The sequence below is a fragment of the Dreissena polymorpha genome, chromosome 3 (assembly GCF_020536995.1).
Source record: "Dreissena polymorpha isolate Duluth1 chromosome 3, UMN_Dpol_1.0, whole genome shotgun sequence".
Classification (NCBI taxonomy): Eukaryota; Metazoa; Mollusca; class Bivalvia; order Myida; family Dreissenidae; genus Dreissena; species Dreissena polymorpha.
In genome coordinates, this window is record NC_068357.1 from 148,421,514 (window position 1) to 148,493,602 (window position 72,089).

The 72,089-nt window shown below is 35.7% G+C and overlaps 2 long non-coding RNA genes across 6 annotated transcripts; both read right to left on the reverse strand.

The window, feature by feature from the left end:
* Positions 1-5,032: 5,032 nt before the first annotated feature.
* Positions 5,033-54,897, reverse strand: LOC127871930 (uncharacterized). Of its 5 annotated transcripts, none has more exons than XR_008045619.1 (7): positions 54,864-54,897; positions 38,826-39,087; positions 32,493-32,603; positions 24,637-24,747; positions 15,832-15,922; positions 9,663-9,773; positions 5,033-5,727 (listed from the first exon to the last, which is right to left on the reverse strand). It is a non-coding gene; the product is annotated as an uncharacterized LOC127871930 (long non-coding RNA). The 5 variants fall into 5 exon arrangements; XR_008045620.1 differs by lacking the exon at positions 54,864-54,897 and adding an exon at positions 54,675-54,848; XR_008045618.1 differs by lacking the exon at positions 54,864-54,897 and adding an exon at positions 54,441-54,848.
* A 10,726-nt stretch (positions 54,898-65,623) lies between these two features.
* LOC127873940 (uncharacterized) lies at positions 65,624-66,208 on the reverse strand. Its single transcript, XR_008046445.1, has 2 exons — positions 65,931-66,208; positions 65,624-65,785 (listed from the first exon to the last, which is right to left on the reverse strand). It is a non-coding gene; the product is annotated as an uncharacterized LOC127873940 (long non-coding RNA).
* Between the last annotated feature and the right edge of the window lie 5,881 nt (positions 66,209-72,089).

Genomic DNA, 72,089 nt, shown 5'->3' on the forward strand with positions numbered 1-72,089 from the left:
AAATGCAATACAAAGTGAGGGCTAAGGGGTGTTAGGGGTATAATTATGTAAACAAGCAAACAAGACGTCCACTTTTATAAAACAACAGTGGGTACAAAACAAGACTCAGCGAGCATGCTGTTGTTTCATGTAAAGAGGGTTTCTTTTACAGTTTAATTAAACACAAATTTAATTTTCTGTTTACCGAATACCCCAATTAAAATCAGTTTCAGCAGAAGATAATGACGGGCTTAGATTTTGGCGCCATGTCGCACCAGGTTTTACGACTTGTCAAAACAAATACATACGCCGTGGACGTGGCACTACATTTTTACAGAGTCCCAACAAATACACGGACATGGGAAAGGTTTCCATGGAAAACATGCTTAATCCTTCACTTTTTTTAGAGGAAGAAATTGAGGAATAACATTGCCAAATGTTGCTGAAAGATAACAACAAAACGCTCCTTATGCAATGAAATCCAAAATTTTCTGGAGGAGGAAGCAAGAGTAAAACATTTCATTAAATTTACATACCCATTCCCTCGCAGTCATAGGCTTATTGATTTAAAGCCTTGACATTCAAACTTAATAGGTTATGGTCAAAAGTATATTTGCAGTTGGCAATCTTTATTGAAAATATATGTTTTTCTAATTTTTTTTAAGCTAAAATTTCAGGATAAACATTGCCAAAATGTGCCTGAAATGCAACACCGAATAGCACCTTGTCAAAAAAAAATCCAACATTTTCTAGGGGAGGACCCCATACCCCCGCCAGCAATAGTGTTGAACACCCTCGCACAACTATGCAACTACGGATCCATTCTTCTTGCCTTTTTAAGCATCGACACTTAAACTTATCAAATAAATTATGGTCGAAAATATATTTGCTGTTGACAATGTTTAATGAAATATTTCCTTTTATCGGTCTTTTTCAAGCAAGAAATTGATGAATAAAATTGCCAAAACGTGGCATAAAGAGAACACCAAAACGCACCATCTGCAATGAATTTCCCCCCCCCCCCCCCGAGGGATAGACCCACTCCCGCACCTACCCCCCACTCGCAGCTCGATCGTGCGTATAGCAGAAATAGCCTCAGGAACGCCCCAGCGTATTGGTGTTACCCCCTATTGGCGAGTTGACTGTACGTCCGAAAAGAGTTATGTCCGAAAATTAGTCGCCGCGAATTTCCACGAGTTTTTTCCCAATCTTGTAAACACGAATATCGGCCCCATTTACAATTATCATTGTGTTTTGCATTTCCCTCCAATTAATGACCAAAATCATTGTCAAATATAGTTAGACTTGCACTTTTTACGGCTTGCATTTTGTTTACGGACCGGAAGTTTGTGATACCTTCGGGTAAGTGGGATCCCCGGGTAAGGTTATTCGTACCATAGCTATTTCGTACCGACAATTTTCGTGTAATTTCAACACCGTGCACAATTCGTATTTGTTTTACTATAAATTAAAAGTAAACACTGCGTACTATACTTGCGTCTCACTGATTATTAATAAATAAGTTTCATTTCAATTACATAGCAATATATGTGACAATGAGATTACATTTAAAACAGGTTATTTTGGGAGCAAGACAGTTCATCCCCAGGAGACAATTCACCCCTGCTCCCTGGACAATTCACCCCCAGATATTTTTTTAATTATGTATAGATTACTATTATTCCATAACATGTTTGTTATTATCATTTTTGATTTTTAGTTGTCTTTCACTTTGAATTAATACAAAGTAGAGAGTTCATTGTTTGAGGCTTTATATTCTCAAAAGATGTCTTTGAAGTCATTTAATTTATATAATTATAATTGACCATAATGAGGTTCTTAATTGTGTTTTTGAAAATTCTAATTTATGATGGTTAGGTTTTGAAGTTCTTTTCAATTGATTTGATTGATGCTTGTGTGTTTTTGAAGTCTATAATCACTTCAGGTAAGTTGTGATTATCTTAATATAATTAAATGTGGTAAAAAGAGCAAGTTTATCCTTCATCTTTGTAGAAGTGTTAATTAGTTTTCGCATATTTTATTGAGTAATACTGTGGAAAATGTATATAAACACACATTTTTTCTAAAAATTTACATACTACATTTTATTATTTTCATGTCAAAATTGTGCTGCAAAGTCAAATTTAATATAACCCTAAAACATCTGCTCACAACTTATTTTCAAATATGACAAAAGCAAATGACTATAAAATCTCATATAAAAATATGGGGGTGAATTGTCTTGGGGGTGAATTGTCTTTGGGGGTGAATTGTCCAAGGAAATCAAATTCTGGGGTGAATTGTCCAGGAGGTGAATTGTCTTGGGGTAGAATAGTTATTTTTAGATACATGCAATGTATAATTTGTGCTACAGTTGTAGAACCTTAAAAAATCAGTGGACAGTTTCCATTCAAGCCTTGTAAGTTTTGTTAATAGAATGCTTATTTTTATTATTTTCCACATATACCTGATGACATTCAAACTGTTGTAATTACTTACATAAATATACTTTTTATATACATGTAGGGTATTACCTGATAAATTTTTTAAGCAAAGGTTTGAGAGACTTGCAGGGGGGGGGGGGGGGGGGGGGGGGGGGTTGTTGTCCAAAATAGTAGATGACAGTGTTATGCACACTTTATTTTCTGACTTTTCCTTGTAAGAAATTTGCCAGAAAAGGCTTCAGAGCATCTCCAGCCATTGTTTTTTTCTGTCTTTTTAAACTTCCGCTGGCATAGCTCTCCTGGTCAAAGAGTCACTCAAACCACCAGACCACAGTAAAAATTCAGACATGTGGTAGAAATATTGCATCTTTAAGGCTTTAACATTGTACCCAATAAAACATGTATTTTTATAAATTAAAAAAATGGTTATATTTGTTCGTAAATCAATTTTGCTTGTTTGTATTTGCCTATTATGTTTGGTTGTGACAAGAAAATGCAAGTATGTTTAGAGCAGAGCTCTCTTGACTCAGCATGTTCAGTCTTCGAAATTAGAAAAGTTACATGCCAGTCGGACCAGTTACTTAAGAATTTTTACATGCCCAACATATTTTTTACATGCCCAAACTTTTTTAACCAAAAATGTAACAAACCACAACATGCTTGCACTTAAATGCTACACATAGTAAAGGAGAAAATTTGTTTCAACAGTAGTGAATAGAATTACATCTAATCAGTCACTAGAATAAAGACGGTCGATCGTTACACCAGAGTGCTTGGAAAGAGCGTTCTCTGGTGTCCTCGTACGGTTTCTTGGCTTCCTTTTTCTATTAATCATTGTCAATTTTCTATTTTGGAAGTGCTTTACCGGGCTTAGCCCCATCAACATACAATAAATACTACATAGCCTCTATGTCCACAATGACATTTGTTGACATTTTATGAAAACGGAAGCGTATTACTTGATTGAAATAATCGATTAAAAAAGCATCTACTCTATTACTTTCTAAAGAAACCGTCGATAAGAACTGAATGTGACCGAAATGCATCGGTCAAAAACAATAACGTGAGCAAGCAGGTGCGTGTTGTTATACCAATCGAATTTCATTGTTTTACAACTTCCAAAATTGAAAAATAGATTTGCAAATATCAAGAACTTATGATTTTTTTTATAAACTGTCAATTGGCTTCAATAATTAACATGCCTGGCGGGCTACAAAAGTGAATTTTTGTATGCGCCCTGCATTAATTTTACTCGCCACAGGCGATCGGGCATGTGCTAATTTCGAAGACTGCATGTTTGTAGTCAACTAGTTATTGCCTATTTGGCTGTAGTCAATTTTACTTACAATTGTCTTTAACAAGTCAAGATTTCCTTCCTTCTTAGTTCTATAGTTGTAGCCTGTATCCCCTAAAATTAATAATTTGATCACGCAATGTCCCCTTAACTAATCTCAAATTCGACAAATTTACTACTAAGAACTAAAAGTAATATTATTTTTGTATATCAGTGCTGCATCTCAGATTGGTAAAAAAAGCACAGCTTTTGCCAAACTTGCAAATTTAAAGCGAAAGGTTGCATGGCAGATTGTAAGTTACCGTAATTACTTTATGTTTTTGGACACTTAAAAATAATAATTTTTTTTCGTGTCCGAAAACTTAGATACGAAAAATGTTAACAAAATACAGGTGTCCGAAAATGGAAGTGTCCGAAAATAGCGTCAATTGTATCAACGACTACCGGTAATAGCACGCGCTTGTAAAATACCATGCCTTATAGTATAAATTACAGTTATACATGTTTGCACTGCATTTTAAATAATTGTAAAATGCTTAATTTATTTGACAGAAAGTTACTTCAAGGTTGTACTTTGACCAACGAGTTAAAAAATGAGCATGTGATGTACCGATACACGCTTGTATGAACCTGTAATTAACGCAATAAAAAAGCAAACTATGAATTCTTTGTTTGTTCATTTCCGATAGTTGTTGTGTAACACCTTCAATTGTTCGTAAAACTTGTAATAGGGTGCATCACAATTTGAAACATTTAGTATTTGTCACAGTTATTTTACTGAGAAGGGGTAGTACCATTGCGGTAGATAATTGAAATGTTAATTGGCCCTACCCCTGGTAATTGTCATTACGCTAATGCTATCGGGCGAAACCATTGCTTAATACTGGTTTACAAGGTTATTTACCCAATAACGCAAATGTAATGGTCCATTGCCCTCAGGCATGCATCCGCAATGTTTTATGATGTTAATCTGGTTGTAAAACCCCATGATCGAAGTGTCATTAGATATCGAAAACAGGTTCGAAATTTGGTAAAATAGCGCTGTAAAATATATTGTCCGAAAACTAAATAACGGACGAAAATTCGTGTGTCCGAAAATAAAGAGTCACGAAAAATAATTATTTTTGCTAAAAAAGGGGGTGTCCGAAAACTTAGAGTGTCCGAAAACATAGAGTAATTACGGTAGTCAGTCATGGAACAGGTCCTTTAAGTTTTAAGCTCCTTAACTTAATAAAATATTTAAATTGTAAGCACCTCTCTCTTCCATTTCTTTATTATTTGTCAAAGAATTGATCAATAAAAAATGTATTTTCAGTTTCTCTAATCAAGATATTTATTAGGTCTAATGAATTACGTTAAAAATTCAAATAAGATGTCATATGTGTCAAGCATAAGTTCTAATAACTGAAGATAACTTACCAAAGACGATAGTCCAATAATAATTTATCCAGAATTATTACATAACCATCATCATAACCTCAACACTTAACACCAGCACTTTTTGCACATTGAACGCTTCATAATACTTTTTAGTAACTTATCACTAAATATGTATATTATGTCATGGAACATTTATAACACTTCACATTCTGTTGAAACACTGTGCCAAAATTGCTTCCTTCATATTCTGTAAATCTTCCACTGAACTGTAATATCCGTAACACTTGTTCAGATTAGAAGAGTTTTACAATTTGCTCTGATGTCTGCATCACATTCAACTTCTTTAAGTTTTAATATGTTTTTTAGCTTACTCACTGCCAGAAATAACTTAATGTGGAATATCCGATTGTTTTTTTTTTATAATCATGATGATCTAGACAAATAATACCACATTTTGCAAAACTTTCACTTGTAACTCAAAATACACAATGTACATGTTTGACATCATTTCCAGTTTCATGTGGAATAATCCTCATACTTTCAGTGATTTGACAGTCAATGCCCCTCTTTGCTTGCTGTGTCATAACAGACAATGCCAGGTTTTCACAAAAAGGGACAACTCCTCTGTGACTGAAAAATATTATCAGTAATTACCATTCAATCATCCAAAATCATCATCATTAAACATTCCATGAACTTAAAATTAGATCACAAGATTGCAATAAACATAACAGTATCAGGGAAGATCCCCTGAAGTTACTCTCAGCTTTTTCATTTTAAAGAATTACTTTTCAAAATAAGCTTTATTACAAATATTTAATCAATACATCTACATAATGCCTTGACAATGATGAAAAGCATTGAAATAGTTTTGACTGATAAGATAACCAGTCCTGTTAATTATTAAACATACAACAATGCTTGAAATGCAAAAAGAAAATTCAATCAGAAATTATTTATGCATATTTTACTAGCATCATTACAACACTAAAGCATTCTATTTAAAACAAGAGCACCGCATAACGGGTGCCACGCTCGGCTGCGAAAGCTGGTCAGATTTTTTTATTTTTTTTAAGGTCACAGTGACCTTGACCTTTGACCTAGTGACCCAAAAATGCATGTGGCATGTAGAACTCATGAAGGTGCTGCTACATATGAAGTTTCAAAGTTGTAGGTTAAGCACTTTGATTTTAGAGCCAATGTTCAAAACCTTAACAAAATGTTCATGTTTTGCAGACGACACAGACACTCTGACTATGACAATACCTCGGGTTTTCTCCGAAAACTGCCGAGATAAAAATGACACCAAGTATATTTTTTATCTTTCTCATGGCCATCTGATTAAGAATTGTTCCGCACTGTCTCAAAGTGTTCACAGTTGTGAAAATTTTAATTAATTTTCGGCTAGGCATAGCAAAGTAATGTAGGAGCTCAGACCCTCAAAAGTCAAATTAAACTAAACAAGAGTTATAATTGTCAACAAAAAAATAACATCCATCCGGATTCAAGCCTTCAACTACTTTTTATAGAAAGTAGACACAAGAGGAACCCACCTGAGATACAAACAAACTGATCTGATATGTGCAGCCCAACATATCATTAGAACAAATGTTCTGATTAAGTTTCATGAAGATTGAACTTTAAAAATGACTTTAAGAGTGTTAACAAGGTTTCACTAAAGCCATATGAGAAAAATTCCTCGCCCCCTGGTGGCCATGCTCTTCAACAGACCGGAACCATTTCCGAACTAATCCAAGATATTAAAAACAAGAGGACCTGAAAAGCCCAAAGTAGCTCACCTGAGATACAAAGGAACTGACCTGTTCTGTGCAGCCAAAGATATCATTACCACAAATGTTCTGACCAAGTTTCATGAAGGTTGAATTATATATGTGACTTTTAGAGTGTTACAGGCCTCCCCCTGGCTCAAAAATTTCTGTAGCCAACATTTTCTCCAAATGGATTTTTTTGTAGCCAATTTTTAGAAACTGTAGCCAGTTATTAAGGTTTTACTATAGCAATATAAGGAAAAATGCCTGTCTCCCGGGCGGCAATGCTTTTCAACAGACTGGAACCATTTTTGAACTAATCCAAGATATTACAACAAATGTTTTGAACCATTTCAATTTAGACTTGACTATTAATGTGACTTTTAGAGTGTTAACAACATTTTACTATAGCTATATACCTCGGTAAGGTAAAATGCCCAACCCCTAACTATGAATGTGAATTAGAGAGTTAATAAGGTTTTTTCTATAGCCATATAAGAAAAGCGCCCTCCCCCCATGTTTTTCAACAAACTGAAACCATTTTCGAACTCATCCAAGATATCACAAGAACAAATGTTCTAACCAAGTTTCACTTAGATCGTACAATAAATGTGACTTCTAGAGTTTTAACAAGGTTTTACTATAGTCATTTAAGGAAAAATGCCCCACCCCCTGGCGGCCATGTTTTTCAACCAACTGGAACAATTTTAAAAATCATCCAAGATATCATTGACACAAATATTCTGTGGCTAATATAGTGTTAACAAGACAAATGTTGATGATGAACGACGGTCAAAGGGCGATCACAAAAGCTCACCATGAGCACAATGTTCAAGACTGGACTATAAATGTGGCTTTTAGATCGTTAACAAGGTTTTACTAAAGCCAAATAAGGTAAAATGCCCCATACCTAGCGCACATGTTTTCAACAAACTGGAACCATTTTCGAACTCGTCAAAGATATCAAAAGGACAAATGTTCCGACCAAGTTTAATGAAGATTGGACAATAAATGTGATTTCTACACTGTTTACAAAGTTTTACTTAAGCCATATAAGGAGAAATGCCCTGTCCCCCTGGCTGCAATGGTTTTCAACCAACGGTAACCATTTTAGACCTCATCCAAGATATCATTGAGACACATATTCTGACCAATATTCATGAAGATCAAACAATAAATGTGGACTCAAGAGTGTTAACAAGGATTTACTTAAGCCATATAAGGAAAAATGACCCGTCCCTGGGCAGACATGTTTTTCAACCAATCGAAACCATTTTCGAACTGGTCCAAGATATCATTGGGAATTTTTTTTGGACCAAGTTTCTTGAAAACCAGACAACAAATGTGTCCTTTAGAGTGTTGACAAGGTTTTACTATAGCCATATAAGGAAAACGCCTCACCCCCTGGCAGCCATGTTTTTTAACCAACCGGAACCATTTTCAAACTCGTCCAAGATATCATTACAACAAATTTTCTGAGTAAGTTTCATGATGATCAGACAATAAATGTGGCCTTTAGAGTGTTAATAAGGTTTTACTATATCCATATTAGGAAAAATGCCCCCCCCCCCCCACCCGCCTGGCGGCCATGTTTTTCAACCAATGTAAACCATTTTGTGAACTCGTCCTAGATATCATTGCGACAAATCTTCTGACCAAGTTCCATGAAGATGAGAAAAATATGGGCTGTCCGTTGTAGTGGCAGCCATTGTGTGAATACGTTTTTTGTCACTGTGACCTTGACATTGACCTAGTGACCTGAAAATCAATAGGGATCATCTGCGAGTCATGATCAATGTACCTACGAAGTGTCATGATCCTAGGCAAGTGTTCTTGAGTTATCATCCGGAAGCAATTTTACTGTTTCGGGTCACCGTGACCTTGACCTTTGACCTGAAAATCAATATGGGTCATCGGCGAGTCATGATCAATGTACCTATGAAGTTTCATGATCCTAGGCGTAAGCGTTTTTGAGTTATCATTCGGAAACCATTTAACTATTTCGGGTCACAGTGACCTTGACCTTTGACCTAGTGACCTCAAAATCAATAGGGGTCATCTGCGAGTCATGATCAATCTACCCATGAAGTTTCATGATCCTATGAGTATGCGTTCTTGAGTTATCATCCGAAAACCATTTTACTATTTCGGGTCACCATGACCTTGACCTTTTACCTAGTGACCTCAAAATCAATAGGGGTCATCTGCGAGTCATGATCTATCTAACCATGAAGTTTCATGATCCTAGGCGTATGCGTTCTTGACTTATCATCCGGAAACCATTTTACTATTTTGGGTCACCGTGACCTTGACCTAGTGACCTCAAAATCAATAGGGGTCATCTGCGAGTCATGATCAATCTACCTATGAAGTTTCATGATCCTAGGCGCATGCGTTTTTGATTTATCATCCGGAAACCATTTTACTATTTTGGGTAACCGTGACCTTGACCTTTGACCTAGTGACCTCAAAATCAATAGGGGTCATCTGCGAGTCATGATCAATGTACCTATGAAGTTTCATGATCCTAGCCCCAAGCGTTCTTGAGTTATCATCCGGAAACCACCTGGTGGACGGACGGACCAACAGATCGACATGTGCAAAGCAATATACCCCCTCTTCTTCGAAGGGGGGCATAATAAGTGTGGCCTCTATAGTGTTAACAAGGCAAATATTGACGATGGACAAAAGGTGATCACAAAAGCTCACCATTGATGATTGAGCACGTTGTGCTCAGGTCAGCTAACAAAACGTAGGATTAAAAGGAAAGATTTTTCTGTTTGGTCTAACGCTTACCTTCACTGATGATTATTTTCACCCTACAGAATGCTTATGTGTTGAAGGTTAAATTGCTGTAACATGCCAAGCCTCTGTATTTGAAAGGTGCAGCCATGTGAGGCTCTCGGCCTAAAATGATTAATTGTGTTGTATAAATAACAGAATTAAAGAAAATGATTTTCATAACGTTGTTAGCATTATTGATCTCCCGGCAAACACCAAACTGAATTATTACACATGCCATACAAAAGTTTGTACTGTCCACAAGTATTTAGATTCATATTATCAAAATAACTATTTTCAACACAAAAGTTAGTTGGGTAAACTCAAGAAGCATATTCTGATCAGTAAGCGAGTGTTTTTTATATCTACATATAAAGCACGCATATCAGCAATATACATGCCTAGCAACTAATGCTGAATAAATTATCAGGTTACTGAATGAAATATCCTTTAAACAAGTGTTCCGCGGTCGGAGACATATGCCCCCCCAAAAAAAACAAACATGACCTTGATCTTTGACCTTGTGACCTGAAAATCAATAGGGGTCATCTGCCAGTCATGATCAATGTACCTATGAAGTTTCATGATCCTAAGCCTAAGCGTTCTTGAGTTATCATCCGGAAACCATTTGGTGGACGGACCAACCGACATACCTACAGACAGACCTACATGTGCAAAACAATATACCCCCTCTTCTTCGAAGGAGGGCATAATAAGCATAGATTAATTTACATGACCCTATTCTAAGAAAGATTAAGGCTTTTAAATGCATGATTAAACCTTCTCATTTTTTTGTAAATATTATCTCTTCTCTCTTTTAACTTTTCAAGTTGATTTCTAGAAGTTCAGGTCAGTCATTATAGTCTAGCTTAGCTAGCCAAGCAGCGTAAAACATAGTTTTCACTTAAGACATTGCCATTGTTAGTTAGATTTAATACGAGCAAGAAGCAAGAGTCTAAAATGATGCAAGAGTCTAAGGGAATCTGCAAAGGATATTCAAATCCATATTTATACTCTCTCAGATTAGTGAGACATATTTCATATCTATACTGCCATGTATGTAAATTAAACCTTACCTTAACAAATACCAAGTACACACATATTATAATTTTTCTATTTCTTAAAATATCTTTGGAACAAGGGCCACATTGGCCCTGAATCGCTCACCTGAACAAATTTAATAGCCTTAGGCCCAATGGTAATTGACAAGAAACAAATTTTCTTGAACAAATTTTTAGGGGAGCCTTTAAGGATCATCCTTGTAAAAAAATTGAAAATCCGACGAGCCCTTTCTGACAAGAAGATTTTTAAAAAATAAGTCTTTGTCAAACTCTATGAAGCGGTCAAACTCTATGAAGGAATTTAGAAGGAGATCACATGGGCCATGTTCCTGTATAGATCATCAAATTGTACAAGTACTTTAGAAAGTGAAACAAATATTCCCAGCATGTTCAAGTGCTAAAGAATAGGCACTATTTAAGCACATGTTCACTTTTGCGACCCCCTGGGCTGTGTCAAACTTAAACACTGGGGCATAATTTGAACAAACTTTGTATAGGACTACAATATCTCACTACATCCAAAATGTGGTCGCCCTAGGTCCTACAGTTAAGAACAAGATATTTTAGAAGTTTTCACAAAATAATCAAATTATAAGCATATAATCTTCATATTTGTGACCCCCGGGTAAGGGCCAAATTTGACCCAAATGGCGTAAATTGAAGAAACTTGGTAGAGGACTATAAGATGTAACTGCATACTAAATTTAGTAGCCCTAGGCCCTATGGTTTTAGACAAGAAGATTTTAAATAGGCAGTTTTTAAGCATTTATTAAATTTTGTGACCTCTGGGGCAGGGTCAAAGTTGACCCCAGGGGCATAATTTGAAACAAGAGGACCAAGGGAATGGTAGACCCTATATACTCCAACATGTAAACATTAAAGTGAAGTATATATCTAATATAAAATGTCTAAATGATGATGCCAGATCTGCTCATTTTGAGCAATTTCTTCATTTATCACAATGATTTATAAAATACCAAAATCAATTCCTTCATTTTCCATTACAATTTAAGTCTTTTAATTTGGAAAGTCCAAAATGTGTCATTTGGTAAAGCATTAACCCTTTACCAAATGACACATTTTGAATTGTCCCAAATTGAAAGATGATGCAGACAACACTTAAAATTATAATGGAATATGAAGAAATAGCTTTGGAAGAGTATAAATAATTGTGATAAAAGGAGAAATTGCTCAATATGAGCAATTTCTCCTTTAATCACAATGATTTATACAGTCTTCTGCACCAAACCCATAAAATCCTGTTACCGTTTGGTAATGGGTTATTCCAACCAAAAATGTGGAAATGGATTAACCCATTACAAACAATAACAAGAATTTACTGGTTTATTGCAGACGACTCTAGAAATCATTTGTGATTAAAGGAGAAATTGCTTATTTTGAGCAATTTCTCCTTTTATCACAATGATTTCAACCCTACCAAAGCTATTTCTTCACATTCCATTACAATGTTCTTTGTCATCTGCGACCTCTTTGAATTTGGGACAGTCCAAAAGTTGTCATTTGGTAAAGGGTTTATGGGTTCAAAAGAAGTTGACCTTACATCTTCACAGGTGTTATGCAATGAAGGATTTCTTGAAGTACTGGTACTGTTAGGGGAGTTACCCTTCTACCTCAGATGACTTAAGAAGACAAAAGAAGAAATTGCTCATAGCAAGCAAAATCTCCTTTAAACACAATCTTTTCTACCTATTTGGTTGAGGACTATAAGATTTCACCACATACCAAATTTGGTAGCCCTAGGCCTTATGGTTATGGACAAGAAGATTTTCAAAGTTTTCACAAAATATGTAAAAACGTATAAACATGCAAAGTTCAAAGAGCTCCTGCGGCCATGTTTTTCGACGAAACAAATTTTCTTGAACAACTTTTTTAGGGGAGCCTTTAAGGATCATCCCTGTAAAAAAAATTGAAAATCAGACGAGCCATTTCTGACGAGAAGATTTTTTAAGGTTTTGACCATATATGGGCATGGCGGCCAGCTGGGTTATGTGACCAAATTTTTTTTTAACAATATTTTTTTCCCGTGACGTAAGGATGCTCCACATGAAATTTGGTTGAAATTGGCTCAATGGTTTAGGAGGAAAATATGATCTGCTCAGGTAAGCTAAAAAGTGGACTTAAACATTGAGATAAAAGGAATTTTTGCTTGTTTTGAAGAGATTCCTCTTTTTTCTCAAAATTGACAAGATATCATCCACTAAACAGGCAACCCATGTTCGCATAAGGAAAAGGGTAACTTGGAAAAAATGGTATCCATTTAACCCTTTACCAATCAACATATTTTGGACTGAACAATTTCTCAATTTCCCACAATGATCCAACCCTACCAGAGCAATTTCCTAAGCAATAATCACCTCCCATTTTAAAAATGGTATCCATTTAACCCTTTACCAATCAACATATTTTGGACTGAACAATTTCTCAATTTCCCACAATGATTCAACCCTACCAGAGCAATTTCCTAAGCAATAATCACCTCCCATTTTAAAGGAAAAATAATTTCTCATCAACAAAACTACAGCATTAATTGATTTCTGGTAGTTAACCCTTTTCCAAATTGAAAGAGGTTGCAGACGACAAATTAAATTATAATGGAATGAGAAGAAACTGATTTAATAGGGTAGGAAGCATTGTGATGAAAGGAGAAAATGCTAATTTCAGCAATTTCTCCTTTTATTTCAATGATTTCCACATTCACAAACATTTGCAGAAAGAATTAACTGTTCTGGGTTAAGGGTTTATGTGGTCTGCAGCAAAGCCATCAGAAGAGAATCGTGTCAGAGAAACCTGGCCTGTAGCCAGCAAATCCTTTACTCTAATAGCACTATTAATTGGAAAAAAGAGTACACTATAATTATTTCTAAATCTGCCATCTCAAGGAGATAATTCTGGACTTAATGGTCCGATGTTGCTCATTTTCGACAGGGCTCGAGTTTTCATTGATATGAAGACACTGTGCAAGTTTGGAAAGAATTGGATGAAAAATTTGGACTTTATTGCATAAACACCATTTTCTCAATTCAAGGGGAGATAATTCTGTACTTCATGGACCAATAATGCTCATTTTTTGTAAGGTTCGTGTCCTCATTGATATAAAGACACTGTGCAAATTTGGAAAGGATCGGACAAAAAATGTGGAAGATTTTTGAAAGTTTTCACAAAATAGGCAAAAACGAATAAACATGCAAAGTTCAACGAGCTCCTGCGGCCATGTTTTTCGACGAATCAAATTTCTTTGAACAACTTTTTCAGGGGAGCCTTCAAAGGTCATCCCTGTGAAATTTTTTGAAAATCTGATGAGCGGTTTCTGACAAGAAGATTTTTTAAGGTTTTTACCATATATGGTCATGGCGGCCATCTTGGTTATGTGATCAAATTTTTTTTAACAATTCTTTTGTCCCATGACCTAGGCAGGGGTTCTGAAATATTTTAAGAGTCTACTTGTCCACGGACAAGTTGGACCCACAAATTCACTTGTCCGTACCAAAGAAGTACTTGTCCGTACTTTTAAGATAGATAAAGGAAAAGGTCATTACTTATTAAGCAAATAATACAAGCATACACTTTTGTTAACTTCTATTTTAAATTATAAACATAGTTAACTAGAAAATTCACATGAACAAAAAATACAAGCAAGATGTGCATATAATAAGATCACGTTTAAGTCACACATGATACCATCTCGGATATTTAATAATCTCAGCATGACTAGACAATTCACTTGAAATAAAATAATCTCCGTTAATTATAAGTATATAATTATCCGCTAATAAAGGAAACTCCTTACAAAGTTTAAATTTACACACATCGGCAACGTTTTCAAGCCAAGAAAAATCAATTAGCCAAGACTCAACAAATTCTCGTTTCCGCTTGGCGTCGTATATGTTTATCATATTTTTCATTCATCTCTTCTTTTCGACGCCAAACTAATTTATCATTGGTCTGATTAGTGTCATGACTTGACGTTGAAGTGGTTTTATTATATAAAAATCGAATGCAGGTCGTTAGAACATGTATGCGGCCATTTGCAATGTACGAAAAGTGTTATCTAATGCGTGATTGGCTGTTGCTATACACATGTGTGCTGGTTTCTCTATTAAAATTGTTTTCTTATGCGTGATTGGCTGTTGCTATATATACTCGTGGACTGGTTTACTACATTAAATAATTTTTATCGGAAAATAACCTACCTCCAGTTGAAAAAGTGTGCCAGTCCGCAGATTAATCATAAGCTATTTATATAAACTTTCGTTTTTGATTTTCGGAAAATATAGTAGTTTCGTTCTCGAAAAAAAATTACCACGGAAATTTTACTTGTCCCCGGACAAGTCAGCTTTCAAAAACTGCTTGTCCGGAAGGGGAAATTGATGACTCAGACAACTCGGACAGCATATTTCAGAACCCCTGACCTAGGGATGCTCCACATGAAATTTAGTTGAAATTGGCTCAATGGTTTAGTAGAAGAAGATGTTTACAAATTGTTTACAGACAGACAGACAGACAGACGGACGGACAGCCGGACGCCGGACGGTGAGTGATCACAATAGCTCACCCCGAGCTATCGCTCAGGTGAGCTAAAAATGTGTTGTTCAACTAGTAGTAATAAGCATGCAGCAATTTTATCACATTGTTGGTCAAAATGTTCAGAGCCCATTTTAAGTACAAAATCTTGCACTACATCAATTGGTCAAATTCTGTTCAGTGTTTTTTCACCATTTTGGGAATGGGGCAAGGCTCCTTTGGATTGGGAAAATCTGGTCGTTTTGACTAAAATTTGGAAAATTCTCATAACTTTTAAATTGAGAATAAGTGTTCAATATTATATTTACTAAGGTTCAACCCATACAGCTGCATATTGAGATTAATAAATGTTTGTTTTTTGAAACCTTCTATTGGGAGTTTTAGGCATCAATTTGGAGAAAAATGTATACTTTTTGACAAATAATGGCCTCAAATTTGACCAATGAAAACCACTAGTACATAACAACTTTTATAGTTACTCCAAAACATTTGTGCACATTATAATCCAAAATATCTGAAAATTAGCACAACTTTTTTTTGCATTGGAAACACTTTTTATCAGAATATTAACAAACACCAACAACTTATCCTTTTGAGGTATTCCATATTGGCTGCAAAGTAGTTAGTGTCACAGAAAGGGAAATATTCTTGATGGCTGCAAGTTAACCCGTCCTGAAAGAAATATTTGATAGCTTGCTAGATTTTACACCTTTTTTCAACAGAATTTCTGTCATATACCTGCAGTAGATTTACTTTCTCGCACTTCCTTGGAAGCCTAAGCTTTTATAAGCAGTACAACTTGCACACATCAATGTCATTTAGCTGAACTAACTGCAACACGAGCTAAGAGAAAAATGGTAATAAAAAACATTTCTTGACCACTCACCACACATGTTATGTGGAAGGGCTTGGATTTGAACTAGTGATCCCCACATTGACAGTAAAGAGCTCTACCTCATGAGGATGGCATTCCCTAAAAAGTATGTGCCTTGGAAAATATTAGAAAATGTGTCTTTTTTTAAATTTTAGTTATAAATTGCTTTTGAATTTTAAATTCAAGGGGTCAGTGACCCTTTACCCAAAATTTTCATAAAAGTCATAACGCAATTTTGGAGAGTAAAACAGAACTTTAGGGGTCACAACAAGTTTATTTCCTATAATTTTTTATGAATCCATTAATCTTTTAATTGTGAATTTGTTCAAATATGTGTACTATTGGAACTTATTCTACCTTCCCACCATCAGGTGTGTTCCCTGCTTGAAATCGTGGTCTTAATTGTCACCCAATAGAGGTTGATAAAACTTGTCAACCTGAGGATTGTAATGAAAACCGAGACTTTAGCAGATGTTTATATAAACATTGTGAGGGTCGATTGTACCACCATCTCTTGGATGCGATATTGATTTTATTAAGCCAAAATAACAAACTGTTACTTCGTTTAACACTCAATATAAAACAGCATAATCAGCCTTTTCAATACACGGCATGACTTGTACAGCTATTTTCGACGTGTCATAATTCCAAGGTGGTGTGTAATCAAAATATAGTTCTACACCGCGTTGGTTTTAAACAATAATACACAAGGCGCAATTATTGAATGTGAAACATATCGTTCAACACAGAATGGATTAATATACTGATGATACAACAAATGAGATAGAGATCAAGCAAAAAAAAAGATAACTGTATGGCTTTTTACAAAAATAACCAGTGGCAACCTATTTCTTTTAACTAGATTGGCATTGTAACAGAAGATTGTTATCATGCTGTGTTAGTTTTTTGGTAAGTACCAACAACACCTTTTTGCTTTGATGCACTGATCTGCTGATATGTGCTATAGCTGCTTAACTGTGCTATACTGCACTACACTCTTGAACAAAAATAAGCATAACAAGAAATATCTTTAAAAAAGATATACGGCGTTGATAGTTCAATGAATGAGATCAAGGATAGCGAATGTCTTTTTTCTGTGCAGTTCTTAGCTGCATCACACGCAGTACGGGATGTTACGCGGAGTTTTCGCGGCTTATTTTACATTTTTACATATTGCTGGTCATAAACCTATAGATACAAAACAGAAAACCAAAAGAAGAATGGAAGTGAAATTAAAACATACGAGTCAACCGGCCACACGAGAAGTATCCGTATTTATAGGCGCGTTCTTCGAACAAACCTGTTTTAGTGGTTTGATTCGATTATTAACAGTATTGATAATCATCGCGCTCATGCTTAATACATTGGTCAATATGGTGGAATAATTATTGTTAAATTAATCAAAAATAATATTTATCATTGTTTTGTTGAAAACACATTAAGAATCTACATATTTCTGGTCTAAAGAAAATTCCAGGTCACCTAGTTCACGGATAGCGTATTTATTATATAACTATTATTTTACTGGCCGCGAACTCCAGAGATGACCTGTATATAAACTCTGACATTCATACACTGGCCGCGAATTGACCCGGGTTGAAATGCAATGTATTAAAGTGAGGCCTCGCTTCCACTGCTCTTTATACTTTTACATGTTAACATGTTGACAAGAATATGGAAGTAAGTACTAAATATGAGAACATAGCCTTTAAATATAAACGCGTTGCGCTGGTAATTCTCTGAAAATAAAAGGTGTACGCACAAACTGTATTTATGTCGAGAATTGAGTGTAAAACTGTTCTATCTATTAAGCCTTTTCATTAGAAATAAAATTGTTTCATGCAGTAAAACAGTGTTACAAAGACGCGGATATGTTCCCAATGTTCTGGTGGAATACTCAAATCAGCCAATGGAATAAATGAAGTGTATTCATTCGTACCTAGCCGCGGGAAATTTTATTTGAATTTTATTGGACACTTACAAAGGTCAGGAGAGGTGAAAAGCTGGCTTAATTCAGCTTACGCCGAAAAATGAATTATCACTACTCCACACCTGTTGTGGGTAAAGATATGATATACGTGACTTATCCACATCAAGTATTGAAGATGGGAAAAAGAGAAACAAGTTATTAGACTCTGATATAATGCAGAACAGTGAAGTCTTGACCCATGTTCATGAGAGCGAGGCTGATATAGAAACCATCACCAACAGGATGCACGAATTGTTTTAAGTCGATCTCGAAATAATGGTCACATCAATTGTGCAGGCATTCATACCACAGGTAATCACTGGTACAAAAGCTTCACTTAATGATCAATTGAGTCCCTGGTACTGGAAAACAAAGTTCTCAATGATCAGGTGGCTGAGCTAACGATACAAGCAGATCGTGTGGAGCAATTATACAATCGCCGTAACTGCTTACGTTTCACCGGGATCCCTGAAACCGAGGACAAGGAGGACACTGACAAGATTATTGTTGATATGGCGAGTTAACTTGGTGCCAATCTCTTTATAGAAGAGATAGATCACTCCCATAGGTTGGGTCCCCCAATAGCAATCCAGCGCAAAGCCTAGGGAAATTATTGTCAAGTTTGTCTCATACAGAGCCTGGCAAAAAATGTATAATGTGAGATCTCGGGCTAAAAACACAGTGAGCTACATAAGGAATTTCATCAATGAGGCCCTAACAAAGCATCGCAGTGAGTTGTTCTTTGACGCATGTAAACTCATTAGTGAAAAACTTATAGAAAGTGCATCGACCCAAGATGGAACAATTTTGGTGCGTGACCTATCGTGTAGAAACACCTGAACAGTTAGCCAAGCTCTGCTCCAATGCCAATAGATCGTATGCATCCGTCACAAGAGTGGAGAGAGCATGAACAAACATTTTCCATTCTTTCTTTGCTGTGCAGTATGTAGTTGTCATTTTCATGACTTGATCATATAACAGTTAAACGTGGTCCAACTGTTTGTTATTTTACACTCTATTTATAAAATTCACAACTTCACATAAAATAATTGCCACTCAGTGATGTTCAAGCGTTATCACGATCGAAAACTTATAATCCGCTTTAATAGTGACTTAGAATGGATTATACGGAAATTTCTATGCCTAGTTGTCACCCCTTCAAAACCGTTATATCTTTCTGATAGTCAGAAATTTAATTACATACAGTTTTATTCAATTTGTACAGATGCGCTAAATTAAAATCATATGTGCATAGAATTACAAATGTTGATAGAGTGTACGCTGTCTTTCTACGCTTTATCACAATACCCAGGTTTTTCCCCGCAGCTTTTTGGGACTGTCGGACCGTTTAGCTGCTACCGGGAGCATTTAAAAAAGGAAAAAAAAAAATAAAAAAATTTGGGTGGGGGGGGGACGGGATTCTGGGGTGGAGCGTGGGGGATGGTTTGGGTGGAGTCTATTGTGGTATGTCAGGTAAGTGTTGTTTTGTCAAAGTATGAATCAAATCAGATCATAAACAAGACTATTGCCAAGCAATAAAAGTCGCCTACCGGTGAAACTCCACCATTTTCAGCAATATTTCTAGTCTATTTCTTGCCATAGCAACCAGAATTCTTGATGTACGAACAAAATGAAATGACGTGCATAATCTCCACATTGCCATCTGTCCATGTTTCAAGTTTCATGAAAAAAAACAAAAACTTTTTAAGTTACCGCAGGATCCAGAAAAGCGTGACAGATAGCACCGGTAGGGGACTAATAAAGAAGTTATGGCAATTTTAGCAAAATTTAATAATTTGACCTTGAAAGTCAAGGAAAATCAGAGGTCAAGGTCAAATTCAACTTGCCAGGTACAGTACCCTAATGATAGTATGAAAGTATTTGAAGTTTGAAAGCAAGAGCCTTGATACTTCAGTAGTAAAGTGGATCTAAACACAACATTTAACCAAATATTCAAAGTTACTACATGTAAGTCAAAAAAGGGCCATAATTCCGTCAAAATGCCAACCAGAGTTATGCAACTTGTCCTGTACAGTCCTCTTATGATAGTAAGCGAGTGTTCCAAGTCTGAAGCAATAGCTATGACACTTTAGGAGTAAAGTGGACCAAAACACAAAAGTTAACGAAAATTTCAATTTTCTAAGTATAAAGGGGCCATTATTCTGTCAAAATGCAAGTCAGAGTTACATAATGTTGCCTGCACAGTCCCCTTATGAAAGTTAGTAAGTATTCCAAGTATGAAAGCAATAGCTTTGATACTTTAGGAATGAAGTTGACCTTAACACAAAACTTAACAAAATGTTCAATTTTCTAAGTACAAAATGAGCACATAATTCTGTCAAAATGCCAGCCAGAGTTATCTAACTTTGCCTGCCCAGTCCCCTCATGATAGTATGTACATGTAAGTTTAAATGCAATAGCTTTGATAAGAGTATGTGTGTATGGTTCTGTATTATAAGTTCACTGACATAATTGTGCTAATTTGTAAATTCTTTAAATAAATTTTGTAAATACGGCCAGAATTTTTTAATAAAATGATTTTCGGACCCGCCGACTCCAATTTTTGACGAAACCAAAATAAAATAACATTTAAAATCTTTTTTTTTTCGGATGCCAAAAAGTGGCTTTTAAACACGAAACGCTTGCCGGGTTTTAGAAAAAGTTCAAATGAGTTATAAATCATCATAATAAACCCAGTCTTAATTACCCACATTAATACGCGAACCTCCTTCATCATGTACATGTGCTGGAATTTACCAACAGCTACGCCATCATTTTGTTAGTGAAGAAGTTGATGAACGCTACAACGCTTTCATCACAAAGTCTGCTAATTTCCCAATAATTATGCAACCGTCAAATAAAATCCTGAATGGAATCGATTTGTAAGTAAATATTTTAATATTTCTTTACAATTTTATAAAATTGATGGTATTAAAATAACTAAAAAATATTATGAAAGCAATAAGAAAAGAACGATTTTAATTTAACAGGTGCTCGAAATGCGAAACCCATTTACGTCTATCAACTTTAAACATTCCATATTTTACGCACAAATACGGTCATATTTTAGAGAATAAAATTTTATGTGTTGTTTAATGTAGTTGTAGTGACGAATTTGTGCATATAATGTGTTTTTTTGTTATTTTCAATGGGTACGAAACTTTGGTTTTGTTCCGAACTTGTTCGTACCAAAATTTCAAAAATCGCAAAATCAACAGTTTCTAAAACGATTCCAAACCATGAATGTCCAAATAAAATAGTCAAGTTTATGGGGGTTATTATCGGATTAACAGCTCCTTTATGACATTGAACTATCAATTATGTTATCCTGGGATAAACTGCCACGAAGATCAATAATTATAACGATTATTAGGGATGCTATTTCTTTAATCAATACCATGACAAAAACACATGTTAACTTGTTTCAACAGGCATTTGTGTTTAACAGTTCCATTAATATTTTAATTAAAATACCAACTATTTCTGAAATCAAAAGTAGGTCCTTCACTCGATGTACTATATTTCGGATATGTTAGAATTCGGACATATATAAAGATAATGACATTTATGTGTTGATTTGTTGTATATAGTGTTTTGTGTTATTTCAGACAACAAGAATGGATGGTGGCAATTATCCTGGGTCTTTCTGTCAAGAAAAAGATGTGAAAAAATATTCATTTAATTGAACCTGGAAATCAACCACCACAACTAACAGAAAACCTTTTAACAAAAGGTGCTGTTTTAGAATTTGTAAAATTTTATAATCAACAGAAGTTGATGTATATCATGTCCAAATGACCAAATGTATAAACTGTTTAACAATTTGAATTGAGATGCTTTATTTTCTGATGTTTGATTTATTTTTCCTTTCAGATGATATATATTTGTGTGATTCTAGGTTTTAATAAATAATTTTGAAACATTTATGCAGCATACTGTTACATTATTGTTAACGTTATTATATTATGTTGGTTATCTGGTTTATCAAGTGGATAAAATGTTAGTTATATCAAAAAAAAGCTTTTAATATTAAGACTTATGAAGGAACTTATTGTTGTTTATGTATTAACATACTTCTCAGAGTAATAAAAATATAGTAAATGCCATTATTCATTAATGTAGTATGGTTCCTTAAATGATTGTCCTTATTGATTAAGTTTGAATAACGTGCGGTTTTCACACCGCAATAAAGTGGCAACAACATTTTTTGGGCCAGTGAAACCCCTGAAAAGCGTTTTATTATGCTATTTGTATTTGTCTGCGGTATTAATTATTACTGGACAAAAAAACTATAAATGTTTCTTTTAAACCTCAATAGCTTATTGGTTGTTTGTGGAGATAAAGTATTTTTAATGCAACATATGGATTCCTTGTGAAAAAAGCATCAAAAAATAACCAAAAAGTTTATTATAGAAAAGTGAAAAGATTTCAAAACTTTTGAACTTACATATATATAGTTAAGATATTTTTAAAATTCAAACTAATTTAAAAACTGCACATCAGGACCTACAGTCTGATTATGATCATTTTGCACATCAACATGTTTGAAAAAAATCACTGTGGTTGCTTAGTAAAAAGAACTTCATACCATAACATTTTTAAAATGAGTGCATAATTGGTCACCCATCTTTTTTTTCTTTTTTTTCCGTCCTCCAACCAGACACTTTTAGAAAAAAATCCGAAAATCATTTTAATAAAAAATGTTGGCCTAAATGTTTATTAAATTAACCAATTGTATACATAATATATATAATAAAAAAAACCCTGAACAACTTAAAATAAATAATTTAGTTTCAAAAATGTGTATGCTAATGTGTTTGTATATAAGAATAATTCCCCACCCCATGGTGGCCATGCTTTTCAACAGACCGGAACCATTTCCAAACTAATCCAAGATATCATTAATAACAAAAAGGCCTGAAAAAGCCTGAAAAAAAAAAAGTCCCTCACCTGAGATACAAAGGAACAGACATGTTCGGTGTAGCCAAAGATATCATTAGCACAAATGTTCTGACTGAAGTTTCATGAAGATTGATCTATAAATGCGACTTTTAGAGTGATAAAGGGCTCCCCCTTGCAAGAAAAATTCTGTGGCTAACATTTTCACCAAAAGGATTTTTTTGTAGCCAACTTTTAGAAACTATAGAAAGTTGTCGAGGTTTTACTATAGTCATATTCGGAACAAGAACTGTCTCCATCGGAAGACACATGCCCCTGAACAACGCTTTTTTCGAAACCTAAACGCAGATTTCGAAACCTAAACGCGGACCCTAAGTTTAAGGTCAATGAGGTCAAAATTGTTGTGTGTATAGAAAGGCATTGTCCATATACACATGCATACCAAATATGAAGGTTACATCTGAAGCGACATAGCAGTTATGAGCATTTTTCGAAACATAAATGCACAGGTGTGACGGAAAGACAGACAGACGGACAGACGAGTGAGATCACTATATGCCCTCCTTTGGGGGCATAAAAATGCCTGTCCCCTGGGTGGCAATGATTTTCAACAGACTGGAACCATTTTCGAACTTATCCAAAATATCGTAAGGACAAATGTTCTGACCAAGTTTCATGAAGATTGGACAATAAATGTGATTTCTACAGTGTTAACAAAGTTTTACTAAAGCCATATCAGGAAAAATGCCCCATCCCCCTGAATGCAATAGTTTTCAACAGACTGGAACCATTTTGGAACTCATCCAAAGTATCATTGAGACAAATATTCTCACCATGTTTCATAAACATCAGACAATAAACGTGGCCTCTATAGGGTTAACAAGTTTTTACTAAAGCAAATTAAGGAAAAATGCCCTGCCTCCTGGAGGCCATGTTTTTCAACAAACCAAAACCATTTTAAAATTCTTCCGAGATATCATTGAGACAAATCTTCTGACCAAGTTTCATGAACATCGAACAATAAATTTGAGCTCTAAAGTGTTAACAAGGTTTTACAAAAGCCATATAAGGAAAAATGTTTTTCAACTAATTGGAACCATTTTCGAACTCATCCAAGATATCATTGGGAAAAAATTTCTGACCAAGTTTCATGAAGACCAGACAATAAATGTGTCCTCTAGAGTGTTGACAAGGTTTTACTATAGCCATATTAGGAAAAACGCCCCACCCCCTTGAGGTCTTGAATGTTAACCAACTGGAACCATCTTCAATATTATTAGGACAAATCTTCTGGATATCTTTCATGATGAACGGATAATAAATGTGGTCTTTAGAGTGTTAATAAGGTTTTACTATATACATATGCGGAAAAATGCCTCTCTCCCCCTCCCCCCTGGTGGCCATGTTTTTCAACCGATGTAAACCATTTTGCGAACTTGTCCAAGATATCATTGCGACAAATCTTCTGACCAAGTTCTATGAAAATCAGACAATAACTGTGGCCTCTAAAGTGTTAACAAGGCAAATATTGACGACAGACAAAAAGTTGATCACAAACGCTCACCATGGAGCACATTGTGCTCAGGTCAGCTAACAAAACGTAGGATTAAAAGGAAAGATTTTTCTGTTTGATTTAACGCTTACCTTCACTGATGATTATTGTCGCCCTCCAGAATGCTTATGTGTTGAAGGTTAAATTGCTGTTACATGCCAAGCCTCTGTAGTTGAAAGGTGAAGCCATGTGATACTTTCAGCCTAAAATGATTAATTTTATTGTATAAATTACAGAATTAAAGAAAAATGTTTTGCATAACGTTGTTAACATTATTGAGATCATCAGGTTAATAAATGCAGCATTCTTTATGAAGCATAGTTTAATTTATATGACCCTTTCTAAAACGTGTTGTTCAAACAGTAGTACTAAGGATGCAGCAATTTTATATCCTACTTGTATTTGGAATTTATCTTCACATTATATTAGGTATGTCAAATGTACAGAGCCCATTTTAGTACAAAATCTTGTACTACATCAATTGGTCAAATTCTGTACAAAGTGTTTTTTCACTATTTTGGAAATGGGGTAATGCTCCTATGGATTGGGAAAAATCTGGTTGCTTTGACTTAAATTTGGAAATTTGTCAATACTTCAAAATTGAGAATAAGTGCTTTCAATATTATATTTACTACGGTTCAACCCATAGAGCTGCATAAGGAAATCACAAAAAAAAAATCTCCAAACCTTCAATTGGGAATTTTAGGCATTAATTTTATCTATTTTAATTTGAAATAATATAAACATGACCTTGATCTTTGACCTTGTGACCTGAAAATCAATACGGGTCATCTGCCAGTCATTATCAATCTACCTATGAAGTTTCATGATCCTAGGCCTTAGCGTTCTTGAGTTATCATCCAGAAACCATTTTACTATTTCGAGTCACTGTGACCTTGACCTTTGACCTAGTGACCTGAAAATAAAATAGGGGTCATCTGCCAGTCATGATCAATGTACCTATGAAGTTTCATGATCCTAGGCCTAAGCATTCTTGAGTTATTATCCGGAAACCTTCTGGTGGACGGACGGAACGACCGTCCAACCTACCGACATGAGCAAAACAATATACCCCCTCTTCCTCAAAGGGGGGCATAAATATTTGATAGCTTGTTGGATTTAACACCTTTTTCAACAGAATTTCAGTGATATACCGGCAGTAGATTCACTTTCTCACACTTCCTTGGATCTTTTAGCCTTTATAAGCAGTATAAGGCACACACATCGATGTCATTTAACTGAACTAACTGCAAAATGAGCTAGCGTAAGAATGGTCATACAAAATATTTTTTGACTACTTGCAATGCCCACATTGACAGTACAGAGCTCTACCGCACTGAAAGGGCATCCCTGAAAAGTTTGCGCCTAGGCAAAATAGTAAGTCATTGAACTGTAACATTTACATTATTTGGGTAAATATGTAAGTATACCGCTAATAGACAATGGCTTCACCTGATAATTTATTAAGCGATCATAGTTTGGTACAATAAGTTCGGATAAATGCATTCAAGAGTTTTGGTGTAAATCACTTTGTCAATAAGTACAGAATATGTTAATTTGATTATGAAAATTAGAGATTCATTCAGAAGTTTCAATTCACAATATAATTATCTACAACTATATGTTCCTGCTTAAGTACAGCCTTGGAATATCTTTCAGTAAAAGAAATAAAACACTATGAAATTATTTTAACTTCAATGCAAACATATCCTTTTGTAATTAATACTCAACGGTGTGGTATATACAAGCATGTGCTATTATTCATAGTTGATGTTATGCACAAGAATATAAAAACTTCCAATGCATTAGGTATATTGTGAGATTGTCTAAACCTTTTTTTTGCCTGCAGGTCTTTGCCTCTGAGCTACCTTGGAGTGACCTGTAATTGTAACTTACATATGGTGTTAAAATCATAGAGGGTGTTGTCATTATTTATTGCAGTAAACTCCCCATTGCTGGAAGTTACAGACATCAGCAAGGACATTTCGAGCCATCGGAACTTAGAAGTGAACAAAGTACAAGTACATGTAAGTGCGTGCCATAATTATTCTCTTTGAGTGGTAGTCAGGTATTTGGTTATACTACATGTACCTTTCCATTGTCGTGCAATCCACCATGAAAACCATTATTGGCCATACAATAACATGTCTTTCTCTGAAATTTAACGCTTAGCTACAATAAACTGCATGTCTGTTTGTATGATCTGCTGCTTTGTGCTCAGCTGCTATCAGTTCATGATTGAACAATTACAGTTTCCATGATCTCGAATCTCCAGTTTAAGATACAATAACATACAGTATGGTGGGAGTATTTCAAATAATTATGAACCCTAAGTTGGCCGTGCTGTAGTGGATATGGTGTCCGCCTAGCGATCGGGAGGTCACGGGTTCGATCCCCACTCTAGCGTTCTCTATATCTTCCCAAAAGACACCAAGTACTGGTTATAGGCCCAGGAAACATACTCGAGTGTTTCTACAAGCCTGAGGCTTTCGATGCATTCGAGCTAAAATAAATAGGTTGAAACTAAATAAAACTAAATAATTTTGAGCCGGACAAAACATGTATTTTCATTACATACACATAAGGATGAAGCAAAAACTTAGTGTCTACTGTGACCTCGACCTTGAAGCAAATGAATGTTGTGGCATGCGCAATTTCATCATGATATAAAGATAATTTTCGCCAATGTTTTATTATCCCATAAATTAAAACAAAAATATGAGATGGACACAAAATGTCCTAGCACATACACATGCAGGGACTGTACACTGCAAATCCAATATTTATCCGCTGCGTTATACAACGCGGAATACAATATAACGCTGGTGGGTCTTGGCTCCCGTTTGTTCTCCAACCTTCTATTTTGGTCTCAAGCGTTTCTTAAAAATTCAAATATAGCGGAGCACACTGTGCTGATTGCATTATTGCTAAATTATAATTTATTAGAAACTAACCATTACTGGGGCAGTTGGCAGTTTAAGTGTGATAATCTTTTGTTTGATGCCAATAACGGTGTGAAAAGCAAGTTTTGGTGGGGAAAATATAATTGGATTAGTGGGAGTTTGGGGGGAAAACATTAATAAACAAGTGATGTGTTTGTGAAACACTATGTCCCCATATATATATGACCTTTGACCTTGAAGGATGACCTTGACCTTTCACCACTAAAAATGTGCAGCTCCATGAGATACACATGCCTGCCAAATATCAAGTTGCTAGCTTCAATATTGCAAAAGTGTACATCAAATGAGCGATTTTGACCTATATATTTGACCTTTGACCTTGAAGGATGACCTTGACCTTTCACCACTCATAATGTGCAGCTCCATGAGATACACATGTATGCCAAATATGAAGTTGCTATCTTCAATATTGCAAAAGTTGTGGCAAATGTTTAAGTTGGGGCAAACAAACAAACGGACAGGGCAAAAACAATATGTCCCCTACACACTCAAGAGTTAATGTTGCGTTATTGATGTATGAAACCAGTGGTGTGATTGAGGTGAAGTCTGAGGGAAGGGAAATTCTGTAGACTGATTTTGACTATGCAAATCGCGTGCATAACACAATGACAAGCCTTAAAACAGACCTTTAAATAAACACCATCATAAACTTATGAACAAGAATGAAGATTAATTTTTTGCATCCGTCACAAGAGTGGAGAGAGCATGAACAAACATTTTCCATTCTTTCTTTGCTGTGCAGTATGTAGTTGTCATTTTCATGACTTGATCATATAACAGTTAAACGTGGTACAACTGTTTGTTATTTTACACTCTATTTATAAAATTCACACCTTCACATAAAATAATTGCCCACTCAGTGATGTTCAAGCGTTATCACGATCGAAAACTTATAATCCGCTTTGATAGAGACTGAATGGATTATACGGAAATTTCTATGCCTAGTTGTCTACAATAAAATAAATATAATTTTTGTGCTGTTACCCCTTCAAAACCGTTATATCTTTCTGATAGTCAGAAATTTAATTACATACAGTTTTATTCAATTTGTACAGATGCGCTAAATTAAAATCATATGTGCATAGAATTTACTAATGTTGATAGAGTGTACGCTGTCCTTCTACGCTTTATCACAATACCCAGGTTTTTTTCCCCAGCTTTTTGGGACTGTGGGACCATTCAACTGCTACCGGGGGCATTAAAAAAGGAAAAAAAAAATTTTTTTTTTGAGGGGGGGGGGGGGGGCGGGATTCTCAGGTGAAGCGTGGGGGATTGTTTGGGTGGAGTCTATTGTGGTATGTCAGGTAAGTGTTGTTTTGTCAAAGTGTGAATCAAATCTGATCATAAACAAGATTATTGCCAAGCAATAAAAGTCCCCTACCGGTGAAACTCCACCATTTTCGGAAATATTTCTAGTCTATTTGTTGCCAAAGCAACCAGAATTCTTGATGTACGAACAAAATGAAATGACGTGCATAATCTCCACATTGCCATCTGTCCATGTTTCAAGTTTCATGAAAAAAAACTACAAACTTCTTAAGTTATCGTAGGATCCAGAAAAGCGTGACAGACAGACAGACTGACTGACAGACACACACAGCGCAAACCATAAGTCCCCTCCGGTTTCACCGATAGGGGACTAATAAAGAAGTTATGGCAATTTTAGCAAAATTTAATAATTTGACCTTGAAGGTCAAGGTCATTCAGAGGTCAAGGTCAAATGAAACTTGCCAGGTACAGTACCCTCATTATAGTATGAAAGTATTTGAAGTTTGAAAGCAACAGCCTTGATACTTTAGTAGTAAAGTGGATCTAAACACAACATTTTACCAAATATTCAAAGTTACTAAGTCAAAAAAGGGCCATAATTCCGTCAAAATGCCAACCAGAGTTATGCGACTTGTCCTGTACAGTCCTCTTATGATAGTAAGCGAGTGTTCCAAGTCTGAAAGCGATAGCTATGACACTTAAGGAGTAAAGTGGACCAAAACACAAAACTTAACGAAAATTTCAATTTTCTAAGTATAAAGGGGCCATTATTCTGTCAAAATGCAAGTCAGAGTTACATAATTTTGCCTGCAAAGTCCCCTTATGAGAGTTAGTAAGTATTCCAAGTATGAAAGCAATAGCTTTGATACTTTAGGAATAAAGTTGACCTAAACACAAAACTTAAGTTAACAAAATGTTCAATTTTCTAAGTATAAAAAGAGCACATAATTCAGTCAAAATGCCAGCCAGGGTTATCTATCTTTGCCTGCCCAGTCCCCTCATGATAGTAAGTAAGTTTGAATGCAATAGCTTTGATATGAGTATGTGTGTATGGTTCTGTATTATAAGTTAACTGACATAATTGTGCTAATTTGTAAATTCTTTAAATAATTCTGTAAATAAATGTTTATTTAATTAACCAATTGTATACATAATATATATAATAAACAAAAACCTGAACAACTTAAAATAAATTAATTTAGTTTCAAAAATGTGTATGCTAATGTGTTTGTATATAAGAATAATTCGCCACCCCATGGCCGCCATGCTTTTTAACAGACCGGAACCATTTCCGAACTAATCCAAGATATCATTAATAACAAAAAGGCCTGAAAAAACCGAAGTCCCTCACCTGAGATACAAAGGAACAGACATTTTCTGTGAAGCCAAAGATATCATAAGCACAAATGTTCTGACCAAGTTTCATGAAGATTGATCTATAAATGCGACTTTTAGAGTGATAAAGGGCTCCCCCTTGCACAAAAAATTCTGTAGCCAACATTTTCACCAAAAGGATTTTTTTGTAGCCAACTTTTAGAAACTATAGAAAGTTGTCAAGGTTTTACTATAGTCATATTCGGAACAAGAACTGTCTCCATCGGAAGACACGTGCCCCTGAAAAACACTTTTTTCGAAACCTAAACGCAGATTTCGAAACCTAAACGCGGACCCTAAGTTTAAGGTCAATGGGGTCAAAATTGGCATGCGTTTGGAAAGGAATTGTCCATATACACATGCATACCAAATATGAAGGTTACATCTGAAGCGACATAGAAGTTATGAGCATTTTTCGAAACATAAATGCACAAGTGTGACGGAAAGACAGACAGAAGGATAGACGAGTGAGATCACTATATGCCCACTTTCGGGGGCATAAAAATGCCCTTCCCCCGGGTGGCAATGATTTTCAACAGACTGGAACCATTTTCGAACTTATCCAAACAAGAGGGCCTGAAAGGCCCAAGGTATCCCCTGCAACATATGCTTTGTTTGAGGATGTGTGCAAATTGGACGGATGATCATAATGATAGATGGACGGACGGAGGACAATAACACAAAACTAAGACAAAGGAAGGTTCTTAAGCCTTCACAATTTATTTCATACCAAGTTTCAAAGAAATCCGCCAAAGCGCTTCCAAGATATGGCTCCGGACACAAAAATGCCTATAGTAAAAAGCATGTTTTCAAGATACAAAGGGCCATAAGTCTGTTTTTAACAGATAGTGTACAATGCCATTTGGCGTGCATCATCCTCTTATGCATATATATACTCATACCAAGTTTAAATGAAATCCGCCAAAGCACTTCCAAGCTTTGGCTCCGGACACAAAAGTGCCTATAGTAAAAAGCATTTTTTCAAGATACAAAGGGCCATAAGTCTGTTTTTAACAGATGGTGTACAATGCCATTTGGCGTGCATCATCCTCTTATGCATATATATACTCATACCAAGTTTCAATGAAATCCGCCAAAGAACTTCCAAGATATGGCTCCGGAAACTAAAAAGCATTTTTTCAAGATACAAAGGGCCATAAGTCTGTTTTTAACAGATGGTGTACAATGCCATTTGGCGTGCATCATCCTCTTATGCATATATATACTCATACCAAGTTTAAATGAAATCCACCAAAGAACTTCCAAGATATGGCTCCGGACACAAAAGTGCCGGACGGACGGACGCCAAAACAATATCCCTCCGCCTCTGGCGGGGGATAATATCATAAGGACAAATGTTCTGACCAAGTTTCATGAAGATTGGACAATAAATGTGACTTCTACAGTGTTAACAAAGTTTTACTAAAGCCATATAAGGAAAAATGCCCCATCCCCCTGACTGCAATAGTTTTCAACAGACTGGAACCATTTTGGAACTCATCCAAAGTATCATTGAGACAAATATTCTCACCATGTTTCATAAACATCAGACAATAAACGTGGCCTCTATAGGGTTAACAAGTTTTTACTAAAGCAAATTAAGGAAAAATGCCCTGCCTCCTGGAGGCCATGTTTTTCAACAAACCAAAACCATTTTAAAATTCTTCCGAGATATCATTGAGACAAATCTTCTGACCAAGTTTCATGAACATCGAACAATAAATTTGGGCTCTAAAGTGTTAACAAGGTTTTACAAAAGCCATATAAGGAAAAATGTTTTTCAACCAATTGGAACCATTTTCGAACTCATCCAAGATATCATTGGGAAAAAATTTCTGACCAAGTTTCATGAAGACCAGACAATAAATGTGTCCTCTAGAGTGTTGACAAGGTTTTACTATAGCCATATTAGGAAAAACGCCCCACCCCCTTGAGGCCTTGAATTTTAACCAACTGGAACCATCTTCAATATTATTAGGACAAATCTTCTGGGTATCTTTCATGACGATCGGATAATAAATGTGGTCTTTAGAATGTTAATAAGGTTTTACTATATACATATGCAGAAAAATGCCTCTCTCCCCCTCCCCCCTGGTGGCCATGTTTTTCAACGGATGTAAACCATTTTGCGAACTTGTCCAAGATATCATTGCGACAAATCTTCTGACCAAGTTCTATGAAAATCAGACAATAACTGTGGCCTCTAAAGTGTTAACAAGGCAAATATTGACGACAGACAAAAAGGTGATCACAAACGCTCACCATGGAGCACATTGTGCTCAGGTCAGCTAACAAAACGTAGGATTAAAAGGAAAGATTTTTCTGTTTGATTTAACGCTTACCTTCACTGATGATTATTGTCGCCCTCCAGAATGCTTATGTGTTGAAGGTTAAATTGCTGTTACATGCCAAGCCTCTGTAGTTGAAAGGTGAAGCCATGTGATACTTTCAGCCTAAAATGATTAATTTTATTGTATAAATTACAGAATTAAAGAAAAATGTTTTGCATAACGTTGTTAACATTATTGAGATCATCAGGTTAATAAATGCAGCATTCTTTATGAAGCATAGTTTAATTTATATGACCCTTTCTAAAACGTGTTGTTCAAACAGTAGTACTAAGGATGCAGCAATTTTATATCCTACTTGTATTTGGAATTTATCTTCACATTATATTAGGTATGTCAAATGTACAGAGCCCATTTTAGTACAAAATCTTGTACTACATCAAATGGTCAAATTCTGTACAAAGTGTTTTTTCACCATTTTGGAAATGGGGTAATGCTCCTATGGATTGGGAAAAATCCATAGTTGCTTTGACTAAAATTTGTCAATACTTCAAAATTGAGAATAAGTTCTTTTAATATTATATTTACTACGGTTCAACCCATAGCGCTGCATAAGGAAATCACAAAAAAATTCTCCAAACCTTCAATTGGGAATTTTAGGCATTAATTTTATCTATTTTAATTTGAAATAATATAAACATGACCTTGATCTTTGACCTTGTGACCTGAAAATCAATACGGGTCATCTGCCAGTCATTATCAATCTACCTATGAAGTTTCATGATCCTAGGCCTTAGCGTTCTTGAGTTATCATCCAGAAACCATTTTACTATTTCGAGTCACTGTGACCTTGACCTTTGACCTAGTGACCTGAAAATCAATAGGGGTCATCTGCCAGTCATGATCAATGTACCTATGAAGTTTCATGATCCTAGGCCTAAGCATTCTTGAGTTATCATCCGGAAACCTTCTGGTGGACGGACGGAACGACCAACCGACCTACCGACATGAGCAAAACAATATACCCCCTCTTCTTCAAAGGGGGGAGGGCATAAATATTTGATAGCTTGTTGGATTTAACACCTTTTTCAACAGAATTTCAGTGATATACCGGCAGTAGATTCACTTTCTCACACTTCCTTGGATCTTTTAGCCTTTATAAGCAGTATAAGGCACACACATCGATGTCATTTAACTGAACTAACTGCAAAATGAGCTAGCGTAAGAATGGTCATACAAAATATTTCTTGACTACTTGCAATGTCCACATTGACAGTACAGAGCTCTACCGCACTAGAAGGGCATTCCCTGAAAAGTTTGCGCCTAGGCAAAATAGTAAGTCATTGAACTGTAACATTTACATTATTTGGGTAGATATGTAAGTATAAGGCTAATAGACAATGGCTTCACCTGATAATTTATTAAGCGATCATAGTTTGGAAACAATAAGTTCGGATAAATGCATTCAAGAGTTTTGGTGTAAATCACTTTGTCAATAAGTACCGAATATGTTAATTTGATTATGAAAATTAGAGATTCATTCAGAAGTTTCAATTCACAATATAATTATCTACAACTATATGTTCCTGCTTAAGTACAGCCTTGGAATATCTTTCAGTAAAAGAAATAAAACACTTTGAAATTATTTTAACTTCAATGCAAACATATCCTTTTGTAATTAATACTCAACGGTGTGGTATATACATGTACAAGCATGTGCTATTATTCATAGTTGATGTTATGCACAAGAATATAAAAACTTACAACGCATTAGGTATATTGTGAGATTGTCTAAACCTTTTTTTTGCCTGCAGGTCTTTGCCTCTGAGCTACCTTGGAGTGACCTGTAATTGTAACTTACATATGGTGTTAAAATCATAGAGGGTGTTGTCATTATTTATTGCAGTAAACTCCCCATTGCTGGAAGTTACAGACATCAGCAAGGACATTTCGAGCCACCGAAACTTAGAAGTGAACAAAGTACATGCGTAAGTCTTTCTCTGAAATTTAACGCTTAGCTACAATAAACTGCATGTCTGTTTGAATGATCTGCTGCTTTGTGCTCAGCTGCTATCAGTTCATGATTGAACAATTACAGTTTCCATGATCTCGAATCTCCAGCTTAAGATACAATTACATAAAGTATGGTGGGTGTATTTCAAATAATTATGAACCCTAAGTTGGCCGTGCTGTAGTGGAAATGGTGTCCGCCTAGCGATCGGGAGGTCACGGGTTCGATTCCCACTCTAGCGTTCTCTATATCTTCCCAAAAGACACCAACTACTGGTTATAGGCCCAGGAAACGTACTTGAGTGTTTCTACAAGCCTGAGGCTTTCGATGCATTCAAGCTAAAATAAATAGGTTGAAACTAAATTAAACTTAATAATTTTGAGCCGGACAAAACACGTATTTTCATTACATACATATAAGGATGAAGCAAAAACTAAGTTTGTACTGTGACCTTGACCTTGAAGCAAATGAATGTTGTGGCATGCGCAATTTCATCATGATATAAAGATAATTTGCGCCAATGTTTTGTTATCCCATAAATGATAACAAAAATATGAGATGGACACAAAATGTTCTAGCACATACACATGCAGGGACTGTACACTGCAAATCCAATATTTATCCGCTGCGTTATACAACGCGGAATACAATATAACGCTGGTGGGTCTTGGCTCCCGATTGTTTTCCAACCTTCCATTTTGGTCGCAAGCGTTTCTTAAAAATTCAAATATAGCGGAGCACACTGTGCTGATTGCATTATTGCTCAATTATAATTTATTAGAAACTTACCATTACTGGGGCATTTGGCAGTTTAAGTGTGATAATCTTTTGTTTGATGCCAATAATGGTGTGAAAAGCCAGTTTTGGTGGGGAAAATATTATTGGATTAGTGGGAGTTTGGGGGAAAACATAAATAAACAAGTGATGTGTTTGTGAAACACTATGTCCCCATATATATATGACCTTTGACCTTGAAGGATGACCTTGACCTTCCACCACTCAAAAAGTGCAGCTCCATGAGATACACATGCCTGCCAAATATCAAGTTGTTAGCTTCAATATTGCAAAAGTGTACATATCAAATGAGGGATTTTGACCTATATATTTGACCTTTGACCTTGAAGGATAACCTTGACCTTTCACCACTCAAAATGTGCAGCTCCATGAGATACACATGTATGCCAAATATGAAGTTGCTATCTTCAATATTGCAAAAGTTGTGGCAAATGTTAAAGTTGGGGCAAACAAACAAACAAACGGACAGGGCAAAAACAATATGTCCCCTACACACTCAAGAGTTAATGTTGCGTTATTGATGTATGTAACCAGTGGTGTGATTGAGGTGAAGTCTGAGGGAAGGGAAATTCTGTAGACTGATTTTGACTATGCAAATCGCATGCATAACACAATGACAAGCCTTAAAACAGACCTTTAAATAAACACCATCATAAACTTATGAACAAGAATGAAGATTTATTTTTTAAAACTCTTTTAACTTTATATTTAACATATTATACAAAGTAAACAGTTAGTTGCAAAAATCCAACTCCAAGCTATTGACCGTCGCTGGGTCGTAGATGCAACTGGTTAAGGCATGTTTCATGTCTAGTCTGCTGCCAGGGAGCACTTTATAAAACTTTAAATTCTTTAATAGGTAAAATGAGCAACATAAACTATTTTCTAGCATTAATAACCACAAACAGATAAGAAATATATCCCTAATGCACACATTAAAAGAACTTACTTAATATGGTGTGCTGGCAGAATAATGATATTAATACAAGTTTCAAACATTTCAACGGTTCATAAAATGGGATAAGTTTTTGCAATGGAAAACGACGATTATTCCGAATATGAAATTATGCTGATTTATACATCAACTAAATCTAGAATCCTCTGCAAGAAAGATCTCCTGTCTCATCAACCAATTGTGCCACACCGAGTACTATTTCCGGACCTCCGAAAGATAGATTAAATCGTTAATTTAAAACATGGGCTTTCGGTTTGATAACGGTTTTTATGCCCCCTGTAGTCCGTCCAAAAAAAATTAACGTTGGCCATAACTTTTGCAATATTGAAGATAGCAACTTGATATTTGGCATGCATGATTGTGTATCTCATGAAGCTGCACATTTTGAGTGGTGGAAGTTCAAGGTCATACTTCAAGGTCAAAGGTCCAAAAAAAAAAAAAAATATTTTTTTTATTTCAAAGCGGCGCAGTAGGGGGCATTGTGTTTCTGACGAACACATCTCTTGTTTATCAACTTTTTGTTTTGTATTTCATCAATCCCTTCTTACTATATGATCCGTTGCTAATTTGATTATTTGCTGCCATACGTTTAAACTGGTGAAAACTGTTCTGACCTTGTCTCGTGTACATTTGGGTAAAATAGTGTGACTTTGAAAGTGTTTACTATATTTTCTGTGCCATATGACAAAATTAGCTAGTTTCTGAGCTCACATGAACCAGTTCCAACTATGAATAGATACATGGCTAACTCTTTTGACTACATGTAATTATGATCGTGAAAATTATTATTATCTCTAAAGGAAAAGATCTAGAGACTAAGACGCAGTTCCTTGCTCTTTTTGTTTCCAGTCTCTGCGAATCTGGACTGGTAAAAACAGAAAGTGACAAACTCTTTTGAAATTAAATTTGTGTTTGCAAATACTTGAAAACATTAATTGCAATATTAAGAAACTCCTTTTATTTAGAAAATTATTACATAATGATAATATCACCACACTGGTCCTGAAACACCATGTAATTTTAGCAGCACCCAGTAACTTTTGTGATCCTAGATCTTTCCCTACTCTAGAATGTCAAAAAGATATACGTTGACCATGCATGACAGAAATAAGCTGATCACAAACGCTTGTCATGAGAAATAAGTGCTCGAGTGAGCCAACCTGAGCTGTCAGAGGACAGCGCACTCACTGTTCAGGTTTTTGTGTGTGTTTTTTAACAAGGTGTTTGTATAGTAAGAAAAAACTAGCACAATTTAGTGTTGCTTAGAGCTCCAAATAATTTTTTGCAGCCAAAGGTTGTTCACACATGAAATGTTGAATTAATGTTTTAACTAGAGCTTTGTCACAGACCTGACATATACCCCCACGTGCCGCATTGACACAGACTATTTTGCATGCTGTCTTCACAAAACAAGAGAATCTAATTTATAGCGATTTTTAAGAATTATTATGCCATTATTATTTATGGCCATTTTGAACTTTGAACTCTTGAATTCTTTCGCATGACACGCCGTCCAATGACTGGGAACAACATTAATGTACAGAGTCATTTTAAAATCTCACAATGAATGACATAGTTATGGCCCAGACAAGCTCATTTATGGCCATTTTTCACTTTTGAACTCCAAGTGTGCCCTTGACCTTGGAGATATCGACGTAATTACTTTGCATAACACATTGTCCAATGATTGTGAACAAATGTACTAAGTAATTTTAAAATCTCACAATGAATGACATAGTAATAGCCCGGACAAGATCATTTATGGCCATTTTTGACCTTTGAACCCACAGTGTGACCTTGGAGATATCGACGTAATTCTTTCGCGCAACAACTTCCAATGATTAAAGTTGGAGCAAACACACAAACAAACACACAAACCAACCAACAGACAGGGCAAAAACAATATGTCCCCCACTATAGTGGTTGGGGGACATAAAAAATATATATAATTTTTTTGGGAAACCTTCAATTGGGATTTTTTTTTTACAGCAATTGGGCAATTTGTAGTTTTTTTCCTAATTGGGAAAGTGCCATATTGCTAATATTCCCGCTACTTTATAAAGAAGGAAAAAATTGCTGTGCCAATATTTTTTTACTTGTGTTAAAATTTTTCCATATATTACAATAACTTAGCTTGGACTTTGACTCCCACCCACCTTACGCTATCCCAAGCTAAATCTGGATATAATATAAATATGTATGATCATATTTCACTCACCTAGCAAAAGAAGTTATTGAAAAATTGAGAAAAATTGTTTTGTTATTTCAAGTAAAAATTATCTTGACCACGTATCAGCCCACGTATCTTTTATGCAATGAAGGGAGGTCTTGATCCAAGGTTTCTTAAAATAGCAAAAGTTTGAACAGTTTTAATCTTTGTGGCTGTGATGTAAAATTTCTAAATTAAAAAAAAAAAACATGTATTAAAAAATATATTCAAACTTGAGTTACCAAACTTTGCCAATTGGCTCATTATAATAAAACCAAACAATATATGTTTAATTAAAACTAAATCAAGCCAAGGCTGCTAAAATAGTTTGCAAATAACTTTCTCTGATTTGTTCATAAAAATATTGTTGACTCTGTTTATTGTTAAACAATTACACAATATACCCTTATAACTCACTTATCTGTTAAAAGCTGTGTCCATAGTGTGTTGTACAGTATGGCTGACAGGGAGCTGCTAGAGATTCTTATAGTCTTGTTGAAGGGTAAACTGAAAACATAGCACTTCAGGAAAGGGACCCTCTGACACCAATTGCCTAGCTGGGAGATTCTTCTGTGGCATCCATGCTCAACTGCACAGCTGCGTTCTGTGCAACTTCTTGAACTGCCTCAAGGCTGGCCTCCCAGCTGTCTATACCAAAGTCTCCTGGTCAGCCTTATGTCTGCAATAGACAAAACACATTTATCCAGGCGCCTCAACTGGTTTCTTCCCTTTTGTTTGATCTACTAAGCTGCCCCCTGGGCTTTCTTTCTTCATTGAACCTAATTAGCATATGGGACATCAATGCTTTCGACCCCTGGCTCCAACCCCTCTACTCTGGGTTCGGGCTTTGCATGTCCAGAGTATGCTAAAATCCTCACCCACTTTAATACATATATACACCTGACTTGAGTCTAGAAACAAGTTTTCTCAACTTGAGCACTCTCCCTGGAGCTCAACCGTCTAGCTTCTGTTATCTTCTTTAGTTCCTAACCATATACATATCAGCCTGAGCTACATACAGCTTTACTAGGCCCACAACAAAACCTTGCATGGATATTTTCCTTCCTGCCATCAGCAGCTTGATATCTAGAAGGTTGTGCTTTTATGGACTTGAAGACATTATCCTTTTTCTGACCATTTTGGAAAACACTACCTGGGTTTAATTGTAAAATGCATGCACTTTGGAAAGTTTCTTATCGCTATTTCATGAAAATAATGATGAAATGAGTGTGAAAACTAAGTTGCCTCTATTTCAGCAAAAATTACTTTTATTTCATTCTGAATATTCTGATAATTTTCATGTTTGTTTAAAGTGTATATTATATTTCTAGAACCTCTGAAAAGACACTTAACTCAGTACCAAATCTGAAGATCTTTAATAGAATTTTCATTTATGTGCATGATTAAGCTTAAAAAAACACATTACATAGGCCGCAGAAATAATTGTTCAGTTGAGAGACCTTGTTGTGTAGCCAGATTAAGGGTGTGGGCAAAACATCCAACATGTGAATATTAACCAGATTCTTTCACTGCACGAACATTATTGCTAGCATTGTCTGTGGTAACGGCTGGCCCCTTGCCATCACGTTCTAATTGCCAGCGTGCAGATGTGTTCTTCAAAGCGTCAGCCAAATGTTCGGCTGTATGAGATTCATCAAATTTGTTTGTTTTAAGAGTGTAATTTCAACTTTCCAGTCTTTATTGATGAAGTGGGCAGTGACAGCAACATAGTTCTCAGTAGCCCTAGATATCCATGAGTCTGTAGTTATGGCAATGCTTTCTGCAGAATTAAGTTGCATCTTAACCCTGTCTGTAACCTTTTTCAAAAGTGCTGGCACAACCTTTTCGCTGAAATGTGTACGATAAGGAAGTTTGTACCTGGGTTCTAAAGTGCTAATCATGTGTTTGAAACCTTTGTTCTGCACCGTGGAATATGGTCTCATGTCACAAGCTAAGTACCCAGCAATAGATTTGGAAATAGATTCTGTCCTTTCAGGGGTTAAGATAAATCTGTTCATGTCAGTAACTTTCAGCTGGCCACTTAACAAATTCCCAACAGAACTTACAGAAGCAGAACTTTTCTGGCTGGCGACTTTGCCGACTTGAGTAGTTGCGCTGCTACCTGCTGCTAATAAATCAACATTATGCTTACGGTATACGTGTTGTATAAGATTGGTGGTTGCACCGGACACTGGGTATGCAACGTCCGTGAAACATAACTTGCATGTGGCTTTATCGGGAGGGCCACCATCCCAAAGTCCAAAGTATTTCCAAACTTTAGAGTTAAGTTTTTGGTGCATTAATTTTGTTAATTTTACGTTTTCGGCAACGACTCGTTTGGCCATTTTGACGCTTTTGCCGAAAGTAAACCGTAACGCGCTTATTGATTGGGTGACTAGAGTAATAAGTAGCCAATGGCGCGCGTCGTAATTACAGGTAAAGATAAAACCTACTTCCCGTATCAAATAGTCAGAATACAGCGAGCTTTACGTTTCTATGTATATTTATGTCTATATGTTAAAGAATCGAATCGAATTTGGTAGGTTTGGTATCGAAATCAAATCGACGCATTTCGAACCGATTTTCGATGCATCGGATCGAATCGTTGCAGCTCTAACCGATTCACTTCTAATTGATACTGAACTTCTCTTATGACAATACGGTCAATCTCAACTATGCATGGCTCCATTACCAACCCTGGGGCGCCCCGCCCACATAGGCCACACCCACCCGAAATTGCCTTTTACTATAACTTCTTCATTTCCACACCGATTCACTTCTAATTGATACTGAACTTCTCTTATGACAATACGGTCAATCTCAACTATGCATGGCCCCATTACCAACCCTGGGGCACCCCTGGTTATAGCATGAAAAGGGTTATGTCAGGCTTGTTTTGTTTCTTCGATTTATTCACCTAAATAATATGTTTTGGAGAACAAAAGCTAAATACACTGGTAGATGGTATCACTGGGCTATTTTGGTGTATATTAGTCTATAACATATAAGACCAAATTACGCTTTTTACCAACATTATTACTAATGTTTAGTGTGTTCCTAAAAATGATAACTGAACAGATTAGATATGAAAGATATGAAGTTATCAGTGTTCTAGGGTTCTAGGATGCCTTCCTAGCATTGGTGTGTTCAAGGGACCTTTTCACAGATTTTGGCAGGTATTGAAGTTTGTCATTAAATGCTTCATATTAATAAATGTAAACATTGGATTTAAAAAGCTCCAGAAAACAAGAGCTGTCACCATAGGATGACTTATGCCCCCTATAAACGCTTGATAGAAGTTATGAGCTTTTTTCGAAACCTAAACGCAGATTTTGAAACCTAAACACTGACCCTAAGTTCAAGGTCAAGGTCACAGGGGTCAAAATTTTTGTGCGTATATGGAAAGGCCTTGTACGTCCATATACACATGCATACCAAATATGAAGGTTATATCTCAAGGGACATAGAAGTAATGAGCATTTTTTGAAACCTAAACGCAGATTTCGAAACCTAATTGCGGACCCTAAGTTCAGGTCACAGGGGTCAAAATTTTTGTGTATATGGAAAGGCCTTGTCCATATACACATGCAAATTTGTGTGCGTATGGAAAGACCTTGTCCATATACACATGCATACCAAATATGAAGGTTACATCTCAAGGGACATAGAAGTTATGAGCATTTTTCGAAATCAAAACGCAAAGTGTGACGGAAAGACGGACAGACAGACGGACGGACAGTCCGATCACTATATGCCCTCCTACCTGGGGCATAAAAACAAGAATAAAATTAAAGAAAAAAAAGTAACCCTCCACTGGACTCAAACCACTGACCCCTGGAGTAAAAGTCTAACACTAAGACCACTCGGATATCCGTGCTCATACAATGAATGAATCATGTATATTATACTTTATACAAGAGTTCCGCGGTCGGAGATGACCGCATTGAAGCCGGATTTTTGATTTAAATGACAGGAAAGTACCTTTCGTGTTTTTGTCAATGCAATACTTAAATTACTGAAATATTGTTCAAAGGTCAAAATGAAATGTAAGTACTTTTCAAGGCATGAGCAAACCTTGTGTTATGTTTTGAATGCATATAACAATTTTAACATTTTAACATTGAAGGTCACAGTGACCTTGACCTTCAAATGAATGACATTGAAATGAGCAGTGGTGATCTTCTAGTACTGGCCAACCTTTATGTCAAGTTTGAAGACTCTAGGTACAAGCATACCAAAGTTATAACATGGAATAAGAACTTTAACATTTTTACCTACCAAAGTTATAAGAACTTTAACATTTTTACATTCAAGGTCACAGTGACCTTGACCTTAGAATGAATGACCTTGAAATGACCAGTGGTCATCTAAGTGTGCTTGCAAACCTTCATGTCAAGTTTGAAGACTCTATGTCCAAGCATACCAAAGTTATAACAATTTTAACATTTTAACATTTAAGGTCACAGTGACCTTGACCTTCAAATGAATGACATTGAAATGACCAGTGGTCATCTTCTAGTACTGGCCAATCTTTATTTCAAGTTTGAAGACTCTAGGTACAAGCATACCAAAGTTATAACATGAAATAAGAACTTTAACATTTTTACATTCAAGGTCACAGTGACCTTGACCTTCAAATGAATGACCTTGAAATGTCCAGTGGTTACTTACTAGTTCTGGCCAACCTTCATGTCAAGTTTCAAGACTCTAGGTCCAAGCATACCAAAGTTATAACAACTTTAACATTTTTACATTCAAGGTCACAGTGACCTTGACCTTCAAATGAATGACCTTGAAATGTCCAGTGGTTACTTACTAGTTCTGGCCAACCTTCATGTCAAGTTTCAAGACTCTAGGTCCAAGCATACCAAAGTTATAACAACTTTAACATTTTTATATTGAAGGTCACAGTGACCTTCACCTTCAAATGAATGACCTTGAAATGACCAGTGGTCATCTGTTAATCCTGGCCAACCTTCATGTCAAGTTTGAAGACTCTAGGTCCAAGCATACCAAAGTTATACCATGAAATAAGAACTTTAACATTTTTACATTCAAGGTCACAGTGACCTTGACCTTCAAATGAATGACCTTGAAATGACCAGTGGTTACTAACTAGTTATGGCCAACCTTCATGTCAAGTTTCAAGACTCTAGGTCCAAGCATACCAAAGTTATAACAACTTTAACATTTTTTATATTGAAGGTCACAGTGACCTTGACCTTCAAATGAATGACCTTGAAATGACCAGTGGTCATCTGTTAATCCTGGCCAACCTTCATGTCAAGTTTGAAGACTCTAGGTCCAAGCATACCAAAGTTATACCATGAAATAAGAACTTTAACATTTTTACATTCAAGGTCACAGTGACCTTGACCTTCAAATGAATGACCTTGAAATGACCAGTGGTTACTAACTAGTTATGGCCAACCTTCATGTCAAGTTTCAAGACTCTAGGTCCAAGCATACCAAAGTTATAACAACTTTAACATTTTTTATATTGAAGGTCACAGTGACCTTAACCTTCAAATGAATGACCTTGAAATGACCAGTGGTCATCTGTTAATCCTGGCCAACCTTCATGTCAAGTTTGAAGACTCTAGGTCCAAGCATACCAAAGTTATACCATGAAATAAGAACTTTAACATTTTCGAGCACGCCGCCCGCCCCCCCCGCCCCGCCCGACAACATCAATCTATAAGCCGAGATTTTTTCGAAAAAAATCCGGCTAATAAACAATCCTAAAGTGCCACAAAATATAATGACAACAAAAGAACTCTCCAAATTATTCAATTGTTTCCGTTTCAACGCTTTAATATGTTTAGGTTTTTAGATATTCAAAAGATGCATATAATGGATGTTTTAGAGCATGGTTAATGTTCGGTATTACTGTTTCCTCATAAATATCATAACTACAACTAGAATGCGAATCTGAAACAATTTTTTTAATTTTGTAAATTAACCAAAATGTGGCTTAAGAAACTTCAGCGAACAGTTTATATAGTATTGACAGACCTGTACGCTGAAGCGAACCCCATATCAAAGTCAACCAGAGTCGTAACATATTTATGTCACGCAATAAATCAAAGACAGTTAATTTTTTTGGAAACATTTCTACATATATTGGTGAATGAATATAAATTACTGCATCGGGGCATATTTTAAGGTTCAAATGTTTCAAATGCATCTTACAACAGATGAAAATAACTCTCATCAGCCTGAAATTCACAATTTTGTCGCTTTGTCATGTGACGAGTTTTCATTTGGATACTTTTGGATCTACCTTGACATTTTTTGCTGAGTGAAATTGTAAACATTACTTTCTTTATTCTGAAATCTATTATTTGTGATTAACAATGTATGTCTGGTGGATAAAAAGACTGATTTCAAAGTGAATAAGGTAATTTTAAATAATTGTTACTTTGAGTTTGTATTTACAATACAATTTGTTGACTAAACAAGCAAGAATAATTTAAAATACCGGGAAATGTCATTATGAATTTGAAAACACTTGAGCGCATGGTATGTTACTAAAAATAGAATTAATGTCATATGACCGTGAAATCTCGGTAGATTTGCATTTAAAAAATGTCTGTCGCATTGATGTTTTTCTCGATATGTTAGAGCAGAAAAGATAAATTTCAAATGTTTAAGATAGTATTTTGGGAAAGAATATATCAGTTAAATGTGAAAAATGTCAATCTTTCCAATCAAGTGAATGATTTGGGCCAATAACTGCATTTAAAAGCTGTTTTGGACTGGTCTTTGTTAAACTGTCAACTCTTCGGAAATTTCTGGTTGACTTACCTAATGGGTTTGGTCCATAACTTTAAGGTCACGCCGGTCAAAAATCATAACAATCAACATTTAAAGTTATGGAAGCCAGAACAAACCAAAACGTGAAAAGGTCCCTTTAATACGTCAATATCCAAAAGGCATAGACAAATCAAATCTATCATGGACGAACCATCATTCGAACCTCTTAATTTTGACACGTCAATTATACTCAAATATAATGTTGAACAAGGGACAAAATTGTCACAAAACCAGGTTTTCAATAAAAACAAGATGTGTTTGTGAAACACAATGTCCCCCTATATGATGTTTGACCTTGAAGGATGACCTTGACCCCTATATGATGTTTGACCTTGAAGGATGACCTTGACCTTGACCCTTCACCACTCAAAATGTGCAGCTCCATGAGATACACATGCATTTCAAATATAAAATTGCTAGCTTCAATATTGCAGAAGTGACATTACATGAGCAATTTTGACCCATATATTTGACCTTGAAAGATGACCTTGACCTTTCACCACTCAAAATGTGCAGCTCCATGAGATACACATGCATGCCAAATATCAAGTTGCTATCTTCAATATTGCAAAAGTATTCATAAAATAAGCGATTTGGGCCACATATATTTGACCTCTGACATTGAAGGATGACCTTGACCTTTCACCACTCAAAATGTGCAGCTCCATGAGATACACATGCATGCCAAATATCAAGTTGCTATCTTCAATATTGCAAAAGTACTCATAAAATGAGCGATTTTGGCCACATATATTTGACATCTGACCTTGAAGGATGACCTTGACCTTTCACCACTCAAAATGTGCAGCTCCATGAGATACACATGCATGCCAAATATCAAGTTGCTATCTTCAATATTGCAAAAGTACTCATAAAATGAGCCATTTTGGCCACATATATTTGACATCTGACCTTGAAGGATGACCTTGACCTTGACCTTTCACCACTCAAAATGTGCAGCTCCATGAGATACACATGCATGCCAAATATCAAGTTGCTATCTTGAATATTGAAATACTGCAAAAGGGTACATTAAATGACCGATTTTGACCCATATATTTGACCTTTGACCTTGAAGGATGACCTTGACCTTTCACCAATCAAAATGTGCAGCTCCATGAGATACATATGCATGCCAAATATCAAGTTGCTTTCTTCAATATTGCAAAAGTTATTGCAAATGTTAAAGTTGGCGCAAACCAACCAGCCAACCAACCAACCAACAGACCAACCAACAGACAGGGCAAAAACAATACGTCCCCCACTACTATAGTGGGTGACATAAAAAGTCTGATAAAGAGAGACAACTGCAACTCAAAATGTGCATTGCTACTGATTGTTCATCACAACTACCCCCCTTGTTTCAAAATCAATCTTTTTTAGTTGTGGCGACCTTGACCTTGGAGATATCTACGTAATTCTTTCGCACGACACACCGTACAATGATGGTGAACAAATGAGCCAAATGATTTTAAAATCTGACAATGAATGACATAGTTATGGCCCGGACAAGCTCATTTATGGCCATTTTTGACCTTTGAATTCAAAGTCTGACCTTGACCTTGGAGATATCGACGTAATTCTTTCACGCGACACACCGTACAATGATGGTGAACAAATGTGCCAAATGATTTTAAATCTGACAATGAATGACATAGTCATGGCCAGGACAAGCTCATTTATGGCCATTTTTGACCTTTGAACTCAAAGTGTGACCTTGACCATGGAGATATCGACGTATTTTTTTCTCGCGACACACCGTCCAATGATGGTGAACAAATGTGCCAAATGATTTTAAAATCTGACAATGAATGACATAGTTATGTCACTGACAAGCTCAGGCCACAATTAAAATATTGTTGGATTGCCCTTTACCGACCCTTTATTTTACAGGTGGGTAGGTAGGTAGGAAAATTATTTAATTTCATTTGAGAAATTATATTTTTAATACACTAATAGTCTATGAATATTTAAAACACTGTTATTAAAGCACTGTTGCAGTGTACGAAGCCCTATGTGGCTTAACATTATCTTGTTTGCTGTTTCTTGCATATATTAATATCAAATGCATGCTTGTGTGTTATTACATCAAATATGTGTTCATTATATGATGTTAATTGCTCAAATGCATTTGTCATTATCTAACTGCCAGACAGCTTTTATTTTTAACTTAAACCTTTCCCTAAAATTGGGCTTAATTCGCATGCAACAAGCATTGAAGGAGTGTAGAAAGACAGCCCAAAGCCTTTAATGGAAAAATTCAGACATGGCGAAAGACCGTCACATTTGACAGGCCAGACTTGCCTACCAGGAGAAACAATTCACAGGCCAGTTAAAATTTTTTCAGGCCTCAATTTTAAGTGTTTGACTGGTTAGTGCATAGTCTCGGCATGGCAAAGTAAATTCACGAAAGGGCAAACTGAACATAAGCATTAGTTCTTCTTGAATGCTCTGAGCTTTTATGAGTACATACGTACAGCTAAGAGAGTCAATAGCTGGGAGTTGTATTATTGCAACAAACATAAGCATGAACACTTGATTTGGGGAAATAAATTAAGCGTGTTAGTTTCAGTTTGTGGATATATTAACGCTTTAAACATATAAACTTGAGTGTTGTCGATGTATTTAGCTAAGAGACATTAATATATTAAATAAGTTTACCTTTAAATATCTATTTCACTAACATGCCATTACAGTAAACTGTTTAGAGTAATAGAGTGGCAAACATAATAAAAGCAGATTATGCACATGAATCTGATTAAACACAGATCCACTTGCATATAAATCAAATCATGTTTCAGGCTCCATTTTGGGAATACGCCACACTGGAATTTTGGGAATTTCGCGTCGTGAAAACCCCCATTTTGGGAAAAAAAAAATTCGCAAAATTGGCTCAATTGGGAAAAATTATTGCATGTAAATAGTGTTTCTTATATTTCAAAGAAGCCGTTAACTGGTAAATAACAACTATTTTGATAACTTATTATTAAAATTTTACAAAGTATTATGAACATGTGAGATAAGTGCAGGTTTTTTAATCTAAATTTGGGGAAAAGGCCTGGCCTTTTTTGAGGTGAAAAAAATCGTGCAAAGCGCCGGATTTTGAGGAAAATAAGGAAAGTCTTAAATAATCATTAACATATTTTACAGTTTTTAAAACATATTCAAGGCAACAGATAATTTAATTATGCAACACTTTCTCTTTTCTACACCGGATCAGGTTAACTTATATATTTTAAGGTAAAAAAAAAATTTTTTTTGGAATTGGGATTTTTTTTTTCAATTGGGAAAAAAACAACCAGATTTGCATTGGGAATGGGGCCGAATTTCGGACCCGTGGCATAGGGCGGAAAAAGCCTGTGTTTGTCTTTTATTTTGCATGTTCAAACGATAATCCTGTAACTGTTAGATGTATTTTTCTTTGCGAATAGACTGCATTCCAATTTTCAAACACTTGTTCTGTGACATTCAGTTCATGCATTTCCAAAAAAAGAGAGTTTTATTTGTATCTAAAACGTATGCTCCATCGTAGAATGACACGCTCTTTTCATTAGTCCATACTAATTATATGATGTCCGTCATAAATTCGATAGTTATTTGTCCTCGCTGAGCATCGTTATTTCTTTTTATTGTCCGCCATTTTGGATCACGTTAACAACATGTGTGCAATTGAACGTAAACTCGTATATGTCCGACTACTTTCGCGAACCAATAGGTAAGTATGATGTCGTTCGGCCATTTTCATGGAAAACCGCCGATCGCGATGCTGGTTATAGACGCTTGCATTACTGTCTATTCTGGGGCATATGAAATTCCAACCATCGGAGCGACCTAGATCGGTCAGGGGCGATAAAAATGGACAGGGATATAAATACAAGCACGAATAAATATTGCAGTCGGCTCTTTTATCATCGGCGAAAAAAAAAGAAAATTAAAAAATACGTTTTCAGAAATCGCAATAAAATATTTTGGGTCGGGGGTAAAAAAGGGTCGGTCAGTAAAGGGCAAACAAACTTAATTTTAATTTAGGCCTCATTTATGGCCATTTTTGACTTTTGAACTCAAAGTGTGACCTTGACCTTGGAGATATTGACGTAATTCTTTCCCGTGACACACCGTTCAATGATGGTGAACAAATGTGCCAAATGATTTTAAAATCTGACATTGAACGACCCGGACAAGCTTGTTCCGCCCGCCCGCCAGCCAGCCCGCCCGCATTCGCCAATCTAATAACCAGTTTTTTCCTTCGGAAAACCTGGTTAAAAAAGTGAAACATATTTACAAGTACTATATTTGATAAATAACTTGTTTCTTCATGGCTGGCAACTGTAATTGCTATGTAAATCCTCTTTTGATTAACAGATTTTTGCAAGTTTCCAGCACATCCATATCATGTAAAACTATCAATACCGCCCAAACAATGAGTACCTGCTTTTGAACCATCAGTGTACAACATTAGAAATAAATAGTCACATGTTTTGACCATGGTCACGTGACTTACTGCAGCAGCTGAAATGTGTAAATTGTCAAGCAAAGTTGAGAACAAAAATTAGACCATGTTTTTATAGTTTTTTTAAGGAAAATCCTTACATATGTAAAAAGCATTAAGAAATACAATGATTTTTACGTGTTTTATGATTAATCAACTTATTCTACCTGTTTTTGACGCATTTTCGTCGATTTGCAGCTCACGCTAGTCGACGTAAACAAATTACTAATACTAAAACAAGAGGGGCTGAAAGGCCCAAAGTCGCTCACCTGAGATAACAAGATATTATTGGGACAAATCTTCTGACCAAGTTTCACGAAGATCGGAAAATAAATGTGGCCTCAAAAGTGTTAACAAGGTTTTACTATAGCCATTTAAGGAAAAATGCCCCGCCCCCTGGCAGCCATGTTTTTTAACCAACCGGCATCATTTTTGAACTCATCCAAGATATTATCGGGATAAATCTTCTGACCTAGTTTCATGAAGATCGGACAGTTAATGTGGCCTCTAGAGTGTTAACAAGATTTTACTATAGCCATATAAGGAAAACTGCCCCGCCCCTTAATTGGCAGTGTTTTTTTTCCCCTAAAGGGGAATGGTGGCATGGCCTGTCCAAAGGGGAAAAACGCGTCGTTTTTTAGTATAAGGGGAAACTTACAAATTCACTCTTTTATATGTAATGATATTTATTATATGAATACACATGTATGTATGAATGCAATATTCACAGCTGAATGTCTCTGTCCTTTTTCTTAAATATATATTTATGATTGTTTCAACATTAGTTTCAGACAGTTCAGCCGTCATGCACAGTCTCAGTTTTCCTAGCCAATTTGAGTCTAATTGGAATTTTTTTAATCGATAAAATGGCAAATTTGAAGATTTTTTATCAATAAAATGGAGAAAAATTGGAATGTTTTTTATCAACAAATATCGACACAATATAGATACATCAGGCCTTGTCCTGGCCATATTGGCATACATGCCAGACGTCCCGATCTCGGCGGGACAGTCCTTCTTTTGGGCCCTTTGTCCCGGCGTCCCGATATGAGACGATTTGTCCCGACATTCGTAAAAAACGATGTAAGATCTATAGGTTCCCAATAAAATTCGCTATTCAAGCTCTGTTTCGCTAACACTTACCACCGCTAATCCCTTTATTGACCCCAATTAACAATCTGATTCTACTTCTCGTGTGTACCAGTGTTGTTTATGACACCTTATAAGCGATTTATCGGCTAATTATTGATTTTATCAGGCATTCACAAAATGGTGGTCTTCAAGATAGTGGTCGCTTATTGCTATCGATAGACAGGGTTTTTTTTGGCCCGATTTTATAGCCGAAATTCGGCTATGTTCCCAATCCCAAAAAGTATACTTTTTCCCCAAAATGTGGCCAAAAATTCCCAATTTCCAAAAAAAAAAAAAAATTTTTTTTTTTTTAGAAAGAAGTGTCTAATGCGTATTTTATCTCAAATTTAATTCAATTACATCTAACAAAGTATTTTATGATTTTGTTCTTTCAATTTGAATGATTATAAAGAGTTATATCATATTTAGTATTTCCCTAATCAGTGGACTTTTCGTGTGGAAAAAAAAGGCCAATGAATTTATTTTCCCAATTTCATGAAAATGCCGATAAAATTCCCAATTCCAAAGCCATGGGCTATCTTCCCAAAAAGTGGAAAAAAAACCTGATAGTTGTAAAGAAATAAATGTTGAAAATGTGTTTGTTTTTGTCTTTGTTTGAAGCGGTTTACAAAACAATTGTTTTGTAAAATTAACTCTACGTCATTTATGAGTCTTTTACATTCAATGTGTAGTTCCAAGATAGCGGGATAATCCGAATGTGCAATATACCAAAATCGCAACAAACAGTCCAATAAGTGATACCCATCCTGTCTAATGTAATTGGGTGTAATTGTAATAAAAACAACGAGGTGCTATGCATGACAGTTTGACCCTACTCCAATTAAGCTAAAAACAACGAGGTGCTATGCATGACAGTTTGACCATACTCCAATTAAGCCGCGACAATTGACAACAGGGATCATATTTTTTTCGGTTTTGTTGGTCCTAGACCGATTGGGTTCATGAAAGACAGTTTGAAAATCCCAAACAGTCGGTCCGATTCTGTTTGCTAAAATGTCATGAAACATGCTAACACACTCTAATAACATTCATATCTCGATTACCTAGGTGTGATAAACCATTCGCTGCAGTCTCTAAACCGGTCAGGACCAGTTTATTGCACGTCAGTCGACTAGTATAAGCGTATGACCCCAAGCAGTGAAGATTCGCCCGGTTGTGTATTAGTCATGCGTAAATAACCCCGTGTCAATATCAGTCGATAATTTCAATGGCTTATACCTAGCACACTAATCGGTCCGTAATGTGTACTCGTCCACGATAAAATCATTGACAGTTACTTCGGAGATGAAAACCTCGATGTTATCTATGCATAGTTATCCTCGTGGAAATTGTGCATTTCATGCATGATACAGTAAACTTTCATATATAACAAAGAAGAAAATCGGATATTCTGCAATAATTGTGGGCAGACCTTATACACTGAAAGCACGCGCTGTAACTAAACAAAACATGCCGATACATTTTCCACCAGTATAATAATCCGGCAATAAATGAATGAAAGTCGCGGATCTGATCGACAGAATAGCAGAAAATTATTATTATTGGCGGAACTTCACATAAAATAGTACACAAGAAAAATAATGTACATTGTATTAATCTTTAGTAAAAATCGTGTTAGAATCAAAATAATTCATGTACTTTATTGTTTGTTGTCGAATAACCCAGGACCGGAAGTTTCGATGCGTGGTAAAATCCCTATGCGTCTTAACTATCGGCCGTGGGTTATTCGACAACAAACTATAACGTACACACATTATTTCTGAACTATTTGGTTTTGTTATTGTCAGTTTCCAACCTACGCGCATACATTTCTTTGGTTCAGTGCATGTTTGTAAGCAATTATCCAGTCAATGATTTAAAACATCGGTATAGACTTACAAAGATTAATAATATTGACAACCATTTAAAAAAAGTCAGATAAAACAGCACACAAAACAACAATGAAATAGCAAATGATAAAACCAATTGAGAAAACTCGCATGTGCTGTTTAAAAAAATGCTTAGGGGAATTTAACTTGTACATTTATCATACCACCTTCATGAATGGCAAAATCAATGGTATATATTTTAACGTAATTTGTCATGATTTCGGATATAAATTTTCGGACACTTTTTCCCCATTTAAATCCAGACCGATTGATGTTGCGGAAAAATATGATCCCTGATTGACAAGTAAGTTTACTGTAACCCGTACTTTCAGTGTACTGGATAGCCTCTCCTGCGTTAATGTTTGCCATTAGAAGTAATATAATGAGTATTGTTGTCGTAATGTTCCAGATTTTGTACTCTAAAAAGCTGAATATTATCTTCGTTGTTCGCTATTGTCTTATTTAATCAAACTGTTATTGTAATGTTTTAGATTTCATGCTTCATATCAGATTTTTTATGTCTTGAATAAAAGTATCAAGAGTTTTTGTTAGTACTATACTGACTACAGTAAAGGTGGAATGATAGATCGTTTTAGGTGTCCTGCTTTTTGGTCAAATGTCCCGACAATTTTTTTATGGATTGTCCCGCTTTGGACCTAAAATATTATGGCATGTATGCATATTGGGAAAAAATGAAATTCATGTGAAAAGTGACCACTGATTTGGGAAAAACAAATTTAACTCTTTATGATTATTCAAAATCATATTAATATTATATTTATATACTTTGTTAGTTGTTTATGAAATAAATCTGAGATATATGTATCATAAGACAGTTCTTTCTAAAAAATAAAAAAATAAATGTTTTTTTGTTTTTTTTAAACTTCTGGAGGGGGTTTTTTCTACAAAATAGGGGAAAAATATATACTATTTTTTTAGGGGAATGGGGCCGAATATCCGCCCCGAAATTGCCATAAAAAAACACTGCTTGGTGACCATGTTTTTCAAGCAAACGTAACCATTTTGGAACTCATCCAAGATATCATTAAGACAAATCTTCTGACCAAATTTCATAAAGATTGGACAATAAATGTGGCTTCTAGAGTGTTTACAAGGTTTTACTATAGCCATATAAGGAAAAATGCCCTGCCCTCTGGCGGCCATGTTTTTCAACCAACCGGCATCATTTTCGAACTTGTCCAAGACATTATTGGGATGAATCTTCTGACCAAGTTTCATGAAGATCAGACAAAAAATGTGGCCTCTAGAGTGTTAACAAGATTTTACTATAGCCATATAAGGAAAAATGCCCCGCCCCTTGGCAGCCATGTTTTTTCAAGCAAACGTAACCATTTTCGAACTCATCCAAGATATTATTGAAACCAATCTTCTGACCAAATTTCATGAAGATTTGGACAATAAATGTGGTCTCTAGAGAGTGACCAAGGCAAATGTTGACGTCGCACAACGGACAAAAGGTGATCACAAATGCTCACCATGAGAACGTTGTGCTCAGGTGAGCTAAAAACGGTGATGTAATGCGAGTGTGCGCATAAAATGTAAACTAATGAAGGGTTCGAAAAGAGGTGAGGTTCGAGAAGAGGTACTCTAACGATAATGTCCCTCGTGCATTGAAATTGTTTTTAATCTATAAAAAATCCAATTATCTCTTACGTGTCCAAATAAACAGGAACATAGGCTACTGACCCGTTGGCGATGTCTGATTTGATCCATATTAAACGCCTATCCAACTCTTCACATCCTCATGCGTCATGGTCGAACAGAACTCCTGTTGAAATTCAAATTCGCCACACATCGAACTAAAGATTACAAATGCTTGAACTATAGACTATAGTAACTTAATTCCCCATTTATTAATGGATGCCCTGCCATGCCCACCATTTCGTGTGTTTAAGTCAGAGTTTATTCAAGTCCCGCTACCTGTCCGTGTCCGCCATTTGTCTATCGTTTTGTTGCGTAAACCCGTTTCTCAGTTTTGTATCCAGTAGGGATAAATATAAATTTACACAGAACAAGTTCCACTCTTCTGATATATATCGACTAAATAAGGTTTTTCAAAGTTTGTTTTAACAAATTAACTACATTTTCTTTCTATTTCTTAACACAAACCCGTTTCGTTGAGTCGGCCTTGAATTGTGTCATGCCATGTATCGTGTTACAAGTCTTCCCAGGGCCGTACCCAGGAAATGTTGACTGGGGGGGCCCAAACGGGGAGGGTGCGGGAGGGGTTGCCCCTCCGGAATAGATTTTTTTTATTAGGCACTGTTCAAGGTGAATTTTAATGCATATAGAAACATATGTTGTGTTATAAATTTATGGATATATAACAAGTAAATCAGCACCTTTCTGAAGTCTAAAGCTTTAACCATTACGGGCCGTCCATAAAGTATGTCACGCTCCAGGTGGGGGGAGGGTGAGTAAGAAAGTGACAGTTTGTGACATGGGGGAGGGGAGTCAGGCCATGTGTGATGTCACACATTTATTTTAAAAAAATTGTATAATTTATTTATTATTTCTTTAGTAGAATTTAAAAATAATTTTCAAAAATTTGTGAAACATTTGAATTAGTTTTATGTCAAAATAAGACGAATTGCGTATCTCCTGATTATGTTGTTCGAATGTTTTATAGGCAACTTGGCTGAGCCGGCTTATTCAATAGGCACAACCTCCACACAGATTTCAATGACGAAATAATTGGACTGTTCCATATTTAGTAAGTAAAGGGTTGAAAGAAAATCTTAATTATAATTTCGTTTTTATTAGACGTTAACACGTGGATAAATATTCATACTGCTCATCGTAACAACCCTACAGTTATAAAAGCCTGTGATGTAATAGTTCTTTTACCGGTAAGTGAAATTTTAATACGGTTTAATAGTGAATTTAGTTTAAGATTAAATTTAAATTAAGTATTACTTTTAAAAAAATGTTCGAAAGTGTGAGTTTGTGACGTCCCTTAGGGGAGGGGGGTCCAAGATTTTGTAACAGTTTGTGACATGCCGGGGTAAAAATGGTAAAAAAAGCGTGACATGCTTTATCAACGACCCCTTGGTGTGAAATTCACACACATGTATAAAGCTTTAGATTTCAGAAATGTATTACACTTTATAAAGAAGTAAAAGCAACCTTTGAAACTAAAAAAACTTTATTATGAAATGTGACATAAAGCATGACTGTAGAGAAGGTTTGATTTCAGAGAGAAAATACTACTATGGTTATATGTCAGTAACTGACATATAACCTACTAATATTTTCTCTTTGAAATCAAACCTCCTCTATATAAAATTTCAAAGTAAATTCATTATAAAATGTTCATCATCTACAACACAGTTTTCACAGAAATGTTTAATAAGCTATGATTCTAGAGGAGGTTTGAATTCAAAAGAGAAAACACTATTATCGTTCAGACCTACGAACTTCTGTATCAGTTCCATCCATTCGCTGTTTCTCTTTCCTTGTCCAATCAAAAGACGTGTTACACCCACCATCAAAAGATGAAGCATTGAGCACAATAGGTAATTGACAGATCGGGGATGTGTGTACAAGGTGATAAGAAAATAATGCCTAGGGGCTTATCTCCACTGGCGAGTAAATTAGCGCTAATCCCCTTGTGTATCAGGGGCAATAAAACACATCTGCACATTTGTATTGCAGGGAAGTGTACTGTGGGCCCTTTCATGTGAGAAAATTTGCAGTAGGCCCATTATTAAAAAATCATTACTCGACAGCCAGCTGGGGGGGCCCGGGCCCCTGGGCCCAGTGCCTGGGTACGGGCCTGCTTCCTCCACTAGTCATGATTAGTATTTGGGAAACCGAAACCAACAACTTAAACAAGTTATATAAATAGCTTCTGGGATTTTAGTGAGTAGCGGATAGGTTAAACTTTTTTTGCAAAATACATTCATTTATGTTAAGATTTATAGTTTTCTATTAATTGAATACAAAAAGCCTATCATTGTTAAGTCGATTCATGTTTTTGTTGATGTGTGTCAATGTTTACAACTGTTTCTATTTTCGAAAGCAAAACAAGGTCACAACGTTATGTACGCACTGTTTTTGTGACGACAGGAAAAGTGCAGACGAATGGTTTCTTGAATTTTGCAGATTTTGTTTGGTAAACATAATGTACATTGATGTAATATTTTAGTATTATGTGTCCTTTACAAAAGTAAAAATGCTCAAAAACCAAATTGATGCGTACCATATAAAATAAGCATGAAAGCCGCAACTCGGGATTTAGTGAATAACGGACATGTGATGACCCATATTCAGGAATGTGGGGAATGTCTCAAAATAAATATAAACTCAATTGAAGTTGTCCATGTGGTAAGCGTGTGGCTATAATATTAATAAGTAAAAACGTCATTTTTAATGAAAAACAATCAAATTATAACGAAAAATTGATTTCTCTGAAAACATATTTTCCGCTATCAAATCTATATATAGATTCAACTCAAAATGGGCGAATGTACGAACGTTGATTGTTATTGTTTACATTTCGATATTTCCGCGCATGCGCATTGACTGGAGGGCAAAAACACTGGTTACAGTAACGTAAAGCATGTATAAAGGGCTTTTGTTTCGTCAATATTTTGATAACAAATGCGAAATAAAAATGAATATCTTAAAAAAAATAGTGCTAATATATTATATTTAGTACCAATAAATGTATATTCACATATATATATATCGATCCCTCTTCATAAAAACAATGTACTTATAGACCAATTCACGCGTGACGTCACGCGCACCTGCGTGTCTTTATCCGTGCTACTCTGGTAGGCAAAAGAAAGACACGATCAAAGGGGAGATATCGAGCACGATATTTATTGTCACGCTCTACATCTATATTAAATACATTATTTAATATATTTTGATATGTATACGATCATTTTTAGATTTTAGATTTAAACATCCCAAAAGTTGTTGTACTGTACTCAAACAAATAAGAAAAAAAACAAACAATAAATAGATCGATTCCATGCACACAGCATATATTAACCTACCACTATGATAATCCATAATCCATCTGTTATTAAGTATGTACAATTGCTGCAACTAAAGAACAGGGTCTGAACTAATAACACTTTGTTTATGTGTTAAGGAATCTTTGAGTATCAGATCAAATTTGTTAAATCGTATAACGTAATTTACCCATTGTTCATCTTATGTACCCCAATATACATTTGATTTATTCATACTCGTGTTTGGTGAAATATGTTTTCTGGCGCGTATCAATATCAACCACATGACTGTGATGTGGACGAGGTACATTGTGCAAGTCAACTAAAAAAAGTCTTCCAAAACATTGAACTAAATTTTACAATTATATCATTCTGTAATCTGACCATAGCTGATTACATCAATGCACACATTATAAACTCGGTAGTATTATTGGCAAAATATTTTATTTTTAAATGCAAACAGGCAAACGGGAAAAAAAACAACACCATAAATAGATTTTCTTGTGTCCTTTTAATAATATAATTTAACATCAGGAATTAATCGCGACTTTACAAAATAAATTACATATATTTTATATTCGTTGTGCGCTTTTTATGCTCAATGGGTACACCTACCCTAAAAAAAATGTAAATATACTTTGTGACATAGTTTCACCTACCTTAAAGCAACATATATGTATTTTTATTGTTATATACAAAATATATTATGTTGACGATGGGAGTAAAAAGGAAATTGCTAAAAAAAGTATTGTCTGTCTGTCTAGGAAAACTAACACTTTGACACATTAAATTAATTTAATTTAATTGGTTTGATTTGATTGTTTGCATCAATCTTAAAATCGTGTTAGCCTTTGTATTCCGGTGTTTAATTGCCCCCTTTGTTCGGCACAAGCCGATTATCTCGTTTTGATCAGATATTGTCCCTACTTAACTAACAGCAAAGTGTCATAAACTACAGCAGGGACCTATACAAGCAATAGGTCCCTGACCACAGGTGGTATATGAAAGTCTGGTCATTAAACACAATTGATGGTACCACCATGTCTTCTCTTTCTAGTAGTATTGAGCAGTTATTTGGGGTTGAGTAATATACCGCCAAAGTTCAACTGTTCAATTAGATCTGCTACATATCGTAAAAAAATATAAAATAATTTTTCCACTATATATTAACAGAAAATGTACGCTTTGAAGATACTAGCCTGTTTGCCGGTAATTTATAACAAAACGTATTTAATAAATGGTAAATGTACATATAATCATTAAACGTATTTAGCGGGTACCGGTTAATTAAAACTACGTCATTCCGTTTGAAGATTGAATGTTACGGCCATGCACAAACGACATCATGAAAACAAGAAATTACGTATGACTACCGGGGAAAATAATATTTACGAAAAATAAAAAACAATGTAGATATATATTATAAAATGTAAGATATTTGTCACTCATATACACTTGTAACGGAATTTCAATATACATGAATTCACAGGTTAATTTGCATCATGTGAAGTTGTGTTCAGTTGTATGTAACGATTCATCTATAGTGTTATTCACCTTAAAAACAAATCATCCAATTTAAAAGAAAATGATCATAACATTTAAATACTGTGTGTGTGTTTCAGAGTTTATTTACAGGTCCTACTGGCCTCTTCACGAGGTTACGGTAGCCCGACCTGCCCCTGTGACCTCTCAGGGGAAAAAGATTAATTTTAGAGTCAAAGTAGGTCAAATTTACCCCGGTTTCCCGGGTATTCGCCAAATACTTTAATTTTTAAAAGAGTTCGTTGCACGTTGGCCAATGAGACCTTAATGTGCTAGCTACCTAGAGGTGGTGATGAGGAGCGGATCCCGCCGAGTGTCCCGCACATTACTAATGTACAAGACACTCAACGCGATCCACATCCCAACACCACCCGGTACGTAGGACCCGGAACACACACAACGCGTGACGTCACACGCACCTGCAAAGTTAAGACTCCGCCCACTGGTTGGCAAAAAGAGGTGGAATTCATATAAGCGCATATAGAGAAGGTTGACATTATCATCGTTTTTATTGATAATCATGAACTGCATCAAATATAATTTTACTATTTATGTCTGAATAAAACATAAGCATGCGTGGAAATTCATTTTTGGAACGGTTATATTGTTGTTATTATTTGTTTTTACTTAAAACGAGCTCTGGAGTGGAACGTACACTATCTACGAGCTCGGTATGTGGTTACCACAAAAATCTCTACTAACCGCATTTTCACGTCCATTTTAGATACAAAATTTCAGAAATGGAAATTCTTTTAGAATAAATTAAATTTAATGAAAGAACACAAATAAGGATGGAAACAAACAACAAATAGATCGCTTTTTGTTCGCAACATATAGTAACTGATTTTAATCTTAATATATCTGTTCAAACTTACCTTGTTACACAACAAATAAATTCATAAATCTAATTGTTTTATTTAATTGTGCACACCAATTTTGACACTTGTTTCAGCATTTCTAACCTGGCGTTTAATTGCACCGTTGTTCGTCACAAGCATATTATCTCGTTATGATCGGAGACTGCCCAGCCAATTACACAGAAAACACGCCGGTGTCATAAACATAGGGACCTATACTTTAATTGGGTCCCTGCATAGACCACATGTGGCAGACTTTATGATACCTCCATGTCATCTCTTGACATATTGAGCAGTCATATTGAGCAAGCCAAATATTAAAGCCAAAATACGTGACATTTGCTTTAATAAATAATTTAACATATTAAAAAAAAGAAGATATTTGTCCGAAACGGATTAACAGGAACATGTGTATTTATATGTTAGCCAGTTTAATCATAATAATACAGTGCTTTATAACTTTAAATTTAAAATATTGTTCAATATTACTGCTACACAATTGATGTATTTACCGCGGGTACCGGCAAATGTAAACTCGTCAATTTAGTGTAAAGATTATACGTTCTTGCATTGCACGTAACACCATCATGAAACCAAGCAATCACAATGGATAAACAATTTTTGCGTAAAATAAATTAAATTAATATATATATTTATCATAAAATGCTAGATTGTTAAATGTATCACTCCTTATTACTTGTTAAGAGATTTCAATATACATGCAAAGACAGTTCAATTTGCACAAGATGCAGGTTTTATTTTCATTTGTATATTAAAATTTATTAATATTGTAATTCAATGGAAACGAAACGAAAATTCATTCTATGGAAAAGAAAATTACCACAACATTTAACGATTGTTAATGTATTCCGTTTTTTATGGCTTTGTTTTATAATTGATTAAATGCGCCTCTTATAATACACTTTCGGTCGCTGATGAGCAATAACAATATCCACACCGTTTATAGTTATAATCAAATTAATATATGTATTATAAGTTTTGAAATATCATTTTTTTAAAGTCTTACTATAAAAAAGAATACGGCTAATTTATTGTTTTGTTGTGTGGTATTGTAAGTATTTAGTCTTCCGACCACGTTTACTCTGATGCTAATAACTAATTTGTATTTTTATAAAGAGGAAATTATATATATGATGATACATTTATTAGTACTAAATATGATATATGTGCACTATTGTTTAAGAGTTGTAATGTTTATTTCGGATTTTTTATCGTTTAATTGACTCAACAAAAGCCCTTTATACATGTTTTACGTGACTGTAACCAGTGTTTTTGCCAACCAGTCAGTGCGCATGCGCGGAAAATCCCGAATGTAAACAATAACAATTAACTCGTCTATAGGGCTTTGTTGTACCGGTATGTCAGATTTTAATGCACCCCTTTTCTTTCACTCATTTTTTTTACCACACTTTCGTACTCATACAATTGATAATTATAATTATATTATGGGATGCTTTATTGTTTTTTGTAATTTTTGAAGTCCTTCTGCAAGAAATACATCGGCTAATGCATAGCTTTGTTTTGTGAAATTGTCGGTGTTTAGTCTTCAGACCACCTTTACCTTGATGCTAATGACTAACGAGTATATATTTTTTTATAGATAAGAATACATGTATTAATTAAACAATATTGACATTAAAAAATGCAATATCTTTAAAAGTATTTAGGTGTTATGATGTTGTTGTTAATCTTTTTGATATATTGACTAAACACGTGCCATTATCATTTTGTCATAGTGTTTATCGTAACTGTACCCAGGGTTTTTGCCTACCAGCGCATCGCGCATGCGCGAAAATTCGGAATCAAAACAATAACAATGAATTGGTCTATAAGCATCAGAGTAAACGTGGTGGGAATACTAAATACTGACAATCCCACAAAACAAAACAATGAAATTGCCTTATTGTTTCTGATAGTAAGACTTTAATAAATGATATTGCAACAATAATAAAACACTTATTAATTTGATAATAATTATTAGTGGTATGGATAGGTTGTTTTTTTCATCAGCTTGTAAGAGGTGCATTTAATCAATTATCAAACAAAGCCAAAAACGGAATACATTAAAATTTTAAATGTTATGGTTAACGGTATATACTTTTCGAATCAATAAATTTTCGTTTCGTTAACATTGAATGCCAATGTTAATAAATTTTATCATACAAACGCGGAAAAAAACCTGCATATTATGCAAATTGAATTGTCTTTGCATGTATATTGAAATCTCTTTACTAGTGACACGGAGCGTATATTGTCATATAGAGTCCGTGCTAGTGATAATTAGTGATAATTTAAAGTCTAGCATTCTATTATTAACACATTATAAATTTCATTTCTTTAACGCAAGTATTTTTTACCATATTGTGATAGCTTCTTTTCATGATGGTATTGTGTACACTGAAGTAACGTAAAATCTTTACACGTACTAGCGAAGTTTACATTTGCCGGATCCCTTAATTACGTAGCAGTAATACTGCACAATATGTTAAAATTATATTTATTGAACACTTTCAAGAAATAACACGATACACATGTAATCCGATAAAGACCTAAGCGATCCGGTAATGGCTGAATCAGTGTACCATGAAATTCGCGCTGTAAACAAATAATATTTTTCGGAAATTTAAAACCGCTGGCATGTTTCAATAGGAAAGACACGTTTCTTTTGAGATTTAATGGTTTAATTACCGAATGCATGATGTATTAATTGAAATTAGACCCGGAGTGCTTAGCTATCCGCTATACACCAATCGACTGTACCATATGGAAGCCTTTAATTGTTTACTAGTATTGATCGATATATTTTTCGTACAAAGGAACTTTATTTGTATACACGGAGAACTAACCAATATTATACCGTAAATAATGATTTATACTGCATTATATATAATTATACTATATAATATGATTTATAACCGCGGTTTATACGCAAGCTGTTTTATGACTGTTTTTGCATGCATGCAATTAAGTTTATCTTTTATGAATAACCCGATTTCTCGTATAATATGCAAAATATTCGGTCACCATTTGTTGATTCGTCCACTACATTTGTGTCTCAAATCGTTGTTAAAAGTTCAATGGACAGTAGAAAAGGCAGCTATTAAGGTCGCGGTGGTGTAGTGGATGAGGTGTCCGCCTAGCGATCGGGAGTTTGTCTCCTCCACAGACACCAAGTACTGGTTCTTCCCAGGAAACGGACTCGACAATGTCCACATCTGCCTATAATAGGCCTTCCTGTAATTGTCAGCAATTGACTGTAGGAAGTACGAAGCAGAAGCAGAAGAAGTAATAGGTTGGCCGAGTTTCATCAACTTCAAGGTGAAGGGAATTTTATCTTAATATTTTTATTTAAATTTGGAATGAAAAAAATGTATCTGATTCTATTCTATTTTGAAAAAAAATGAGCTTTTGTCATCACCTTGGCGTCGGCGTCTGCGTCGGCGTTGGCGTCCGGTTAAGTTTTGCGTTTAGGTCCACTTTTCTCAGAAAGTATCAATGCTATTGCATTCAAACTTGGTACACTTACTATCATTAGGGGACTGGGCAGGCAAAGTAAGATAACTCTGGCGTGCATTTTGACAGACTTATGTGCCCTTTTTATACTTAGAAAATTGAAAATTTTGGTTAAGTTTTGTGTTTAGGTCAATTTTATTCCTTCAGTATCAAAGCTATTGCTGTCATACTTGCAACACTTACTAACTATCATAAAGGGACTGTGCAGGCAAAGTTATGTAACTCTGACTGGCATTTTGACAGGATTATGTGCCCTTTTTATACTTAGAAAATTGAAAATTTGGTTTAGTTTTGTGTTTAGGTCCACTTTATTCCTACAGTATCAAAGCTATTGCTTTCATACTTGCAACACTTATTAACTATCATAAGGGGACTGTGCAGGCAAAGTTATGTAACTTTGACTGGCATTTGGACGGAATTATGGACCCTTTATACTTAGAAAATTGAAAATTTGGTTAAGTTGTGTGTTTTGGTCCACTTTACCCCTAAAGTATCATAGATATTGCTTTCATACTTGGAACACTCGCAAACTATCATAAGGGTACAGTAAAAGGACAAGTTGCATATCTCTGGTTGTCATTTTTACAGAATTATGGCCCTTTTTTGACTTAGTAACTTTGAATATATGGTTAAATTTTGTGTTTCGATCCACTTTACTTCTAAAGTATCAAGGCTATTGCTTTCAAACTTCAAATACTTTCATGCTATCATGAGGTTACTGTACCTGGCAAGTTCAATTTTACCTTGACCTTTGAATGACCTTGACTCTCAAGGTCAAATTATTAAATTTTGCTAAAATTGCCATACCTTCTTTATTTATGATTAGATTTGATTGATACTGTGACAAAACTACTCTTACCTGACATACCACAATAGACTCCACCCAAACCAACCCCTGTGCCCTCCCCCCCGTGCCCTCCCCCCTCCCCCCCTCCGAATCCCCCCCCCCCATTTTTTTTTAAAGATCATCTCACAAATGACCACCACACCCTCACACTATACCCCCCCCCGACCCCCCCCAAATATTTTTTTGAAACGGGTAAAAAACACAAATATTTATTTTTATTATTTTATGTTTGAAATACCGTCCAACCATCGCACCCAAGATTCCCCCCCCACCCCACCCACCCTGCCCCCCTCCCCCGAATCCCCCCCCCCCTAAATTATTATTATTATTTTTTAAAGATCATCTCACAAATGACCACCACCCCCTCACACTATACCCCCCCCTACTCCCCCCACTCCCCCCCACCCCCAATTTTTTTTGAAACGGTTAAAAAACAAAAATATTTATTTTTATTATTTTATGTTTGAAATACCGTCCAACCATCGCACCCTAGAATCCCTCACCCACCCAACCCCCCCCCCCCCCCCACCCCCCGATTTGTTTTATTTTTGCATTTTTTTTCCACATTTTTGGAAGATAATGTAATAAATGTCCACACACCCACACTATACACCCCTCTTCACTCCATCCCTCCCGCCTTTGTGATTGAAAATGAAAGTCCCTTCGCCTTTAAAAAGAAAATTGATGAGCGGTCTGCACCCACAAGGCGGTGCTCTTGTTTTTAAATACATCCCCCCCCAAAAAAAAATTGAGAACAAGGGCTGTTTGTAAAACATGCATGCCCCCCATATGGGCTGTCCATTGTAGTGGCAGCCATTGTGTGAGCACGATTTTTGTCACTGTGACCTTGACCTTTGACCTAGTGACCTGAAAATAAATAGGGGTCATCTGCGAGTCACGATCAATGTACCTATGAAGTGTCATGATCCTAGGCAAAAGCGTTCTTGAGTTATCATCCGAAAATCATTTTACTATTTCGGGTCACCGTGACCTTGATCTTTGACCTTGTGACCTCAAAATCAATAGGGGTCATCTGCCAGTCATGATCAATCTACCTATGAAGTTTCATGATCCTAGGCATAAGCGTTCTTGAGTTATCATCCGAAAACCATTTTACTATTTCAGGTCACCGTGACCTTGACCTTTGACCTAGTGACCTCAAAAACAATAGGGGTCATCTGCAAGTCATGATCAATCTACCTATGAAGTTTCATGATCCTAGGCGTATGCGTTCTTGAGTTATCATCCGGAAACCATTTTACTATTTCGGGTCACCGTGACCTTGACCTTTGACCTAGTGACCTCAAAATTGATAGGGGTCATCTGCGAGTCATGATCAATCTACCCATGAAGTTTCATGATCCTAGGCGTATGCGTTCTTGAGTTATCATCCGGAAACCATTTTACTATTTCGGGTCACCGTGACTTTGACCTTTGACCTAGTGACCTCAAAATTAATAGGGGTCATCTGCGAGTCATGATCAATCTACCCATGAAGTTTCATGATCCTAGGCGTATGCGTTCTTGAGTTATCATCCGGAAACCATTTTACTATTTCGGGTCACCGTGACCTTGACCTTTGACCTAGTGACCTCAAAATCAATAGGGGTCATCTGCGAGTCATGATCAATCTACCCATGAAGTTTCATGATCCTAAGCGTATGCGTTCTTGAGTTATCATCCGAAAACCATTTTACTATTTCGGATCACCGTGACCTTGACCTTTGACCTAGTGACCTCAAAATCAATAGGGGTCATCTGCGAGTCATGATCAATCTACCTATGAAGTTTCATGATCCTAGGCGTATGCGTTCTTGAGTTATCATACGACAACCACCTGGTGGACGGACCGACCGACCGACCGACCGACCGACCGACCGACCAACCGACCGACCGACCGACATGAGCAAAGCAATATACCCCCTCTTCTTCGAAGGGGGGCATAATAAATTAATATGGTTAACTAATAGTCAATAAATAAGCTATTTATTGCATAGTTATTGCAACTGCAAATCACATGCAAATGAGCTAATAAATGTGCAATAAATTGGCAAAAAATTGGATCAATAAATCGGCAATAAATTGTGAATAATTTATTCATACATGATAAATGAATTGTCAATAAATAGGGTATATGAATTGTCAATAAATACAGTCAATAAACTGAAAATAAATTTGGACTTAAGTACAAAGCCTATACGCAATAAATTGTCAATAAATCAGGTTAACAAGTCTGCAATAAATAGTGTTTATAAATTCTGAAAAAAATCTGATGGAAATTTAAATGTAACAAAGTATTAATGTGTTCCTGTATTTTTTTATTAAATGTATTGGTTTGTTACAGAGATTTTGCTTGGGCTGTATTATAATAAAGTGTTGTTTATGCTAATACAAGTTCAAGAACACATATTTTGAGGACATATATATACATGCAGAATGTATAGATATGCTTTATTCAAGAAAAAAAGGCAATATGCCCATCATTCCACATATAAGACGTAACAAAGAAATATAATAGCCAGTTAATGTATTAGATTTCTGCACGTACATAATGGTAAGCTATAGATACAACAACATGTAGTCTTGATGATGAAATCGTTTGGAAGTAATTGAAGGAAAAGAATATAGCCTTTAATTGTCTTAGACCAGAATGGAGGATATCTTTCGAAGAAAAATAAACATTCAAGCTTAATGAAATGAAATTGTATATAAAATTAATATTTATTTCGAATATGTTTCAAAAATGTTATACGCTTCAAATAAGGAAATCGAAATAAACACAAAATGTAAGTGACCACAAAAATGTATGTCAATTTTATGTAACTATGTTTTAATCTTTAGAATATGAATTGTAGCTCTATAATTCTTATAAAATAATGAAAACTTACGCAATGTTTGGTTTTGCGTAAATATACATATCAGGTGCCTTTATCAATATTAGTTATTTACATATATATTTACATATCATACAACAGTTCTACAAAAAAGCATTAGTTATTTACACACATATAGATTTATACAAATGGAAGAATGCATAATATAAGAATTGCACAAAACTGAACTATTCCACAAAACTGACTTGTAATCAAATGTGTAAGACAGAAGATCGATTGACTGCATGAAAATGTTTACCTTTACAAGTTCGAAGCTTTCAGTTTAATAATGGGCTAATTGACGACATTAAACTACAATAAATCTATTAAAACAAGAGCACCACATAACGGGTGCCAACGCTCGGCTGCGAAAGCTTGTCAGATTTTTTTTAAGAGGTCACAGTGACCTTGACCTTTGACCTAGTGACCCAAAACTGAGTGTGGCGTGTAGAACTCATCAAGGTGCATCTACATATAAAGTTTCAAAGTTGTAGGTGGAAGCAGTAGGAGTACTATTTGGCGACCAAATTCAGCACTCTTTGGACTTAAATTTAGGCGGCACCAAAATTATCTTTGAAAAAGTGGTGAAATTTCTAGGTATGTACCTAGATAAACAGTTAACTTTTACTCCCCACTTCAAATATTTGGCAGAAAGGTGCGAAAGGGACCTAAATTTAATGAGAATGTTAAGAGGCACAGGTTTCAGATCAGATAAAAATAGCCTCTTAACTCTCCCTTATACGTCCAAAGCTAGATTATGGAACCCAGATCTATGCATGTGCAAAGCCAAATGCCCTAAAATGGTTGATGCCATTCAACACAAGGCCCTAAGGATAGCTCTGAGAGCCCTAAACTGTACACCGGGTGCACTGCTTGAAGAGGAGGCCGGTATGCTGCCTCTTGACTTGCGTAGAAAACAACAGTCCCTTAACTTCTGGGCCAGGGCTAAGTCTCGGCATGTTTCAAACCCCGTTAACAAACTTGTCGGGACTGGCACCTTCATCAAGGGGAAAATACTTAAGCGTAAGCATGTTTCCCTACCTTTTGGTGCGAGTATTAGGACCCTTGTTGAAGATGCCGGCCTCGACAAGGTACCTGTAGCAGACCTGAGACCCTCCGGGCCCCCCCCCCCCTGGACGCTTGGACCCATTGATGTTGACCTATCACTCTCTAATAAAAAAACGAAAACTGACTTGCCACAACTCATCAAGTCAGAAGCTCTCTCCCTTATAAATAATATGTATGCTGAGCATCTCAAAATCTACACTGACGGCTCCAAATGCCCTGACTCTGGTTTGGTAGCCAACTCTTTTGTAATTCCCTAAAAAAATATTACCAAAACGCACAGGCTCAGCAAAAATCTCTCTATTTTTACAGCAGAACTTTTGGCAATTAAATACTCTTTGTGCTGGATATTGGTCAATAAACCTACTTAAACTGCTATTTTATCAGAATCAATGTCATCTCTTGAGTCTATAAAAAACAGAAATAGCAAATCTAGGCCTGACATTTTAGCTAGCATTTTGGAACTTCATCAACAGTGCCTAGATAAATCTTTAAAGGTCACATTAGTATGGTGTCCAGCACATGTCAACATCAGCGGGAATGAGCAGGCCGACAGGGGGGCAAAGGAGGGCCTCTTGAGGGGGACCGTAGAACCCCTGGCACCTACTGAGATCTACTCCCTGACAAAGAAATTTGAAGTGGGTGAGTGGAATCTCCGGACCGACAACCGAAAATTTGTCTTCCCGTCGAAATACTTTTACCAGACCCGCGAAAAACCTCAGGCCGCCTGACAGATACTCAGCAAGCATTGTGCTTGACAGAGCCATCACACGCCTGAGTTCGGGAACCACCCTATTACCCGGTGGCGCGGGAAAGTATGTCCTCGGTATAGACCCCGCATGTCCTAAGTGCCAGGAACCCCTCACTAAGCCCCACATGCTGCTGCACTGTCCTAACCATAAGGCGCAGAGGTACCATTGCATTGCACTCCCATGGACTAGTTTTAAACCTTTCCAACGTGCTAGACCCCAAGGGAGCAGCTAGGGGTCCGGTCTTCTCTGCCCTTGCCAAACACCTTCTGGATTGTCAGATAACTGACAAAATCTAGGTCATTGGGGGAGGATGAGCAGCCAACACCCACCCAATTATTCAGTCGTGTGACTGTTTTTCCATTAAACTGTGTAATCTTTGCACAAAATTGACGTAATCTAGTAATTGTGTTGGATTTGTGTCTCCTTTACACAACTTTTATTTTAGTTTTTAATGGGTTTATTGTTCTACCCCGCCCTTTCTAAATCAGGCCAATGGTATTGACCTGGTCTTCTTTATTTTAATACATTTTTTATGAGAGTATGACGTTAGTCCACCATTTACATTTTTCAGTATCTTAATATAATCATATTTAATGGCATTTCTTATTACAAGAAAGGACGGGGCTGTCCAGTAACCTGGGATTGTTGGCTGCATTGCACCCCCTCTCTTCCCCTTTGACACCCCACCTTTTCCCCTTCAAACTCGAAGAGCCATGTCGGACTGGAGTGCACGGTGCAGGGCCTTATACCATTAAAAACTCTTATTTAGCCTTATCCAGGGTAATACCAATCCCTTGGTATTATTGTCAATTTTGTTGATATTGCTAATTTTCGATCATAGCAAATTTTGTACCTTGTAGTATATTAAATCTTGTTATAACTGCTATTTTGTGTAGCAAATTTCCTTATTTTTGTGTAAAACTGCTATCTTATATAGCAAATTGCCTTAATTTTTTCTCAATACTGCTATTTCTACACCACAGCAAACTTTTTACTCTGTATTACACTAAATCATGTTAAAATTGCTATTTTATATAGCAAATTTCCTTCATTTTATGTTAAATTGCTATTTTATAAAGCAAATTGCCTCGGTTTTTCTGTTTAATTGCCATTTTACATACCATACAAGGTAATTTAGTACTATTTCCTCCATTGTTATCACCAATATATAAATAATATTGGTTGGATTAGAGCTTTTTGGGTTTGTTTTACTGCATCTAGGTAATATTTGGTATTTTTACCAATTTACATCCTACCTTTTTCCAATTTTCCTTCAATTGTATACAAACTATTTTTCATTTACCGTGCACTCCCTCTGGCCCTGGGGAAACAACCGTTGTAAACTCCATCCCCAAAATTACCTCCCTTAGTTCAACTGAGTGACATCACCCCTGCTGGCTTTTTTCCCCACTTACACCGGCCTACACTTCCAAAATCTCTTCTTCTTTCAACCCTCCAGGGTGGCAACTTGTATTTTAAATATATAAACGCATATAGTACTGTACATATTGTAAATAATGTACTTTTTGAACAAATTTAGTTGTTTTGTCTCATTTTTAACTGTAAATCACATTGTTTACCCTTTATTTTTTATGTGGCGTCTATAAAGGTGACCGTTTGGAGACACGTAAGTCATTACCCTTAACATATAAGTTTTTTTTTTACTATTCTCACTTTTACATATTGTTTAACGCCACTCTGGGAGGACTCCTCTTTTCCATAGCCCAATCCTCTTTAAGTTCCATACAGACAGGGTCTTACGTTGGAGCATTACGGCTATATTCCCTGTCTGCAAGTGTTTAACATTGAGCCACATACATAAATTTATGCACATTACAATTTTTAATTACTCAATACTCAATTGCAACATTAATATAGATTTGAGAGTTATACTCCCTATGTGTTATTATATATTATCTTTTTCTTTTCTTTTTTTCTATATAATTGCATGTCTACGTGCAAATTCACTTTACATTTGAGAGCTATTAAATCAGGCTTTAGCATTCCTACTAATTAATGTTCGTAGATAAGCATATTTTCCCATCGATTAGATCATGTTGTATGACATTTCGTTTAAACTAGGGATGTCAACGAATATCCGAATATCCGAATATTCGGTCCCGGACCGAATATTCGGATACAGTTTTCCGAATCGAATATTCGGAAGAAAAAATAAAAAAAAAACGAGTAATTTCAAAGACTTTGTATGCGTGAAATTTGCTTCAAACATTGTTTAAAAAAGTTGTTCCTCGTGTCATAATGTTTATTCCTGCTACGCGCGATAATGCGTCGCTATGGTGATGACAGTATTCCGGTCATAAATCCCGCTAATTGCCTAACAAAGACAGACACTTTGTGTCAAAATTATGATAGGTGCAAATCGCGTCGGCAATCAAAACACCGACCTGCACTTGATCCAATGACTCGAATTACATTTAAAATTATCAAAGATTAAATGAGTAAAGGACAAGCCAACTTGGTGTAAAAAACGAATAAGACCGTATGGCAATTAAACCACCGATCCGTCTTGATCTAATAACTCGAATTACATTTAAAATGATCCAAGATTAAATGAGTGAAGGAAGTGCCGACTTGGTGTGAAAAACAAAGAGATCGTATGGTTATAATCACGTTGTCCAATCAAAAAAGCTTTTAGAAAATAATTTAATCAACCTCTAACGAGTATTTGCGTATCGTATGGTCCAAACTTTAATTAATTACTCAATATTCAATCAGGTATTATACTTAAAGAAATGTTTTTGGTAGTTCGCCCTCATTTAATTGAAAATATTATAATTGCTACACGCATAAAGTAAATCTCTGTCCAAGCAAAATGCCACCTACGCCTTCCGCTGCTTGGAAGTATTTCACCGATAAGAAGTCGCCGATCCAAGTGACTTT